A 72,089-nucleotide genomic window follows, 5' to 3' on the forward strand; every position below is an offset into this window, starting at 1 on the left:
ATTAGAAAAAAGGTTTTTTTTCCTGTGATGAGAACTCTTAGGGTATACTCTCTTAACTTTCATATATAATATACAGCAGTTTTAATTATATTTCTCATGTTGACTATTACATCCCTAATATTTATTTATCTTACATAACTGTTTGTACTTTTTGACTGCCTTCATCCAATTCTCTCTCCCCCCACTGCATTCCTAAATATTTTGATATGCATGTTATATAAGAACACTTCCCCATAGAACCACAATAATATCAACACACCAAAGTTTCCCCCACTTGTCCCCAAAATGTTTTTTTGCAGCAATTGTTCAGATTAGAATCCAATCGAGAACCATGATTGCATTTGTTTGTTGGGTCTCTGAAGTATATTTTAGTCTAGAATGGACATTCCTTTTCTTGTTTCTCCTTATTTCTTCACACCCTCAAGCTTTTTATTTTTCATATAACACTGACTTGCAAAGGCCAGGGTAGATTCTAGTTCAGGAATATCCCAATTTCTGGATTTTTCTGATTGTTATTAAACAATAACCTCCATATTTTCTACTATTGAAAGTTGGATCTAAAGGTTTAATTAGATTCAGGCTAAACACTGCTACATAATGATGTAACCAGGAGTCTCAGTAATGAAAATCTGGTTATTCCATTATTGGTGGTTGACCACTAGGTTTATGTGGTGACAGTCATCTTGGAACTAGCTAGGAATCTGTAAGGGGATAACTTTGACGCCAGATGAATATCCAGATCTCTATCAACAATTATGTCCTTAACAGTTGCAGGAATTCTCGTCGTGGCACAGTGGTTAACGAATCCAACTAGGAACCATGAGGTTGCGGGTTCCATCCCTGCCCTTGTTCAGTGGGTTGACGATCCGGCGTTGCCGTGAGCTGTGATGTAGGTTGCAGATGCGGCTCGGATCTGGTGTTGCTGTGGCTCTGGCGTAGGCCAGTGGCTATAGCTCCAATTAGACCCCTAGCCTGGGAATCTCCATATGCCGAGGAAGCGGCCCTAGAAAAGGCAAAAAGAAAAAAAAAACAAAAAACCAAACTGTTGCAAATTGTGGTTTTCCAATTCTGTCAACATTCATAGCTGGGCATTTTTCTGGAAAGAAGATCTCTTCCCCATTAACTAGGACTATTAAGTTACTCTGTGATGCAATTCCTATTGCAAATGAAGAATATCCTATGTGGGAAAAAAGAATGGATATATGCATATGTATAAGTGATTCACTTCACTGTATATTTGAAACTAATATAACATTGTAAGTCAATTATACTGCAATAGATTTTTTTAAAAAATGTAAGGAAATCCAAAGGAAAAAAAAAAGAAAAATATTCCTGTCCCTTTCAGAGTAAGAATTTCATCTAAGAGTCACCTGCAAAGAAGTTTTTATTTACTTGCTTGATTGTTGTATTTGTCTTACTTTCTTTGAGTATCATATGTACTGGTGGGTTTTTAAAAAATATATAATCAGTGTTTTTCGGTCAATTACACTCATTGTTCTTTTGTTGCTAAAATTGTCCCAACTTTGGCTAGTAGTTTCCTCTGTCAAGCCGGTTCCTCTGTTAGTACTCCAAAACAAAAACACACATTCTTTTAAATCAACATAATAGGTTGGGAAGTGGTATTTCTTTGCAGTTTTAACTTGCATATCTCTCTGGTCAGTGGTAAAAGTGTCTTTCTTATTTTACCAGCCACCTGTATTTCTTTCTCTGCAGCTTGCTTATCTATATTTTTGTCCAGTTTTCTTTTGATATAAATGTATTTATATCAACTGTTAAGTCTCATCCCTATCAATGAAATGTTTTCAGTGCTTATTGCTAGTCTCTCCCAGCTACAACTTCCCTATGCTTGAATTTTTTCTTTTGATCATCTCTTGCTCCAGAATGTGTCTTGAAATAGCTTATTCATACAGGGGGCACATTTCTTCTGACATATTTGAAAATGCCCTTCTATTAAATCATAGCATTCCCTTGAAAGCTTGGTAGATGTTGTTTTGTTGTTACCTGATGAGTCTTGGACACTTGAAAGATTCCTATTTTTCAAGCTCAAAAATTCTTCCCAGATAGAATGATTTTTTATGATAGTGTTTTCCTAAAATATTTCTGGAACAAAATAAACATTCAATTTTTTTTTCTGAGTCTTTTTTAAAGATTAGGTAAAATTTCTTTCCACTTTAAAATTTATTATTGCTTCTGTATATCAATCAGCTCTGTTTTGGTTGGGTTTTTTTATTTTGTTTATTTTTGTTTTTTTGCTTTTTAGGATCACACCTGCAGCACATGGAAGTTCCCAGGCTAGAGGTCAAATCAGAGCTGCAGCTCCTGGTCTATGCCACAGCCACAGCAACTTGGGATCTGAACCATGTCTTTGACCTGCTCAAGGCAAGGCCAGATCCTTGACCCACTAAGCAAGGCCAGGGATCAAACCAGAGTCCTCACGGATACTAGTTAGTTTCTGCTGTGCCACAACAGGAACTTCAGCTCTTTTTTTGTTGTTGTTCCCAGTTCATTCAAGTAAACAGAATTTCACCTTGGAAGACTTTCAAAATGTTAGTTTAAGTAACTCGGGGGAAAACCTTTAAAGATTAATATATTAGGCTTTTCAGATCTACTGGGCTCTTTACTTGTCTATAGGACAAGTAGGGACCATATCTGTCTTGCTCACCAGCTCATCCTCAGTACTTAGCACAGGTGGTCAATAAATATTTGTGGAATTAATTTATTTCAAATATTATTCTCTCATTTCTTTCTTTCTCCTTTTTTTTTTTTTTGGTCTTTTTGCCTTTTCTAGGGCCGCTCCAGTGGCATATGGAGGTTCCCAGGCTAGGGATCTAATCGGAGCTGTAGCTGCTGGCCTATGCCAGAGCCACAGCAACGTGGGATCTGAGCCATATCTACAACCTACACCACAGCTCACGGTAATGCCAGATCCTTAACCCACTGAGCAAGGCCAGGGATCGAACCTGCAACCTCATGGTTCCCAGTCGGATCCATTAACCACTGAGCCATGACGGGAACTTTTTTTTTTTTTTTCGGTCTTCTCATATTTTTCTTCATCTCATCATATCTTTATCTTTTTGTCCCAATTGACAGGCTGTCTCCATTTTTAATATTCTGATATGTCTGAATGTAATACAAGTACTTCATCGAAACTTTTCCACCTTTGAACAAACTTCCATTAACTCTAAGCATTTTCTTTAGCCTATGAGATTGTTGTAGCATGGTATTGTTCATGCCAGCCACTAGTGGGTTATGATTACCACTCTTTAAATAATGAATAGAAGAGTATGGTGCCTCAGGTAAGATCATCCAAAAATGACCTTGGAAGTTAGTGCTGGTGTTGCCCACATATCATGCCTGGAGGGACCAGCTTTTACCCCTAGAAAAAGCTGCAACCTCCTAGGAGGCCTTGAGATCCCCAGGTGTTGGGCAGTTGGCACTTCGACTCAGTCATCCTGGCTCTAGTCTCTGTGTCCAGATTCTGACAAGGCTGACTTCTCACAATGTTACTCTAAGAAAGTTTCATCTCAGGGGACATGTGCCTCTCCTGGAATACACATAGCACCTAGCCATAGCATCCTCTTTCTTGGATAATGGGAAGATCTGAGACCATGCCATCTTCTCTTCCTGACCCTTGGCTTGTAAGTTTCCCCATTAAAGAGTGTTCCTTAAGCTAAATGATCATGTGGAATTCATTCCAAGCCCTGTTGCATGATAGGTGGCAACCATGCAGGGACTCCCTCCCCATTCTGAACAGCAAAAATAAAGTAAAATAGGAGTTCCCATTGTGGCTGAGTGGGGTGAGGACCTGATGTTGTGTCTTTGAGGATGCAGGTTCAATTTCTGCACTCAGTGGGTTAAGGATTTGGCATTGCTGCAAGCTATACAGTAGGGTGCATCTGGATAGGTGGCAGATGCAGCTCGGATCTGGCATTGCTGTGCCAGTGGCATAAGCTTGCAGCTGCAGCTCCGATTCAATCCCTAGCCCAGGAACTTCCATATGCCACAGTTGCAGCTATGAAAAAATAAAATAAAATATATGGTTTAATTTGTTCTTAACAGATTCATGTTGTCTTGGTCAGTGAATAAATAGGATTGGGATGCTGTCAGAAATTAATATGGGTTCTGATTGTTTGTGCCCCTCCCTCCCTAATTCACACTGTTAGAACTCTAATCTCCATTGCATGGTATCTGGAGATGGGGCCTTCAGGAAGTAACTAGAACATACTGACCTGGACTCCTCACGATGGGATTAGTACCTTTAGAGGAAGAAACAGGAAAAAGCTTGCTTCTCTCTTTGCTTTCTTTGTTACCTGAGGATGCAATGAGAAGATTGCCATCTGAAAACTATTAAAAGGACTCTCACCAGACACCACATCTTACTGGCACACTAATCTTGGACTTCCTAGATTCCAGGACAGTGAAAAATAAACTTCTGTGGCTTAAGACACCCAGTCTATGGTATCTTGTTTTAGCAGCCTGCATTGGCTAAGACAGGTCCCGAACAAAATTTTCCATAGCAGGACATCAGATCTAGATGAAATAAAGATTAAAAAAAAAAAAAAAGCTGGCAGCAATGACATTTCAGAAATGTAGTAATATTTTGAGATTGAATTGTGGGGAGGACAGGGTGAAATGGGGGAGGTAGTCACAGTGAAACCACGTTTCTATGATTGTGTGTCTCCAGGAAAAAGACCTCACTCTTTAAGGTTTTATGTCTGGATGGCTAGTTTGTGCCTCACTGGGGCCTTGGCCTCTCACCAAGGATATCGAAGAGGAGGGGCACCCAAGTATTTCACTTCCTAACCAGCCTCTCCACCTGCTTCTTTTCAGTTCTCTGTGACAGAGTGGTCTCTACCATTCCACGTTAGGGGTGTCTGAGGGCACCCTCTAGCATCTTCTGCTTACATCCATAATTTGTCTCCTCAAAGACTATCTTCTAGCTTTGATTTTATTTTGTTACCCAGTTCATCCAGCATTGAATTTTAGTGCAAATCTTCAGTATTTCTACTGTGAAATTTCTATGTCTCATGCAGATCTTTTTTGTCCAATTTAATGCCCCCCTCTTTTTTAGTATGAATTTTGGAGTTCCTACCATGGTGCAATGGGTTAAGAATCCGACTGCAGTGGCTTGGGTTGCCGTGGAAGTGCAGGTTTGATTCCAGGCTGGCTGGACAGCTGCAGCTTGGATTCAATCTCTGGCCCTGGGAACTTCCATGTGCCATGGGTGCAGTCATAAAAAAGAAAAAAAAATTAAAAAAATATGAATTTGGTGCAAAAGAGGGGCAAGGCAGGTGCCTATTTAAAAAAAAATCTTTATATAAAGTCCTGGACATGATTTCAGCAATTATGAGCGCATTGATTAGATGAATCCACCTGAGAGCAACTCTAATTCCAAGTATCTGAATTTCATGGTTTTATGTTTGTGGGGTAAGGCCCCCTGTGTCTCCAAGTGTTTTCTTGCATTAAAGTCCTGCTAGCTTCATTGGAAGAGCCTTTGCTCTGCATGCCTAGATGCGTCAAACCAAGCAAGGTAGCAATCAACAGCTTTCTTGGGAGGCACCTTAACTGCCTGAAGTTAGGGATCGCAGCAACCCTTCCCAATTGTTTCTTCTTTCCGTATTCGGAAGGGCAGAAAAAGTCTTTACACCAATTTAAAAACTTTCCCCCGAGCTTGTGGGATTAACATATAAAACTCAGTGGACAAGGCAGGTGGGTCCCCTGCTTCCCTCCAAATTGAAGCCAAGATTAATTACGGTATTCACCTGTTCCTGAAACAGGCTAGGTAATGGATCCTGGCTGTGCACTCCCTGAAGCAGCACTAATCCTGCGGTTCTCCGTGGACTCACTGGCCTTGATCAACTCATTCCCTCTCAGCAGGCCAACACGGTAGCCACAGGACACAAGTGCTTAGTTTACAATCATGTTAATTTTGCTTTTGGTTTGTCTTTAGCAGTTGGAGATTAATGAGTAGAAGGGTGTTTAAATTTTCAACCAGCCTTCCGTCTAATCACTGGGTGGCATTGTGGCTGGCAGTTTTATTACTTTGATTTCCTGAATCAATCAGGTATCCAGTTTCCTTGTCTGATACTGGTTGTGGTACAGGAAAAGACAGTCCTATCACGAATTACTGCTGCCACTCGCTCTGGATTCCATGCAAGGCGAGTGTGAAAACAGCACCCTTGTAATGACTTTTCAAAGGATTTTGTTGCTGAACGCATCCCTGGCATTTTTAGCAAACCCAGGTATTTTACAAAGGATGTTGTTATGCCCATTTTTTTTCATAGCTATGGAATCAAATTAGCCTTTATTGTTAGGAGGGTGAAAATTAATTCAGAATTTAGAGCAAATTCTTTAGAAGAGGAGGTTGTTGCTACTCCAGCCCCTAATTCTGTCTTCTGAACTGAGGGAAACAAACTCTATTGCAAACACAGGTTTTCTTCAATGTGTGCTTCCTGGCATATGTGTAAACAAGCAGGGTCTTGATGCTCTCTCAAAGAGGCTTCATATCAAAGAAATCTCCCTCGGGTCTAATACATTGTAATGGAGGTGGTGTACACATGGCACCACTGAGTAGGCACTGCTCTTGGCAGCAAGGAACAAGGCTAGCTTTGCTTTAACATAGTGATGATTTTTTTTTTCTAAAGTTAACAATTGACCTTGATACTTCTTGGCCTAACATTGTTTAACATCCCCTATGTCCTCTGAATCAGGCTCTGACAAGTTTCCAGACCCATCTTCCTGCGGCAAGTTCCCTCTTCCTACATCATTATGTATCAGCTGGGAAGAAGCCATCACAGAGGAGATGCTTGGCATGGAGGAAAGAATTTCATCTTGGCACACTGAAATGAAGATGCATTCTGGGGTCCGTCCAGTGGTCCTGATCTTGGAGAGGCAGCAGTGTGTGATGGCTTGAAGCAAGATTTTAATTCTCTGCTTAGGAATTGAACCTGGGCAATCTGGATGAAAACCAGGAATCCCAGCCATCAGGCCAGCTAGAGGCTAGAAGCAAAATTGCCCTGATTCTTGCCCTCGTTGAAAGCAAGAATGTTTCAAGGAGGCAAAGACTGTAAAAACAGGTACAAAGTTTCTTGTTAGAAGCATAGTACAGCATGTGGGAAAGCACACAGGGAATTAGTCTATTTATCTAAGGCAGAAGCAAAGCAGTAATTCACACCCAAAGAAGTGCAGGTGTGGGTGTCCCCCTGAATGAGGAGCGAGCCAGAGGGGTGATTTAAACCACTTATTTTGGCAGTTCTTTTGGTCTTTGTCTTCCTTTGGCCAATTATCTTGTTTTATCTTTCACACCTGACCAGACCCGGGCCCTCCCAATCTGCATGCACTTCTTTTCTTCAAGATGGATTCCAAAGCAAGGCATTGTGGGAAGGTTATTTAGACTTATTGTGGTCTGGCACCCCCTCCCTTTCTGACCCCAAGGATGGAAAGTGTGTGACCTCTTTGGTCTTTGCCCAAGAAAGCTTAGCCCCTCTTCTGATCCTGTCATTACAATTATTTAACAGTTCTCAGAGACAAGTACCAGTTATTTGCCTTGTGCCTGTTGTTATTTCTATCGTGAAGTATAGATAGGTGGCTGGTTGTAAATGTTTATCCCAGAGCCCACCTGTCTCCTGCCTCAAGAAGTGTAAACAAGAGGCTAGTTGTAAAGGTCTATCCTGGAGCCCATCTATCTCCTGCCTCAGTCCCAAGGTCATAATGGCACTTCTCAGGATCTCTAGCCTGGGTGATGTGTGATACCCATTTCTCAAGGCCATTGGGCCTCTTCCTCACCCTCCAAAACTCTAGAAGAGATTCTGAGGGATGGGCCTTCAGAGCGAACTTGTGGGACTCTGCCATGCATCTCTGCATGGAGGATGATGAAGTGAAGATAGAAACTATGCTACTGGGGCAGGGATTAGAAAGAAGGTGTGGGACCTAATGGAGACAGACTGAAGCAGGTGTAATGGTGGAAATGGCTATGGGACTTGTGGGATGCTGCTCTGGCAGGTGGCATTTTCTAAATATGGCCTCACCAGTTTATACCAGGTGTTCTCCTTACAATGTGATTTGACACTCCTTCATTGAGAGGTGGGACCTATGTTCTCAACCCTTGAAGCTGAGTGGGCTTTTGTCACCAGTAGTATGGTCAAATGTTGCTAGTGACTTCTAAGGCTGGGTCATAAAAGGCAGCTCTGCTTCTCTGCCTCTCTGGGGACAGATGCTTTTGGAATACAGCTGCTACACAAGAAGTCCTACCATGCTGAGCTGCTCTGCTGAGAAACCACCCAGAGTTAGAGGGGAATGTTTGAGGAGCTCCAAGAATTCCAGGAGCTAGCTGTTGGACCCCCAGTCTAGGCACCAGGGATTTGAGTGAAGAAGCTTTTGAGATAATTCCAATCCCAACCAATCAGACTTAAACCTTGTGAGAGATCTTGAGTTGAACTGAGCCCACAGAGCTGCTCTGGAATTATCGATGTAGACACCACGAGAGAGAAAAATGGTTATTACTGATCTAAGCCATAAAGTTTTGGTGATTTGTTACACAACTGTAGTGTCTGGAAAAGGGAGCCTGAAACATTTACCAAAATTGACCATGACCTGAACATAAATCAAACCAAATTATATTTGGGGATTTTAAAAAGCTATTTGAAGGTAACTGCAATTTAGTCTTAAAAGTTAGAACCTAGAAAAGACTATGACAGCTCTGTATGACTAGGTTGGGTTTATTCCAGAAATATAAGGTTGGTTTAACATTAAAATGTCATTCAATGTAATGAACTCCATTTATGGAATAAAAGAAAAATATTATCAATCTAATAGAGAAAGAAAAGGCATTTGGTAAAATTCTACGTATCTTCACAATTGGAAAAAAAGTCTTGTGCAGACAGGTAGAAAGGAACTTCTCTAATCTGATAAGTGGTTTCTTTCTATAAGAAACATATAGCAAATACCATAAATATCATAATTGTAAAATATCAAAACCTTTCCTCCTGATGTTGGGAATAAGACAAAGATATCCATGATTACCATTTCTATTTAATATAGTCCTAGCCAGTACAAAGACAAAAAACACAATAAAATGTCTGAGACTTAGAACAGAAGGAAAAAAGAAACTTATTTGCAACTGACATATTTGTACATGTAGCAAATTCATACATAGTGTAATGATAAATTATTAAGATGAAAAGAATTTTAGAAGAGTTAAAACATTACAAATTACAGAGAAGTTAGAACCTAGTAAGGTTAATCTACTGTCATCAATGGAGCTTGTATATATCAACAACAATCAGAAAATGACAGTTTAAAAACAGCATTAAAATAGCATCAACCCCCCCCAAAACACATCAAATATGGAAAATATGTCCATAAGCCTGGCAGGTACTATTTAACCAAGCAGACAGAATTAACATTACCAGCAAAGGGCGAAACTGACATTATGTACCTTCTGATGTGGTGCACCAAGAAAGACCCAATGTCACTTTTGTAGTTTTCCCTACCCCAAATGCACAGCCTACATCTAGTCATGAGGAAATATCAGATTAAACCCAAATCAAGGATATTCTACAAAAAACTGGCCTGTATTCTTAAACATTTCAAAACAAAGAAAAACTCAGGAACTGTTCCAGATAAAAGAAGACTAAAGAGACACACTAACTAAATGTAATACGTGATTCTGGATTGGATCTTGGACCAGAAAAAGAGAAAACAAAACAAAACAGAGGACATTAGTGAAGGAATTAATGAAGTTTAAATAATGCGTGCAGATTAGAAAATAGTGTCATATCAATATTTATTCCCTGATTTCGATATGTATATTGTGGCTATATAAGGGAATATCATTGCTTTTACAAAATACAGATTTAAATATTTACAGGTAAAATGAAATCATGTCTGCAATTTACTCTCAAATGTGTAAGTGGAGGGAAACACCATGTTCATGGTCTAGAATATAATTCTCCTTAAATTGATCTAAATATTCATGTGACTCAATAAAAATCTTAGCTAGCTGTGTTCTTGTTTTGGTGGGTTTTGACAAGCTGATTTTAAATTTTATATGGAAATGCAAAGAGACAAAAATAGTTAAGACAATTTTTTAAAAGAAGAGCAAAGTAGGGCTTGCTACTGAGAAGAACATTATAAATCTACAGTTATTAAGACAGCATAGTATCATGCAAGTATAGATAAGTAGACCAATTGGACAGAATAGTGTGACCAGTAGAAGATACACACATATGGACATTTGATTTATGATGAAAATGACACTTCAAAGCAATGGGAAAATATTATTTTTTCAATAACCAGTACTGGTACAACTGGATATCCATATGAGAAAAAAAAAAAAAAAGAAAATTGACCTCTATACCATATCATATAGAAAATTAAATTCCAGGAAATTGCAGATTTAAATATATAAAGCTTCTAAAAGCAATACAGGAAATTATCTTCATAATCATGATGAAAATAATTTCTTAAACAGAATACAAAAGTGCACTAACCATGAAGGGAAGGATTGATAAATTGGACAACTAACATTAATAACACCTGTTCACCAAAAGACACCATTAACAAAGCAAAAAGGCAAGCCATAAGGTTTATATCCAGAATATATAAAGAACTCTTTCAAATCAGCAAGGCAAATACAGACAAGTTATTTAAAAAATCGGCAAAAGATTTGAACAGATTTCGCAAAACACTAATATATGAAAAATATTGAAAATCAGTGAAATTAAAATGAAAACAACAATAAAATGTACTGTACACTCCTACCAGGATGACTAAGATTATAAAGACTCATAGCAATTACTGGTGAGGATGTGGAGCTAGTGGGAACTCTCATACATTGATGGTAGGAAGGTAAATTGTACAACCATGTTGGAAAACTGCTTGGCAGTGTTTCCAATTGAATATACGCACACTCTAAGATCCAGCAATTTCACTTCTAAATATATGCACTGAAGAAATGTGTACACACATACACTAAAAGACGTATAGAAATATTATTTATATTATCCCCAAATTGGATACAATTGAAAAGTAAAATGGATAAGTAAACTGTGGTATACTCATACAATTCCACACTGCTGGCAATGAAAATGAACGATCTGCAACATACTCGACCACATGGATGAATTTCCTAAACATAATGTTGAGCAAGAACACATGCGATATGATTCTATTTACATGCAGTTCAAAAACAGGCAAAATCAATCCTTTAAAAATTTTTACTTTTTATTGAATTACAACTTAGAGAAAATGCACGATCTGAAATGTACAGGATAATTTTTACACATGTAACCATTACCCAGATCAAGATACAGAACATTTTCAATAGCCCAGTAGGCGTGTCCCCCCTCCTAGATGATAGCTCTCAACATTAAACCACTATTCTATTCTGACCTCTTATTTGCCTTGAGTTAGTTTTTTCATAGATTACTATTTCTTGACCTTGATTGTTGGTTATATAGATGTGGTCATTTTTTATTATTTGTTGATTTGTACACTTAGGATTTGTGCATGTTTCTGTATGTATACGTCAATGGTTTTAAAAGTAATGGGGACTGTAAAATTTTATTCAGGCATGTTCTAAGCCTTTGCTTCTTCCATTTCTGCTACTACACATATATTTCATGAATTTATGACTATTATCATTTTATGAGTCTATTTAAACTAAAGACTCACATTAAAATAAGAAGGGGAAATAACATTTAAAAAATTACTGTACTATAAAAATCATTGGTTCTCTGTGAGGAGAGATGATGAATACATGAACTATTTTTTTCTCCCTCAGCTTTCCTGGTCTTCTTCTAAAGAACAACCTGAAAGACACTCTGAAGAGGTGGGGAAGGAGGTTTAACAATGAGTAAACAAAAGCTTCGCGCTGGAGCCCAGGATCTATCTGAACACGCTATCTCCTTGTCAGTCCCAGTGATCCTGTACATTTCAGATCGTGCGTTTTCTTAGATTAAGGTATGGACAAGTCTGATCTTCAATGTCAAAGTCTGACACTAATACTCCAAGGTAGAATGTCTTCTTTGTCTACTGGTTTCTTTGTATCAAATGCATTAGTTTCATCTGGGACTATATATAATTTTGTCTGCTGCTTTCTGAGAAAACTTACAGGAGGAACGGATACTAACAATTCTGGAAACTGTAGAGTTCTATGTAGAAATTGACTTTTTGTGGTTTTTCTCTTTTTCCACCTTCCTCAGGTTGTACCACCTTTCTATTAAGTTAATGTCAAGCTGTTGTTATAGGATATTATTTTGATATGAATTAGTTCCCATTTTAAAATGAGTTGATGGCTTGAAAAAATAATCACTTTTAGGAGACTATTTGGGACATTGTGTTTCTACTCTTGGGTGAACGTCAAGTAGAATTTTATGTTTGAAAAATTAGAAGCAGTTAATTGCATTCAAATTATGACTCTCTCCTGAGGAAAGTGCTTTGCAGACTAGAATTATTAGTCCCACTTTGTAAATGAAACAGCAAGCATTGAAGAAATTAAATGCTCTGTGTAAATTTAGCAGGCATGAGCCTCAGGATTTCTTGTTCTTGTAGCAAATCATCTGCCCACAGCAACTTTTAGAATGTAGCTAAAAATGCAAGCATTTGTCAAAATAACCTTGATAAATTAATATGCAATATCAAAAGGGAATATCTACCTTATATACTCATCACTGTACCTTATATTCTCAGTCTCAGCTAGCTGGTAACTCAGTCACCTCAGCTAGAAACCTGGGAGTCACTCTTTTTTTTTTTTTTCGGTCTTTTTAGGGCTACGCCCACGCATATGGAGGTTCCCAGGCTAGAGGTCAAATCAGAGCTATAGCTGCCAGCTTACACCGCAGCCACAGCAATGCCAGATCCGAGGTGTGTCTGTGACCTATAGGTCACACCACAGCTCATGGCAACACTGGCTCCTTAACCCACTGAATGAGGCCACAGATTGAACCCTCGTCCTTGTGGATACTAGTTGGATTTGTTTTCACTGAGCCACAAGGGAAACTCCTGGGAGTCATTCTTAACTCCTGTCTCTCTCATGCTCATTAAACTTTTCTTTTTTGGGGCTGTTCCCACAGCATATGGAAGTTTCTGGGCCCTGGATCGAATCTCATCAAGAGTTGCAACCTATGCCACAGCTGCAGCAACGCTGGATCCTTAACCCACTGTGCCAGGCTGGGGTTTGAACCAGCACCTCCACAGAGACAAGCTGGATCATTAACCCACTGTGCTACCCCTGGAACTCCATGTCCATTAAACTTAAGCTCTGACAGTTACTCTATTTTCCTTTTTAAATAATTTCAAGTTTGCAAGAATAGTTTTTCCTTGAACTACTTGAGTATAAATTGCTGATAATACCTCACAAAAATCTCCAGAGATGCATCTGAGCTGTGTGTGTGTGAATAGTTCATTCCTTCTTATTTCTGAGCAGGATTCTGTGGTACCAGTTTGTTGGTAACCTGTTGAAAGACATCCAGCTTGTTTCTAAGTTTTGGTTATCACAAATAAAGCTGCTGTAACATTTGCATACAGGTTTTTATGTGAACATTAATTTTCATTTTTCTGGAATAAAAGCCCAGAAGGGCAGTCGCTGGGTCGAATAGTAGTTGTATGCTTTATTTTACAAGAAATTGCTGAATGGTTTTCCAGAGTGGCTATGTCATTTGCTATATCCGCCAGCAATTATGAGTGCTCATTTCTTCACATCTTCACCAGCATTTGGTGCTGTCACTGTATTTTATTTTAGCTATTCCTGATAGGTGTGTAGTGATAGGTAGTTTCAATTTGTACTTATTTAATGGCCAGTGATGGTGAACATCTATTCATGTGCTTCTTTGCCTTTTGAATATTTTCTTCATTGAAATGTCTGTTCTGATCTGTGCAATCTTCTTTTGCATTAAATATATGAAATCACACTTAATGTATACTTGACCGAAGATATGGAACCTTATATTCTCAATCTCAGCTAAACTAGAAACTTGAGTCATTCTTGACTCCTGCTTCTCTCGTCTCATTCCTCTGTCTCAAGTTCTAACTGGATTGTTTATATTTTTACTGTTGAGTTTGTATTGTTCTTTATATAGTCTGTATACTAATCCTTTGTCAGATTAAAGGCTTGCAAATGTTTTCTCCCAGGCTGTAGCTTGTCTTTTTATCCACCTAATGGAGTCTTTCGTAGAACAAAAAAAATTTTTGAAGAAGTCCAATTTATCAAATTTTCCTTCATGATCTCAAGTCTAGCCTGAGATCTCAAAGACCTTCTCGCTCTCTCTCGCTCTTTTTTTTTTTTTTTTTTTTTTTGGCCATGCCCATGGCATAAGGAAGTTCCTGAGTCAGGGATCGAACCCATGCCGCATTCATGACAACACCAGATCCTTAACCCCTAGACCACCAGTGAATTCCTCCCCCATGTTTTTTTCCCTAAGTTTCATAGTTTTCCATTTACATTTAAGGCCAAAATTCATTCTGTGTTAAATTTTGCAGAAGGTGTGAGATTTAGAGTTAGGTTAAATTTTTTTTTGCTTATGAATGTAGAGTTGCTCCAGCATTATTTGTTGAAAAAGCTATCCTTCTTCCACTGAATTATTTTCACAGGTTTGTTTGTTTGTTTTGTTTGTTTGTTTGCTTTTTAGGGCCAAACTTGCGGAATACAGAGGTTCCCAGGCTAGGGGTCGAATCAGAGCTACAGCTGCCAGCCTATGCCACAATCACAGCAACACAGGATCCAAGTCATGTCTGCAACCTACACCACAGCTCATGGCAATGCTGGATCCTTGACCCACTGAGTGAGGCCAGGGATCGAACCCAAAACCTCATGGTTCCTAGTTGGATTTGTTTCTGCTGCGCCACAACAGGAACTGCTATTTTCACAGTTTTATCAAAATCTTTTAGTGACATTTGTGTGAGTCTAATTCTGGGTTGTCTGTCCCTCTACCAATTTCATGGTGTTGGTCACTAGCTAAATAGTAAGCCTTAATACTGGGTAGAATGATTCGTCCTAGGTTATTCTTATTTTTTAAGATTGTTTGAGCTAGTCTGTGACTTGTCATGTAAATTTTGGAATAAGCTTGTGTATGTCAACAAGAAACTTTGCTAGGATCTTTAAAGAAATGTATGAGGAATTCTCTTGTGGTGCAACAGGTTAAGGATCTGGCATTGTCACTGCAGTGGCTCAGGTCACCACTATGGTGTGGGTTTGATCCCTGGCCAGGTAACTTACACATGCCGAAGGCATGGCCAGAATAAAAAAGATAAAAAAAGGAAGGAAGGGAGAGAGAGAGAGAGAGAGGGAGAGAAAGAAATGAAGGAAGGAGGAAAGACAGAAAGAAAGAGATTGTATGAAAACTATGGATAAATCTTGACATATTTGCTATGTTGAGTCTTCCAATGCATGAACATGGTATATTTCTCCATTTATTTAGATCTTTGATTTCCTTCATCAGTATTTTGTATTTTCAGCATACAACTCCTGTATATGTTTTATGTATCTAAGTATTTAATACTCTTTGGAGTGATTGTAAATAGCACTATGTTTTTTAAAAAGTTATTGAAATATAGTTGATTTGATTTTTTAATTTTTTAAATTTTTTAATTAAATTTTTTTTGTCTTTTTGTATTTTCTAGAGCCACACTTGCGGCATATGGAGGTTCCCAGGCTAGGGGTCCAATTGGAGCTGTAGCCGCTGGCCTACGCCAGAGCCACAGCAACACGGGATCCGAGCTGCATTTGCGACCTACACCACAGCTCACAGCAACGCTGGATCCTTAACCCACTGAGCAAGGCCAGGGATCAGACCTGTAACCTCATGGTTCCTAATTGGATTTGTTAACCACTAAGCCACAACGGAAACTCCGAAATATAGTTGATTTTAAATGTGTTAATTTCTGCTGTACAGCAAAGTGATTCAGTTATATATATATTCTTCTTCATAAACTTTTCCATTATGGTTTATTATAGGATATTGCATATAGACCCCTGACTAGCACCATGTTTTAAATTCCAGCTTTCACATGTTCACTGTTAAGAGTATAGATATGTATTTGATCTTTGTGTGTCAATTTAGTATCCTGTGACTTTGCTGAACTTAGTAGTTCTAGCAGTTTTGCTCTTTGACTTTTTGATGGATTCCTTGGAATTCTGTGCTTAGACAATCATGTCATCTGCAAACTGGGACAATTTTATTTTACTTTCCAATCAGTATGTGTTTTGTTCCTCTTTCTTCCTCCCTTCCTCTCTCTCTTCCTTCCTTCCTCTTCCCTCCCTTTCTCTCTCTCTCTCCCACCCCTCCTTACCCACTTCCCCTTTCTCTTTCTTTCTGCCTTGATGCACTGGCTAGAACTTTCAATACTACATTGAATGAAAATAGTAAGAGCACCTCCTGATCTTAGAGGGAAAACATTCAGTAAAAACCATTCAGTATGATGTTACCTGTAGATTTTCTGGTAAATGCTCTTTCTCATTTGGAGGAAGTTCCTTCTATTCCTAGTCGGCTGAGAGTTTTTATTTGAATGAGTGCTAGATGATGTTAAATGTATTTTCTCCATCAGTTGATATGATTATGTGATTTTCCTTCTTTGGCTTGTGCATATGTAGATGACATTGTTTTTAAGACATGTTGTACTGTACTTGTATACTTGGAATAAGTCCCACTTGGCTAAGACGCATAATTCTTCTTATGCATTGCTGGATTAGGTTTGTTAATATTTTGTTGGGGATTTTTTGTGTCTAAATGAGATATTACAAAATATTTGTGGTTTTCTTTTTTGTACTATCTTTGGTTTTGATACCAGGGTAATACTAGACTCAAAAAAATAGGTTGGGACATGCTCCCTTCTCTTTTTTTTCTGGAAGAGATTGTGTAAAATAGGTATTAAATCTTTAAAAGTTTGAAACCAATAAAAAAAAAATGGGCAGGAGACCTATACAGATATTTCTCTGAAGAAGACATACGGATTGCCAACAGGCACATGAAAAAATACACAAAAATGCTAATTATTAGAGAAATGCAAATCAAAACTACAATAAGCTACCACCTCACACTGGTCAAAATAGCCATCATTGAAAAACTACAAATATCAAATACTGGAGAGGATGTGGAGAAAAGGGACCCCTCCTACACTGCTGGTGGGAATATATATGTAAACTGGTACAGCCACTGTAGAGAGCAGTACGGGTTCCCCAAAAAACTAAAAATAGAGTTGCCATATGATCCAGCAATCCCACTCCTAGGCATATATCCAGACAAAACTGTAATTTAAAAGGATACATGTACCTCTATGTTCATAGCAGCATTATTCAAAATAGCCAAGACATGGAAACAATCTAAATGTCTATCAACAGATAAATGGATAAAGAAGATGGTGTGTGTGTGTGTGTGTGTGTAATGGAACATTATGTAGCCAGAAAAATAATGAAAAAATGCCATTTTCAGCAACATGGATGGTCCTAGAGATTATCATACTAAGTGAAGTCAGCCAGAAAGAGAAAGAAAAATACCATATGATATCGCTTGTATGTTGAATCTAAAATATGACACAAATGAACATATCTATGAAACAGAAACAGACTCACAGATATAGAGAACAGACTTGTGGTTGCCAAGGAAGAGGGAATGGAGGAGGGATGGATTGGGAGTTTTGGATTGGCAGATGCAAACTATTATATATAGGATGGATAAACAAGGTCCTACTATATAATACAGAGAACTATATTCAATATATCAACATCCAGTGATAAACCATAATGGAAAAGAATATGAAAAGGAATGTGTGTGTGTGTGTGTGTGTGTGTGTATAATTTTGCTGTACAGGAGAAATTAACACAACATTGTAAATCAATCATATATATTTTATTTTATTTTTTTCAGCCACACTTGTGGCATATGGAAGTTCTCGGGCCAGGGGTCAAATTGGAGCTGCAGCTGGTCAAATTCTTAGATGTACATCACAGCCACTGCAAGGGCAACATCAGATCTGAGCCACATCTGTGACCTCCGCTGCAGCTTGGGGACAATACTAGATCCATAACCCATGGATTGAGGCCAGGGATCAAACCTACATCCTCACAGAGATGTTGGGTCCTTAACCTGCTGAGGCACAAAAGGAACCCCAACACTTGATTCTTTAACCCACTGCGCTGGGCCAGGGATTGAATCGTGCCTCTGCAGTGACCTGAGCTGCTGTGGTTTGATTCTTAACCCACTGCACCATAGTGGGAACTCCTCAATCTCTTTCTTTTAATTGTTGTGATTAGACCATGTACAATTAAGGTAGTTATTGACATGCTTTAGCTTTTTATGGGTTGTTTTCTCCGTTTCTCTTTTATTTGATATTTAAAAGGGTTTCATTGTTGATTTATTCATAGTATTCTTAGGTGTACTGGTTTATATAGTTTTCTTAGTGGTTGCTCTAGGTATTCTAATATACACGCCTAAACTTAGCAAAGTCTACTGGTATTGATGTTATTAATTTCTTTTTTTTTCTTCATTTCTAATATCAGCTGACTACCATGAATCCAAATCTTATCTTTCTACTCCTGGATTAAATATTTGAGTGCCTGAAATGATGCAGTTTTCCTGGAAGCAACCTCATAATCTGAAGTTTTGTGCCAATCTTAAAGAGGATGCTTTCTGAATATTTTCAGAAACAGACTCAAGATCCTTGCCCTACCTTATATATTTTGCTTCTAATATTTTAGTGTTCATTTTTTTCCCACACAATCACTTGGAAAAAACATTTCTTAAACCTTGGATCCAGGAATGGGGGAAGGGAAGAATGTAATTGGCTTTTGTAATAACCAAATAGTATTTGAATTTCCATTTGTGCCTTAGGTGTCATTGCATGTATGCCAATTTCAGCATCTTACCTGGAATGGAATGAGAAGAGAATCCCTCCACGAAGTATCATGCAGGAAAGTCTGTACTTGAACTCACCAGGCACATCAATTTAGTTATTTCTTCATCAGGTTCTAGCAAATGAAGCACTTTCTCTGTAAGCCATTATTGAACTTCTACTAAGCCCTGCTACATTGGCATTGTTTTCTGTGGAGTACATTATTAAGGCTTTTTTCTTTTTTTTCAAGTGCCTTTAAAACATGTAATAGTCATTATTTTGTCTTACTTGAGCATCTTTTATCATAAGTCAAAGATAAGAGAGCTCCTAAATCTCTTTCATGTTCAATAGCTTGCTTTTAGCTGAAGAATGATGCGAGGGGCCCACCATGGTTGAACCCAGTAATCCTGTTACATTACGCTGTACTACAATCACCTTATTGAATACGTAAGGAAAGGATGTGAACAAAACATTGAATGTTTGCGATTCCTAAATCACTCTTAACCTTTACCTTGTTTATTCCATACAGTGACAGCTGCATGACCTAAATGATTTTCCATTCTATCACTGTTTCGTCAATCAGATTCTCTATGTTATTAGTTATAGGGAAATCTAAAAACCTCTCAGTCACCCAGGAAAGCAAAAGGAGAGTTGATTTAATTGTTATTCTACAGAGCTGCCAAATTTACAGATGTCAGATTTTTCTCTACATGCCGAAAGGTCTATGTATACAATATAAAAAAACACCAAAGCAACACATTCAATAAAAGCACTACACTTTTTGTGCACAGCAAATCGAATTCTGGAAAAAATTTTCCTGTACTTTGTGTTCTTGAAGGAACTTTGTACCTAGGATTCATAGCTTGGGAAATCCCACAAAGAGTTTTTTTTTTACTTCGCCTATGGAAAATGGTAGTTTATTTTTTTCCTGTTATTCGATATTTTATTCTTTTTCTAAGCTCTTAAATTTTCTCAACGCATTCATTTAAGCCTTTAAAAACATCTAAAAATATTTATAGATATAAAATTCTTAGAAATGCTTTATCTCCATCCCACACATTTATATGTTTTTTATGTTTAATTTTATGATTTTAATTTTTCCATTATAGTTGATTTACAGTGTTCTGTCAATTTCTACTGTACAGCAAAGTGACCCAGTCATGTATATATTCATATATCATATGTATATTCATATAGTCATATACACATATTCTTTTTCTCACAGTATCCTCCACCATCTTCCATCACAAGTGACTAGATATAATTACCTGTGCCATACAGCAGGATCTCATTGCTTATCCAGTCCAAATGCAATAGTTTGCAGCTATTAACCCCAGATCCCTAGTCCACCCCCCCTCCCTCCCCCTTGGCAAACACAAGTCTGTTCTCTAAGTCCATGAATTTCTATCCTGTGGAAATGTTCATTTGTGCTGTATATTAGGTTCCAGATATAAGCCATATCATATGGCATTTGTCTTTCTCTTTCTGACTTACTTCATTTAGTATGAGAGTCTCTAGTTCCATCCATGTTGCTGCAAATGGCATTATTTTGTTCTTTTTATGGCTGAGTAGTATTCCATTGGGTATATATACACACCACATCTTCTTAATCCAATCATCTGTCCATGAACATTTAGGTTGTTGCCATGTCTTGGCTATTGTGAATAGTGCTGCAATGAACATATGGGTGAATGTATCTTTTTGAAGGAAAGATTTGTCCAGATATGTGTGCCCAAAAGTGGGATTGCTGGGTCATATGGTAGTTCTATATTTAGCTTTCTAAGGTACCTCCATACTGTTTTCCATAGTGGTTGTACCAATTTACATTCCCACCAATAGTGCTGGAGGGTTCCCTTTTCTCCACACCCTCTCCAGCATTTGTTATTTGTTGACATGTTAACGATGAGGAAAATGGTAGAAGTTTAAATCAAAATATGTTTGGGGTACTTCATTTTTCTCTAAAATTTTCCTCCTTTAAAATGCTATTTGTATTCTCTCTCTCTCTTTTGGCTGCACTCATGGCATGTGGAAGCTCCTAAGCCAGGAATCAAACCTGCACCATAGCAATGACCCAAGCCACAGTAGTGAAAATGCTGGGTTAACCCATGAGGCCACCAGGGAACTCCTAAAATGCTGTTTATATTCTTCATGATGCCTGAATTAATTATAAGGTATTAGGGATGTTGTGGTACTTGACACCGGAGTAAAATTTTGAAGTGGCAAAGTTTACATTGTGCTTTCACTTAATGTAAAGGACATGCAATACGTATTATTTTCTTGAAAATTTCACAGCCAAAATGGAATTAAATAATTAATACTTGAATACAGTTCTTATAGGTTATTTTGTATTATGAATGCAGGCTGATATACTAAGTGCTTCCATAAATATTAGAATTATAACATAATAGAATCCCTTTTATTCTGCATTATATTATTCTTTAAAGTTTTATAAACATATTGCATAGCCAAGACATGGAAGCAACCTAAATGTCTATCAGCAACAGAGGAATGGATAAAAAATATGTGGTGCATATATACAATGAACTATTACTTGGCCATAAAAAAGAATGAAGTAATGCCATTTACAGCAACATGAATAGACCTAGAGATTATTATACTAAGTAAGTCAGACAGAGAAAGAGAAAGATCATATGAGATCACTAATATGTGGACTCTAATAAACAATGATACAAAAGAACTTATTCACAGGAGTTCCTGCTGTGGTGCAGTAGGTTAAGAATTTGACTGCAGTGGCTCAGATTGCTACTGAGGTGTGGGTTCAATCCCCAGCCTGGTGCAGTGAGTTAAAGGATCTGATGATGCTGCAGCTGCAGCATAAGTCACAGCTGCTGCTTGGATTCAATCCCTGGCCAGGGGAATCTCCATATGCCATGGGTGTGGCCATTAAAAAAAAAGAACTTATTCATCAAACAGAAATACACTGAAAGAATTTGAAACCAAACTTATGGTTACCAAAGGGGAAACACTAGAGGGAGGTGGGATTAATGTCTGCACACTACTAGATATAAAATAGACAAGTAACAAGGACCTACTGTATAGCACAGGGAAATGTATCCAATAATCTGTAATAACCTATATGGGAAGAGAATGGATATACATATATGTATAACTGATTCACTTTGCTGTACATCAAAAAATAACACAATATTGTAGGTCAACTACACTCCAATAAAATAAAATAAAAACACATTGGCTCAAGAAAAATATAAGGCCCTTCATAAAGTTATTCAGCTACTTCACTCTTTCTAAATCTTCATATTAAGTGTTAACCTATTTATTTAACAACTGTAAAGTTTTTAATTGATTTCCTATGTAAAATTGCTAGCTTCATGGTCTTTACTAATAATGGCAGCATTTTACTCTGGCAATAATGAATATACATTTATATGTATTTCATCCAACAGGTAGAATTTCCACTTATAAGACACATAAGGAAATTTTACTCAAAATTATGCTTAGAAAGTTAAATCATTTTGGAAGACAAATATTATAATACTAACAGTGAAACCAAATCAAATGCCTTGTTCCGTTGCTGCTGTTACACGGATTAGACAGTGTGGTGATCTGTGCTTTTACAGGATCACTGATTACACAGAGGCTCAGGGCCATCAGAAATGACATTTGGGGGGGCTCTTGGTCAAAGCCAAAGTCAGTTCAGATTTCGGTTGAATCCTGAGGTTGAACACAAACTTCAGTGTGTGACTAATATTTATTATTATATCACATGTCCTATGCTGCTAATATATTATGTACATTATAAAACATACACAAAAATTTTTAAAAATTAAAGCATAAGATAAAACCCTAACGTTTTCTACCTGCATTCCAGTGAATGTTCTTGAGTACACTCTGGGGTGTATGCACCCCTGCCTTGGGGACCACTGATCTAAAAGATCAAGTGTAAGCTTTTTAACCTGATGTACAGAGCCCTTCAAGATCTCATCACTGTTTTGTCACCTCTCCTTATCTTGAACCTTACACTCCAAAAGCATTCAATTACTAGTGGTCTCATCTGCATCCTGCCCGATCTGCCTCTGTGCCTTTGCTCAGGCTGTGCCTGCACCCAGGATGCTGTTTTCTTTCTATGCATCCCTTTGTCTCAGCTCAGACCCCCACACTCTCCAGGAAGTTCCCTGGCACTCCTTTGTCCCTCCTTTGATGCTGGTCCCTCCTCTTGCTTCCAAGTTCCTAATGGATAGTTCTATTCTTACACTGATTAATTGTATTTAACTGTCAGGGGAGAGCCTGAACTGATTTAGCTTATGTTTCAACAACCCTGGAGGATTGGGGCTGAAATAGAAATTAAGTTGGGTTATAGAAAAGTAGAAAACATTGTATTTTCTGCACACTTGAGAGTTTTCAGACTGAGGTTTGAACCTACCATCCTTGCTCACCCTGTCCCTTGGTCTAAGGAATCATGCTTTACTGAAGGATTAGGTTCAAAGATGAAGAAGGTGAAGATAGATAAACATGCACTATATACTCAGATACAGTGCTAGGTAATAGAACTGTAAAGGAAGATATTTGAAGAGAATTTAGTAAGAGAATATCTAGGAAAAACTCACTGTGTTTTCTCCTATTCTCACACACATTTCTGACCCTGGGTTGTGGGTCTTGCTGCAACGACCAATTCTGACACCAGCTGGATGTCCTGCTATTCAGTTCCATTCTGAGACTAACTGGTAACCAGGTTAACCACAATGTCTGTCTGACTTGGTGACAGATTGGAGGTTCCCACGACCCTCTCTTTGGATTCAATAACTCAAAACCCAGGAAAAAGTTACTTATCATTGCTGATTTATTACAAAGGATATTTTATTGCTTTTTTTTTTTAGGGTTGCGCCTGTGGCATATCAAAGTTTCCAGGCTAGGGGTTGAATCGGAGCTACAGCTGCCAGCATACCTGCAGCCACAGCAAAACCAGATCTGAGCCGAATCTGCCACCTATACCAGAGCTCACGGAACAGGATCCTTAACTCACTGAGTGTGGCCAGGGATCAAACCTGCATCCTCATGGATACCAGTTAGGTTGGTAACCTACTGAACCACAACAGGAACTCCCACAAAGGATATTTTAATGGGTAAAATGAAGAGGCATATGAGGAGATAGAGAGGGCAAGTTCTTGGCAAGGTCTGGAAGGATTGTGAATGCAAGAGTTTCTGCCCCTTTGGGGTTGGGCTATGTCACTCTCCCAACACATGGAAGTGATCACCAACCCACAAGTCCTCTGAATCCTGTATTTTGGGGATTTTCATGGAGGCTTCATTTCATGGCCAAGATTGATTATTAACTCTACTTCTAGCTCTTCTCCCCTCTCCAGAGAATTGGGGAAGGGGGTGGCTGAAATTTCCAAGCTTCTAATCATGCTTGGGTTTTCTGGTGACCAACCTCTCCATCCAGGAGCCCACTCAGAGTTGCCTCATTAGAACAAAAGACATTCCTATCACCCAGGAAATTATAAAGGTCTTAGAAGTTCTGGGTCAGAACCCTAGGATCGAAGACAATATTAGAACAAAAGATTTTCCTATATTTTTACCACTATATATTTACCCAGGAGTTTCGGGTCAGGAATCAGGGGCAAAGACTAAATATATATATCCCGTAATATTTCACAGGCTCTACTTACCAAGGTGTCGGCTGCTGTGTAGGAGGTACCCAGCACGTGTATCAGTAGTCTCTGTTTCCATGCCAAGAGCTGCCGGGACCCTGGGAGGGAGCAGTTACAGGAACCCAGAGGCAGATTGAGCTGTTTGGGCGTGGTCACCTGACAGGAGCAGAGACCTTTGAAGTGACCCTCCTGAGAAATAAACACCCTACCCTTGCTCTCTTGCCCACTGCACGCCACCCCTCCCCCTCTTTGGCTGAACCCAACTGGAAGCCAGAGGGCAAAGCAGCCTAGTGGTGCAGCCTGGGCACAGAGCATGGTGGAGAAAGTGGAGAGAGGATCAGGGGAGCAAACACATCCAGGTGGAAGACATCCACACAGCAGATAACCCAAAGTGTCTTTGAAGATCCCTGAAGTTCCCCCCTCGGCCCCTCCCCCATGTCATCTTAAACTTTGAGTGACTTAGCATAAAGTGATGGCAAATGCATAAAATCCTTCCTTTATGCCCTTACCTCTGAGAGGACTGCTATCTTTCAGCCGTTCAACCATGGTTGTTTGGCTGAAGTGGTGGAGAATTCTGTAATGTAGAAGATCAGCAAAATATCAGACTTCACACACGCAAATGCCTCGGGGGCCAGGCAGGTGAAGCAAATCAGGCCAAATAAGGCATCAGTGGATGCAGCTGCAGGCAGCCCGAGAGTGATCTTGGCCTCTCTTTCCTAATGATAGCTCCATTCATCAGCTTTTAGTTAATGGTGATGAGCAACCACAGTGCTGACTAGTCACTTCCAGATGTAGGCTCTCCTATTGTAGGGGTGTAGAAAAGGGACTAGGGAGCTTGACAAGAGTGAAGCCATTTTGCTGCCACTGTCCATCTTGGTGAACTTAAGGTGACTCATACGAGGGCTTGGAGAAAAACAAAGTCATTAGGACTTGAGAAACTCCGGGCCCTGATTGTTCTAAAGATATTCAAAAATAGCTAGATTGTACTTATTGTTCTAAAGATATTCAAAAATAGCTAGATTGTACTTGAGGTTAATCATTAAAGTAACAATATAAGAAATTCTGTATGGCTATACATCTTTCTGTGTCCTGCATGTAACTAAAGATTAATGTAGCATGTTAGACATGTAAGCAAGCACTATAAATGTATCTTCCCCTTTCTGGTTAGGGTCCATGATTAGGAAGTGATTCCCCTGTACCTGCTGGCGTAATAAAGCTGTTCTCCATCTTCCTCGAGTGTCCTCTGAGGTGATTGCTGGGAATTCTACACCACTATGCCCTTCGAAAAGACCCATCCCCCAGTAACTATGGGCAGGAGGCTACCTGCACGTCTGGAGTCCTACCAGTGCAGTGTTGTTCTAAGTGCTTCACCTGAATTAGCTTCTTTAATCCCTCCCACGTCCCTACAAAGAAGAATAATTATGAGCACTAAGTTACAGGTGAAGAAACTGAGGCACAGAAATGTTAAAAGTCCAGGTAACCTGCTACATCTCTTCAGCAGCACATTCTGGGAAGGACTGTCTTGCAGGCAATGGCCAAGGGGATTACATATTAACTTTTGAATCTTATTTGAATCTAACTTGGTTTAAAAAAATGATTTGTGGTGTTTTTGAGTTCCCTTGTGGCTCAGCAGGTTAAGGATCCAGTGTTATCACTGCAGCAGCTTGGGTCACTGCTGTGGTGCAGGTTCAGTCCCTGGCCCAGGAAGTTTTCACATGTTGTAGGTGCAGCCAAAATAAATAAATAAATAAATAAATAAGTTGTGGAGTCTAGAATATTTCACTTTTGAAATGTATTCCAAAGTATATTATTAAGGAAATAGTAAATCTGGAAAATAATAAATTGTACCTTTAGAGGAGCTGGATGTTTGCGTGGCCGTTAATCTCTTGGGGTTGGAAGTCATAGCAGCCTCTATTTGTTTGGACATCTCTCCATTCTGCTATTTGTTTTATTGGTTTATATCTTTCAAGAAGTTTTTTTCTTAAATTGCATTTTTTTCCTTTTTTTTAAATTGAAATATAGTTGATGAACAATTTATGTTAGTTTCAGGTGGATTACATAGTGACTTGACATTTCCATACCTTTTGAAATAACTACCACGATAAGTCTAGTAACCATCTGTCCCCATACGAATTTATTACAATATTATTGACCACATTCCCAATGCTGAATACTACATCCTCATGGTTTACTTATAACTGGAGGTTTGTACCTCTTAATCTCCTTCACCTATTTCCTCACCCCCATACCCTCTCCTCTGGCAACCACTCATTTGTTCTCTGTATCTGAGTCTGTTTTCATTTGTTTTGTGCTTTTGCTATTTAGATTCCACATATAATTAATATCATACAGTATTTTTATCTCTGTCTGACTTATTTCACTTAACACCCTCTAGATCTATCCATGTTGTTCCAAATGGTAGGTTTTATTTTTTATGTCTGAGTAATATTCTGTTGTACATATATTATATATTGTTACATATAACATCTTCATCCATTCATCTATTGATAGACATTTAGATTGCTTCTACAGCTTGGCTATTGTTAATAATCCTGCCATGAACATAGGAAAGCATGTTTATTTTCTAATTAGTGATTTTGTTTTCTTTAGGTAAATACCCAGAAATGAAATTGCTGGATCATATGGTAGTTACACTTAATTTTTTGAGGAATCTCCAAACTGTTTTCCACAGTGGCTGACCCAATTTACAATCCCATCAAGAATGCATAAGAGTTCTCTTTTTGGAAGCTTGTATCTTTTCAAAGAATCAACTTTTGGGTTTATTGATCCTTCCTATCATTTATTTCTTCCATTTCTTTAATTTTTTCCCTTATGCTTATCATCATCTTCTTCTTATGTTTTTGGGTCTATTGCTATTTTCAATTTAGCATGAATATTTAGGTGACTAATTTTTAGTCTTTCTTCTTTTCTATAACAAACTTTTTTTTTTTTTTTTAAATTTTTAGGGTCTCGCCCACAGCATATGGAAGTCCCCAGTCTAGGGGTTGAATTGGAGCTGCAGCTAGGGGCCTAAACCACAGCCACAGCAATGCAGGATCCAAGCCATGTTTTCGACCTGGCAATGCCAGATCTTTAATCCAATGAGCCAGGCTGAGGTTAGAACCTGCATCCTCATGGATACTAGTCAGGTTTGTAACCTGCTCTGCCACAACAGGAACTCCCCCTTTTTGGGGGGGTGTGAAGGAGAAAACTATAGCTTTGTTGCTTTGCCAGGCAAAGAGGGACATAGCAGGCTAATGCCTTAAAGACTGTGCCCCTATTACACGCTTTTAAGACTATAAATTTTGGAGTTCCCGTCGTGGCGCAGTGGTTAACGAATCCGACTAGGAACCATGAGGTTGCGGGTTCGGTCCCTGGCCTTGCTCAGTGGGTTAACGATCCGGCGTTGCCATGAGCTGTGGTGTAGGTTGCAGACGCGGCTCGGATCCCGAGTTGCTGAGTTGCTGTGGCTCTGGCGTAGGCCGGCGGCTACAGCTCCGATTCAACCCCTAGCCTGGGAATCTCCATATGCCGAGGGAGCGGCCCAAGAAATAGCAACAACAACAACAACAACAGATAAAAAGACAAAAAAAAAAAGACTATAAATTTTCCAAAGAATCAGTTTTGCTGCATCTCCCAAGTTTTGTCATATATTCTTATCATTTAGTTCTAAACATGTTTTTTTAAAACATTTCTGTTACGTCTTCTCCTTCGGCCAATGGATTGTTTAAATGTTCTAAAATTTCCAAATGTAAGGGAACACTATTTGTTTATTTATTTTTTGTAATTGAGTCTCATTTAATTGCATTGTGGTCAGAGATCTTGTTCTGTATGATTGACAGCTATTCTTTTCAATTTGTTGAGACCTGTTTTATACCTTAGTTCAGCAGTTCTCAAGAGTAGTCTGCAAACCCCTGGGGATTCATTCCCAAGACCCTTTTAGGAGAACTGTGAAGTCAAAACTATTTTCATAACAATACTGGAACATTATTCACATTTTTCACTATGTTGCTATTTGCACATGGTGAGTGAAAAAACTGCTGGTGTCCTAGCACACATCCAACTGTACCAGCAGCCCTTGTATCCCTCACCACCACAAACTTGCAGGTGGAAAAAAAGCCAGTTTCACTTAAGAATGCCCTCGATGGGAGTTCCTATGTGGTTAAGCAGTAAAGAAACTGACTAGTATCCATAAGGATGCGGCTTAGATTTGACATAGCTGTGGCTGTGGCACAGGCTGGTGGCTTTGGCATAGGCCTGCAGCTGCAGCTCCAATTCGACCCCTAGCTTGGGAACTTCTATATGCCCACATGTAGCCCTAAAAGAGCAAAAAAAAGAATGCTCTTGATGAAGCATTAAAATGTAAAAGTTTTAATAAGTCTTGATCCTTGAAGACACATCTTTTTTATTATATTCTGTTTGACAAAATGGAAACTACACATAAAATACTTTTGCTCTATTCCAAAGTATGATGGTTTTTCCCATGGAAAAGCACTTGTATGAGTAAGCTGAAAAGAGAATCAGCTTTTTTTTTTTTCTTCTAAATGAAATACTTTTTTTTTTAAACTGGAGAGAACAGCTGACAAACAAACCTTGGTTTTTCAGGTTTGGGTATTTGGCAATTATTTTCTTGACAATGGTTGTAGTAAGCCTGCCACTTTGAGGAAAAACTAATAATAATAATTATTGTCAGAGATAACATTTGAGGTTCCAAGTGAAAAATTTGAATTTACGAAATATTGTATCCACTGTCAGCTTGACAGCTTCCTAATAAAAGGACTTTTTGGATGAGATTGGTGGTGATACCAAGTCTAATTTTAAAAACTACACATTGTGGAGTTCCTGTCATGGCTCGGTGGAAATGAATCTGACTAGCATCCATGAGGATGCAGGTTCGACCCCTGGCCTCACTCAGTGGGTTAAGGATCTGGCATTACCGTGAGCTGTGGTTTCACAGACACAGCTCCAATCTGGCTTGCTGTGGCTGTGGCGTAGGCTGGAAGCTACAGCTCCAATTCGATCCCTAGCCTGGGAACCTCCATATGCCACAGGTGCAGCCATAAAAGACAAAAAAAAAAAAAGTGCCAATCCAGAAACCATTCAAAGTTTTAAGTTTTGCTTTATTTAGAAGAGAATAAAGAGCTTTATTCTGGATTGGATGAGGTCAGGAAGTGGGGGAAATTCTATGATTGGGTTTCTTAACAAATCTTATCTGTATGTCCACATCCCTACCCCAGAACCAATGAATGTTAGCTTATTTGTAAGAAAAATAAAAAAAAGGTGTTGCAGACAGTTGTAATTAAGTTAAACATCTTCAGATGAGATTATTCTGGATTATCCAGGTGGGTCTTAACTCCATGCCAAGTACCCTTACAGAGAAAGACAGAGGGAGGCTTCAGAGAGACAGACAATGGAGTGAGGTGACCAGGGACCAAGGGACTCTTGGAGCCTCCGGAAGCTGGAAGCAATACGGAAGGAGTCTCTGCTCAGGGATTTAGAGGGGGTGTAGCCCTGCCGACACCTTGCCTTCTCATGTCTGGCTCCAGCACTGGGGGAGAATAAAGTTCTTTGTCTCAAGTCCCTAAGCTTGTGGTAATTTATTTCAGTAGCCACAGAAAACTAACACAGAAGAACCAACGGTCATTCAGGCAGACTAGGGAGATGTTTGGTAACTCCTGTGGCTTAGACAATTTCATGGTCTTGTCTTCGTCCTGGTCCATCCTGGTCCTAGAGTGGCTCTGTCTGATGGGGATGTCCTTAACCACCATGGCCAGCTGGGAGTGCCAGGCCAGCTCCTGGCAACACTAAGTCCTGCTTTTCTCCTACTCATGGGTGAGGCTGGACTTTCTTCATGGACTTCAACAAAAACAACCTTCACAACAAATGGAAAGAAGCTGTGGGGCGAACCCAGCTGTTTTCTATTAAGCCGAGTGTTACAGAAATTTGTCAAAATGTGAAACAATGCCATCTTGCCTGCTGTTTTTAAAAAGTTTTTATAAAAATGTCATTTATGTTAACATACAATGGTATTATTGTTGTTAATTTAAATAAAATCGTTGTATTTATTAACTTAATAAGCACACAAATCATCCGCCCAGGTTTTTGGAGGGTTCGTGTGTGTGTGTGTGTGTGTGTGTGTGTGTGTGTTTAGGGCTGCACCTATGGCATACAGAAGTTACCAGACTAGGGGTTGAATCTGAGCTACAGCTGCTGGCCTATGCCACAACCACAGCAACACCAGATCCGAGCTGTGTCTGTGACTACACCACAGCTCACGGCATTGCCAGATCCTTAACCCACTGATCGAGGCCAGGCCTCGAACCTGAATCCTCACGGATACTAGTTGGGTTCGTTACCACTGAGCCACAGTGGGAACTCCTGTGTTTGTTTTTGTTTGTTTGTTTTTTTTTTTTGGCTGCACCCATGGCATGTGGAAGTTCCCAGGCCAGTGACTGAAACTTTGCCACAGCACTGACCTGAGCTGCTACAGTGATAACACTGAATCTTTAACCTGCTGTGCCACAAGGGAACTCCATCTTTCAGTTTTAATTTCTAATATAGTACATATCAATCAATACAACTTCCATAAACAAAAGTTTTTTGGAGTCTTCAGTAATTTTTAAGAGTATAAAGGGCTCCTGAGACCAAAAGTGTTAAGAATCACTGGCCTAGTTCATTAGCAATTTTTGTAAATATACAATATGTACTGGCTAATTGTTGAGAACAGGTTTTCATATATGTCCACTAAATCAAACTTGCTAAGTGTTCTCCGCATGTATATTTTTACTCAGTTTTGGAATGCCTAACTTATCAATAATTTGGAGAGGTAAATTGAGATTCCCCACTTGGATGATTAATTTATCAATTTCTCTCTGCAGTTATGTCAACTTTTACTTTATATCTTTTAAAGACATCTGATTAAGGCAGGCTGTCTGGCTTACTAGCTGTGTGATCTAGGGAAATTATTTCCTCCAGGCTTTATTTTTCACATTTGTAACACGTGGATAAGAACAGGACTGCCTCATACAGGTGCAGTCAGTAAGTATGTGCTACTGATATCTTCACCAGCAGTGATTAGGAAGAAAAAAGGAGAACGGTTGGATGTATTCAGTTGTGATTTTGGCTGGGGAAGAAATATAGGTGGATAAGGGTAGTAAGGTGGAAGATAATAGTGGGAGTATAGGCTGGATAGGAAGAGAATGACGACTGACTTATAGGGAGAAAATGCAGCGGACACCTTCATGAGAGGAAGGACATGTATGGTGAGAGGGGGTAACTGAGTGAGCTGCAGACAATTGCTAGGGTAAACTGGAGGTCCAGTGGAAGGTCCCAGGTATGGGTGGAATGAAGGGGCCTGGGTGATGGACTGGCTGTCTACGCAGTTGCTGAAGCCACACAAAATGGGTGGTGCTGAATGGAAACGAGACCCCAAAGTCGTCTTTACTGGTTTGACCAGTGGATGAGCAGGTGACAGTGGAGCAGCAGGATAGCACAAATCTGAAAGCAGAAGTGATGCTTTGAGAGTGGCACTCACCACCCTGCTCATCGTCCTGGGGACTTGGGAAAACTAGCACCTGCACTGGGGGCAGGTACAGAGTAACCAGTCCTTCAGGAGAACGAGCTTTCATGGCAAGAAGATGGAGGAGGAGCTTTCTGGGATGGGGGTGGGGAGCTGACAATGCTTCAGAGCGCATTTACCGTGGGGCAGGGTATGGTGTTAGGCTTGAGGGAAGGAACGGTGGGCCCCGGGGTTGAAGGAGAGAAAACACAAGAACTTTCCATCTTGAGCCATGGCCAAGGATGAGAAGTGTGTGAGGCACGCTGGGATTGGCCAGTTGCAAGGTTGCAAATAGCATTCCAGACAATGAGGCCCAGTCTAGGGCCCAAGATTATGTCAGTTTCTTAATGATCTAGACAAGGAGGAGGGCAAGGAGGGGTAGTTATGGACAGATCAATGAGAAAGAGGATTTTCTAAATGAGTTGGTGCCCACCTGCAGTGCAGTCTGGTGCAGTCTGTTCCACTTGGTAGTGAATTCCTCATCATTGCTTTTTTGGGGTTGTTTTAAAAGAAGTTAGATGAGTGGACATCTTCCGTGGATGCAGAGAGGAGGGCTGGGTGGCAGGACTTCCAAAATTTTAAGGGAAAAAAAAAAGCAAAAAACAAAAAACAAAGAAAAAAAAAACCCTTAGAATTTGAGTGTAGTATTGACTATGTCTCCCTCTAGTGGCCATTCTGCAGAATTAACAAAAATGAATTTAAAAATCTCTAACCAAAAGGCTAGTGTTTGTGGCTTTTTCTGTCAATTATGCATGAAATTCAGTCACCTGTGCATTTTTTGTTTGAATCACCATGGTGATTTTTTCTAAATCAAGAATATATCTATGCCAGGCACATAAAGTCTAAGGATGAAGCATAAGACAAATTAGATCCCTGCCTTCATGGGGCTGACATTCTAGTGTCAGGAAGGAGGTAATCAATAACCATTACCTAAGAAAGTTGCAGCTTCTGATTAGTGCTGTGCTAGAAATCAACAGAGTGCATTTACTTTGGGTAGGGTGGTCAGGGAAGATGTCTTTGATAGTTAAGATGAGAAGAGGCAGAGCATATTCTAGGCAGGTTTAAAAAAATGCAAAATCCCAGCGATGGGAAAGAGTTTGGCCTATTCTGATTGCTAACAGAAGATTGGCACAATTAGAACAAAACTGGCAAGTGACGGAAGGCATGGGTTGTGGCTGGGTGAGATGGCTGAGACCACATCATGCTACCCTTGCAGAGCTGGTGCCGGAAACCTCAAAAGCCATGGGAAGCTCACTAAGGACAATTTTCATCCTACTTAACAGGCTGCACTTACTCTAAAAATTAATTTGTTGAAGTTATCTGTACCCATACTTAGCTTCTAAACCAATGAGAACTATTTTTTATTAATTTTTTTTTTTTTTGTCTTTTCAGGGCCACACCCATGGCATATGGAGGCTCCAAGGCTAGGGGTCAAATCGGAGCTGTAGCTGCTGGCCTACACCACAGCCACAGCAATGCCAGATCCAAGCCGAGTCTGCAACCTACACCACAGCTCACCCAACACCAGATCCTTAACCCACTGAATGATGCCAGGGATCGAACCCGCATCCTCATGAGTACTAGTCAGATTCACTTCCACTGAGCCACAATGGGAACTCCCCGATGAGAACTATTTTAAAATGTGAATTTGATTTCATATTAACTCATTTGCTCTGTTGGCTCCTGAGACCATAGATTTCCTGGGTACTAAACATTCTTTCTGCCTGGGCATTTGGTAGTGAACTAAAACTGGCCGTTGAATTGGAAACATCAGGTTCTTTGCTGAAAAACATTGCCACTTGCTTTGGCCATTGTTCTCTTGAAGGATGTGAGACATGAACAGCACATTCAAGACACTTAGCTTTTCCCAAGGAGAAAATGGAGGGAGCTTTCTCTGTTCATGAAATTGACTTCTGTTTTTGAATTACTTCATCCAAACAGAAGACTTACTGGAATTAGCTCATCCCCAATGTATGATTGTTCTTCTGCAATGTGGAAATTTGAAAAACTCAACATCACTTATTCTTTGTGAAGGAATTTCAGGTAAGAGTTAAAAATGTAGAGCTCCATGGAGAGTAGTCAGTCTTTTTTTTTTTTTTCTTCTTTTTTATTTTTTGGCTGCCCCTGTGGCAGGTGGTAGTTCCCAGGCCAGGGACTGAATCTACAGAATAGCAGTGACCTGTGCCACAGCAGTGGCAATGCTGGATCCTTAAGTGTTAGTCCACTAGGGACTATAATCTAAATATTTTATAATCTAAATATTTTATAATCTAAATATTTCTTACTTTAGAAGCGTGTGAGAAATGAAGCACGTGGATGCTAGAAAAGGCAGCACAGTGAAGTTTGTAAGAGGAAAACATTCAGTGCGACCCCACGGTGGGCAGATGGTGGGCTCACAAGCAGTGCATCCACTGTGCTGTGCTATGTGTAGACGCCTGTGTGTTTGTGCTGAGGAGTCTGTCTTAACTACCATGCGTCAGCACCCCCAGCTAGAGAGGTGACAATCTAACAAGATGACAATGGTAAAGCTCACTGCATCAGACCATGTGAGAGATGTGAGTATGTTAGCTTTCCAGTCAAAAGTGTAACATTAGACTCTGGTTCCAAACAGGCAGCTATGAGAATGGTACTTGGGCAGAAGGAGGCAGGGAAGAGGGAGAGAAGAGGCATATGATTGTATCATTAAAGGTGACATGATACAAGCAAGATTACATCAGGGCTGTCTATTTCCACCACCACCCACCCAAAATACCACCTGAAATACAGGGAGTGGGAGCAACAGTTTTACGACTGAGACATTCAGATTCAAACAAAGATTGAATTTTTATTATTGTTGCAAATTAAATCATATTCTAAAAATATTGGTATAAGCATAGTTTGAAATATTTGAATTAGGTATATATCATCTTTGAAAGTGAGTATTGCCACATGATTTTAATGCCCAAGTTTGCAACTTTTATATATAATCAAGACAATGCTAAGTGATATTTAATTGTTTTGTTTATATTTATAGGGCTATTTTATTGTTTTCCATAAAGCACATGATTAACTTAAAATTGCAGTTTATTACTTATTCCAGCTAAAGTCATGTGATCTGCTGCTCAGTAAGCTCTTGGCCACGTTTATTCCTGAGAGCAATATGGCTCTGGAAGTGAAGCTGCTGTATGTCAGAGAATGCACACCTACTCAATGAGGCCAAGTTAGCCACCAGAAGTTCTGTGCATCATATTGTTTATACCCAGAGCTTAGGATCCAGCACCAAAAGCCTCCAGATTTAGTCAACATGCTAAATAATTATCAGTTATACCTATATGATAAGTCAAGTTGAAGATAAGTGTTGGTTAAAGAGCAGACAGAGTTTTGGAAGGAAAAATCAGGTCCCAAAGCTATTTTTCTCTGCCTAGAATGCTCTCCACTAGGCACTTCATGTGGTTTCTAAGTTCTCAACTTAAATGGATACATCAAGGAATAACGTCCATAAAAGAAACAAAAACAAGCATAAATAAAAATAGGTCTTGAAAGAGAGGTCAATACCTGGGACAAACTCTAGATTGGAAAAAAACTAAGAGTTAGTAAATTGAAAAAATATCTTGAGAATAACAAAGGCTGGAATGGGTGTGGAGGAAACAGAACCCTCCTACACTGTTGGTATGAATGTAAATCGGCACAGTCACTGTGGAAAACACTATGGAGGTTCCTCAAAAAAACTAAAAATAGAGTTGCCATATGATCCAGCAATCCCTTTCCTGCATATATATACCTCCATACAAAACTATAATTTGAAAAGATACATGTACTCCCATGTTCATAGCAGCACTATTCACAATAGCAAAGATGTGGAAACAACCTAATTGTTTGTCCATCCACTGACAGATGAATAGACAAAGAAGCTGTGATACATATGCAAATAGAATACTACTAAGCCATATGGATGGACTTAGAGATTATCACTAAGTGAAGTCAAAAAGAGAAAGACAAATACCATATGCCATCACTTATATGTGGAATCTAAAATACAACATAAATGAACATGTCTATGATCAGAAAGAGACTCACAGATATAGAGAACAGACTTGTGGTTTTCAAGTGGGGGTATGGGGGATGGAGGGATTGGGTGTTTGGGATTAGTAGATGCAAACTATTATGTATGGAATGGATAAACAACAAAGTCCTACTGTAGAGCACAGGGAACTGTATTCAATGTCCTGTGACAAGCCGTAATGGAAAATAATATGAAAAAAGAATACATGTATTCTTATATATTCTTATATATATGTAACTGAATAAAAGACTATATATATTCTTATATATTCTTTTATATTATTAAAATAAAATAAAAAATATATATTCTTATATATTCTTTTATATTATATTAAACTAAAATAAAATTCTTTTATTTTATATAATATAAAAGAATATATGGATTCTTATATATATATATAACTGAGGCATTTTGCTGTTCAGCAGAAATTAACAGAACATTGTAAATCAACTATAGTTCAATAAAAATGTTTAAAAAGTATGCTACAGAATTAACCCAACATCCAATATAAAACATATATATACACACACACACACACACACACACACACACACACATATATATATACACACATATATGGAGTTCCCATGTTGTGGCTCAGCAGAAATGGATCTGACTAGTATCCATGAGGACACAGGTTTGATCCCTGGCCTCACTCAGTGGGTTAAGGATCCAGTGTTGTTGTGAGCTGTGGTGTAGGTTGCAGACATGGCTCAGATCTGGAGCTGTTGTGGCTGTGGTGTAGGCTGATGGCTATAGCTCTGATTTGACCCTAGCTTGGGAACTTCCATATGCTGCAGGCATGGCCCTTAAAAGACTATATGTATACATACACACACACAGTTAAAGATGTGAAGAATACATTTTGGAGGCTTCCAACATAACTAATAGGAGTTCTAGAAGAAAAGAAGGGAAGTAATTATGGAGAAGTAACATATGATGAGATAATTCAAAATTTTCTATAATTGAAGAAAGATGTATATTTTCAAATGGAAGTTCATTCCAAATACCAAGAAGTATATATAGAAATAAATTCCACAGAGAGGGCACATTGTAGTGAAACTGCCTCATAAATAGGAAATTTTTAAAGGAGCCAGAGAAAAAAGACCTATTATCCACAAAGGAAAGATAATTAAATGGACATCTATTTTCTAATCAATATGATAGATGTCAGAAGACAAAAGAGCAACATTATGAAAGTGTTGAGGAAAAATAACCATCAACCAAGAATTTTATACCTAGTTAAACTTTCAAAAAGGGAGGGTAAAACTTGTCACAGACTCTCACTGAAGAAGCTATTAAGGATCTTTTCCATTGAGAAGAAAACTGAGCCCAGTCAAAAAGCATGGCATGTAAAAACAACCAAACGACCAAAAAGAGTGAGTATAGGAATAGATAAAATATATCTGGAAATGTGTTTATATGACTGAAAAATCCCTCGTAAAACAAATGTTTCCATGTTTTTACAAAGATGAAAATTCTCAATAATATTATGTGCATGCACTAAATGAGTAGTAATTATGCAAAGTTATTTAAAACAGCTTACCCCTCACCTAGCTTTAGCAACAATCAATATTTTGCCAATTTTGTTTTGTCATATTTTGCTAAAATCCTTAACAGCATATGAATATAGAATTATTTTTATTTTATTTTATTTTATTTTATTTTTTGGCTGTATCTGTGGCATATGGACATTCCTGGGTCAGGGATCAAACCAGTGCCACATTTGTAAACTGAGCTACAGCTGTGGCAGCAATGCCAGATCCTTAACCCACTGCACCACAAGGGAACTTCCAGAATAATTTTAGGATGTATTAAAATTTATGGTTAAGAATATATCATAGACATTTAAGATAACCTAAACAAATAGATAAATATACAATCTATAGATTCTAAAATTGCAGTGAGTCTCTGAAAATTTATTATTCCAAGAAGACAAGAAAAGAAGGGACAAAAGCTAATAAAAAATATTGCAAGTAGTAAATAAAAATAAGATGGTAGAAATAAGTCTAAATACATCACTGATAAAAACAAATATAAACAAATGCACATATTGAAAGGCAAGAAGCTATCAGACTTGATTATACTTCTTATAAGAGATACGCCTACAACAGAATGACAAAGAAAGATTTAAATTAAAGGAGGGCAATACATTCAAGAAAGAATAATCAAAAAGGAAAGGGTAAACAAAAAAATTATATAAAGAACTTGTTCTCATCAAGTGTCAGCATAAAGGGAATAAAAAGAGAAGCCACAGTGAAGGGGATTAAGAGGAACAAACTTCCAGGTATAAAATAAATAAGCCACAAGGATGTAATACACAGAATAAGGAATATGGTCAATAATATTGTAATAACTTTGTATGGGGAGAGTTGGTTATTAGACTTACTGTGGTGATCATTTCATAATGTATGCAAATATCAAGTCACTATGTCAGACACTTGAAACTAACATAATAGTATAGTTCAATTTTATATAGTATATATAGTATAGTTCAACTTTATTTCAATTTTAAGAGAGAGAGAGAAGCCACAAACTGGGAGATGCTACTTGCCACATGTGTCTAGACCATATAAAGAAAACCCAAGAATAAATAGGAGAAACAATCCAATGTAAAGAGGAGCAGGAGGCGTGTATGGACATTTTAGGGAAGAGGAACCCCAAATAGTAAATAGACACATAAAAAGATGTTCAACCTCATTAGTTATCAGGAAATGCAAAATAAAAAGCAGATTCTTTTTCACAATTACCATACTGGCAAAAATTTTAAAGTCTTATCATTTCAAGTGGCACAATAAGAACATGTATTCGGATGATAGAAAAAACATTGGCACAACCTCTATGGTAAATAATTTGGCATAACCTAGAAAAGATTTCTCACCTGAAAAAAATGGGATTAATAATGATACTCATCTCAAAGAGTTGTTTTGAGGATCAAATGATTGAACACCTTTTGAGGAAGGTATTATTCTTCTCATTTTTTCTTATAAGGAAATTGAGCCACTCAAAGGTGTAAGTAATCCTGCCTGTGGACTGAGAAAATCTATCTGCAATGCATTTGAGGGACAAAGCATGAATATTCAGAATGTGTAAATATATCTTGTTGATAAGAAAAAGCATATTCACATAAGAAACTTAAATGGCCAATAAACATATGAAAAGATACTTAACCTTTTAACAGGAAAAGACAAAAAAACAATACAATGTCAATGAAAGATCAAAATGACACTGAGGTATTGTATCAAACCTACTGCTGTGGGACTATAAACTGATTCAACTGCTTTAGAAGCAGTTTGTCAATATCTAGTAAAGTAGAAAATGTGCAGAGCTTGGGACTCAGTAATTCCTCTCAGTGTATGCACCAGAGCAGGGGTCTTCACACTGGGTTATGCATGTCCTTGTGGTTGTTATATGAAGATTTTGCCAGGGTACTGGGATACCTATAGAGAAACTTCCTTGTATACTACCCACCCCTCATACCACCTGGCAACTCCGTGGCAACTTGCCCATCCTTTCTTTTGTAATTGCTTTTCTTCTACTCTTCAAAAGAAAAAAAGGCATACTCCTTCTTCACATCACAATGACCAGGATTAGTGTCATCAACCTAAACTGCTTTGGTTTTCTTTTCTACTAAATAGAGTTGTCTAATAATGCATATGGAATTACTCTGAATTTTATACACAATTTAAAAAATATTTCCAAAAGTCAAGCACTACAGTACATATACATGCACATATTTATTGAAAGAAAATCATGTCTTTTACATTATTCTTGCTTTCAGAACCCATTATTTTAGGTACATCTTGCATTACCTTATTATAAATTAAGCATGAGAAACAGCATATAGATTTACTTATGTTTAAATCATTTACTACAGGAGTTCCTGTTGTGGCTCAGCAGAAACAAACCTGACTAGTATCCATGAGGATGCAGGTTTGATCCCTGGCCTTGCTCAGTGGGTTAAAGATGCAGTGTTGCTGTGAGCTGTGGTATAGGCCAGCAACTGCAGCTCCAATTAGACCTGCAGCCCGAGAACCTCCATATGCCACAGGTGTGGCCCTAAAAAACAAACAAAACTACAAAAGAAAAAAAAATATATTAATATTAGAATACATAATTTTGATCTTGATTTGATGAGTCATTATGTTCAATAATTTTATTTGATGAGATAGTTTATTTTCTGATAGTCCTTGAAATATGTAGTAACATTTACTTTAATTAAAACTCTTAAATTCCTTTTAGCTCCTTTTCTTGCCTGTTTTTGTTGTCATCATATATTTTATTTATTTATTTATTTATTTATTGCTTTTTAGGGCCACACCTGTGGCATATGGATGTTCCCAGGCTAGGGGTCGAATAAGAGCTACAGCTGTAGCTGCCAGCCTGTACCACAGCACAGCAATTTGGGATCCAAGCCACGTCTGCAACCTACACCACAGCTCATGGCAACACCAGATCCCCGACCCACTGAGTGAGGTCAGGAATCAAACCTGTACCCTCTTGTTTCTGCTGTGCCACAATGGGAACTCTCTGTCATCATTTATTTTAACTCTCTACATATTTCAAGCCACATAAAATATTGTTTGATGCAGATAATATTCATATACTTACCCTTTCTAGTGCACTTCATTTTTTCCTGCATCTTTGTGCACCCATTAGGGATTACTTTTCATTTTTAAGTGCAGGTATGCTGGCGAAAAATCTCTCCATTTTTGTTTTCCTGGAAAATGGCAGAACTTTGCTTTCATTTTTGAAGAATATTTTTCCTGGGTATAGATTTCTAGGTTGGCAAGTATTTTCTTTCAGCACTTACAAAGACATCTTTCTCTTGTTTGGTTTTCATCATTTCTGTTGATAAGACAAATCTCAGTACTGTTGCAGGTTTTTTTTTTCTCTCTGCCTGTGGCTTGTGGAAGTTCCCGAATTAGGGATTCAACCTGCATCACAGCAGCAATCTGAGCCACTACAGCGACACCACCACAGAGGAACTCCTGTTGTTGTAGCTTTGAAGGCGATGTTTCTTTTCTCTGTGGTTGCTTTGAGTTAGAAAGGATTCTGTCTTTCTATTTAGTTGTTGGCAATTTTACTCTGATGTGTCTAATTGTATACTCTAATATTCATTTTATTTATATTTATTCTATTTGGATTTTATAATAGTTCTTGAACCTACAAGTTGATGCTTTCATTGGTTTTGGAAAATTCTGGGAGGTGGATGACCCATGTGTTTAGTATGTTATTCTATGTGCTTTATAATTTGTTACAAATATTTCAAAAAATGTTTTAAAAGTAAAATGGCAGGTTTTGCCTCAGGTACTCACCTAGGACCCTACTCCTACTTATGTGCATAGATGTTACTCTTCACTCTTGAATTCCTGCTTGCCTTTTTGATTCCCTAGTGCATTTTTTTTTTTTTTTGCCAAGCCTGTGGCATGTGGAAATTCTCAGACCAGAGATCAAACCACAGCAGCAACCTGAGCCACTGCAGTGACACTGCTGGATCCTTAACCTGATGCATCACAAGGGAACTTCTCTAGTTTACTTCTTTAACAAGATTTCAAGTGGGTTTTTTTTTTGTTTGCTTTCCTTTTTAGGGCTTCACTCATGGTATATGGACATTCCCAGACTAGGGGTCAAGTCAGAGCTGAAGCTGCTGGCCTACACCATGGCTCATGGCAACGCCAGATCCTTAACCCACTGATTGAGGCCAGGGATCGAACCTGCCTCCTCATGGATCCTAGTTGGGTTCATTAACCACTGAGCCACAAAGGGAACTCACAAGGGTTCTGCTCATGAATATGTATGATCAGACCATCCAAGATGGCTATTCTCTTGCTCTTTGTACATCCCTTGCTTGGCCAGTCCCTGCCTCAACTACACTTTACTCGCCTAACTGACCTTCCCTCTTAATCCTAGAGCCTAATCAGTAACTGCCTATGTGCTTGTTTTCCAGCCCGAGCTAGTGATTGTTCTAATCCTTAGGCCAGAAGAGCTCCACCTTCTGGTTTATCAAAAGGAAATATCTGCCTTATGACAGTCTAACCTGAGGGGCAGTGAGGGGTCTGCCCCTCAGCTGGTTTCCATGGTAATGGATGAGCCAACCTGATGTCAGTTCCTCCTATAATTTGTAACCTCATTCCCCCACCCTCACCCCCAAGCTAAGACTGCTGCAGTGTCCTGCCTGCTGTCTGTCATACACAGTGGGTTGTTGCTTTAGGACCTTGCCTTCGACATATTAAGATCTCCTGTCCAATAAACCATTGATATCTCCAGCACTGTCTCCAGGCTTAAGTCTTCAGCCTTAGTCTTAAGGCTGGGCAATTCCAAGGGTTGCAAACCCAACAGATCTGAGAATTACTGCCGAAAATTCAGCAGCTTGAAATAAATCTTGAAAACTAATATGAATGCAGAAGCTGCATGAAGAGGGACACTTGAAAGAAATCAAGCCTTGCCAAAGATGCTAAGATCTGAAGGTAGGGAGAAGGAGAGAAGACACTGCTATAAGGATTAAATCTATAGAAGCAGATATAGGGGCAGAAACATGTCACTATAATCAGACTCAAGGAAAATGCAGAGGTCTGAGAACTTCAGTGCTGACGTTAAGGCCCAATGAGATGCCCAAGAAACAAATAACACATGAGGAGGGGAGGCAGGGAGGAGAGGAGTTCCTATCATGGCTCAGCAGAAACAAATCTGACTAATAAGCATGAGGATGAAGGTTCAATCCCTGACCTTGCTCGGTGGGTTAAGGATCTAGCATTGCCGAGAGCCTGGGTGTAGGTTGCAGATGTGGCTCGGATCTGGTGTTGCTGTGGCTATGGCATAAGCCAGTGGCTACAGCTGTGATTCGACCCCCTAGCGTGGGAACCTCCATATGCCCCAGGTGCGGCCCTAAAAAGATAGGGAAAAAAAAAGAAGAAGAAGAAGAAGGGGGAAGGGGATACAGTGGGGAGGAGGTAGAAAGGGAAGAGGGGAGGGGGGAAGAAGAGAAGAAGAAAAAGTGTTATCCAGGATCATAAGGGCTGAGACTATGCTTCCAGTTATTCACAGTCAGAAGAATTTGCTAATTCTCTGTAAGGAATACATGGCCAAACAAAAATATATTCATTAACGTAGATCATAATCAGCTGGGGTTAAGCAAACCAGAGTGTGACATATGGAGACAAACATTCTTATTTTTTTTAATTTTTTTTTGTCTTTTTAGGGCTGCACTCACAGCATATGGAGGTTCCCTGGCTAGGGGTTGAATCAGAGCTGTAGCTGCTGGCCTACACCACAGCCATAGCAATGCAGGATCCCAGCCACATCTGTGACCTACACCACAGCTTGTGGCAATGCCAGATCCTTAACCCTCTGAGCAAGGCCAGAGATCGAATCCACATCCTCATGGATATTAGTTGGGTCCATTAACGGCTGAGCCATGATGAGGGCTCCCATTCTTATTTTGATTTCCACTTTGTCCTATCTATGTGGTCTTGGCGAATAAGATGTCCTCTGTGTCCTTAGTTTTCTTGAAATAGAGATGATGATGATGATGATGATGATGGTGGTGGTGGTGGAAATAATCACCTTACCTTCCTTCACTGGGCTATGGTGAGAAACAGTACTGTCAACTAGTGAGGAGCATGGGCCCTGGGGTCAGGTGGAGTCAGTTCAAATCTTAATTGTGATACTTATCTGGGTGTAATGGGTAAATCTCAAAGTCTTTAAGCCTTAATGTGCTCATTTGTAAAATGGAATTAATGATGGTACCCTCAGGATCCACCAGAGTACGCTGAGATTTTTGCACAATGCAAGATGTACAGTAATTAATATTCGCTCTTATTATATAATTGAGAAATGAGTAGAAATATATTGAAAATTATAAAGAGTTATGCAGTTATTAACAATTACTACATTCATCATGTCTTATTTTGGTTCTTTAAACTGATTCTTTCTATTGTTTCCAGAGTCCCAAGTCAAAGAACAGTCCAGGAACTGTCACTATATGCAGTGTGGTTGATGTGAGGTGGACTGAACAAACCATTCGGACAGGAGCTTCCTGGGGTAGGGTGTACTTGATGCTGGTTCTGGAAGGGATTATCCATGCTGATTCCACACAGGTCTTAAGAGGATCTAGTTCTCCAAGGGCACTGTAAGTGCTTTGTCGTCCTCTCAGTCTTAGGCACCCCGCAAATGGGGTCCTTTGTGGGAGGATGTTAGAAAGAGCAAGACTCAAAAGGCATATGAGAACTAAAATAGCTCTCTTTTGCGTAGGGATGGTTCTAGAGTGAGAAACCATTTAAGTTCCCCTTTCCCCTAATGTTAAGTCCCCTGTGACATGCAAAATTTTATAAATATAGAAAGCAAAACTGAACCTATTTAAAGAAATAGAAAGGAAGGTAAATATTTCTATATCCCCCAAGTGCAAATATGAGACAGATAATTAAAGAATTTTTAAACATTTCAAATACCTATTTTTTAAATATGTCGTAGATTCACATGGTACACCCCTTAAAAGCACAAATGGTACACATTTCTTCCCCTTTTCTAGGCACTCCTATTCTTCTCTAGATTTAACTACCACACCCAATGTCCTACATCCCCTATATTATATTTGTGTATGTATATATGAGTATGTGTATATGTGCGTATATGTACACACACAGCCTGGTTAAAGGGATTTAATTTATGCAGTCATAGAAGTTGGCTAAAAAATCCTTGCAAGGCTATTGTCACTGTGTTTGATGCTAGAGCTTGAAATCTGCAGGATAGGCAGTTGAGGAGATAAAAGAGGAGAAAGCAAGCTGCGACCCGTGAGCATGGGCTGGAATCCATGAGGATGGACTGGAACCTCTAACAATTCTCACTGCCTCTGACTTGGTGTGGGTGTGCTGCAAAAGAAGCTAGTACCCTTCAAGAGCTAAACACGCACCTGGATCCAAGTTTGGAGAAGCTGAAGGAGAAGCCAGGGGAAGGTGGAGCAGTTGCAGGCCAATGAGGTGAGCCAACAGATAAACAATGATGTGTGTGAACCACATCCGTGCCTGCTTCTACTTCGTAAGCATCAAAATCAAAATGGCTGTGGCTTTACTTCTGCCTTGCAAATCTCATGCAGAAATGCCTCTTCAGGCCCACCATAACTGGATGCAGACAGAGAAAGGAATTCGGGGAGATACAGTTCAGGCTAGCCAACACATTACAAAGGTATATAAGTAGCATTTTAAAATTCTTACACAAATACTACCGTACTATGTAGCTCCTTTGCACCTTGCTTAGAGGACGACCATATCATTATTTATAGATTTGTGTCATTCTTCTTAATGGTGGCACAATGTTTCATTGTGTTTACGTTGTTCCAGTTCTTTGCTATTTCAAATGATACTGCACTGAATAACCTTATGCATACATCATTTTGCATATGTGCAGGTGTATATGTATGATAAATTCACTTTCTGGGGCAAAGGGTTTCTACACTTAAAATTCTGATATATTGCCTAATTGCTCTGTACAGAGGTTGCATCAATTTGTTCTCCTGTTAAAATATGATAGTTTCTGTTTTTACATACTCTTGTAACACAGTGTCTTTTCAAATCTGTTTATCTTTGCAAACACAGGTAAAAAGCATATTTCAGCATGGCAGTGTGATTATAATTTGCACTATTATTACGACGAATGTGTTTGATCCCTTGGGGATATTTCTGAAAAAGGAAAGGAAAAAGTTTAGAAATTTCAATCTGGATTGAATTCAATATCCATTTAAAAAGTTACCTTTAAATACTGGCCACTCAAAAAAAAAAAAAAATACTGGCCCCACTTCTTCCAAAACACCTTAGATGTTAAAGAACCTCTCACTGGTAACAAATGATAATATTGTAAAGCTTCATCATTTTAACAGAAAGCAAGAGAGTAATGTGCAAGCTGGGAGTTGGTAAATCTGCTTTGTTCTTAGCTTACAGTGGAAACATAATATACATAGGTTTAATTGAGGACAATGTCTTATAAATATGATTTAATACAATTATACATCTTTAGAACAATCTTGAATTGTTGTTAGTATGAAAAAAAAAAGCATAGATACTAGAAATAAACTTCTAAACTACCCCTGAGTGGTCATTAATACCAGATTTTAAATATATCTACAACCTGGGTGTTCTGTGCAGATCAAAGTTATCAAACACAAGTTTGAGTCAGTATCATAAACCTGTCACTTTTGGAGATGGTGAGATTCTACCATGTTTCTTTTTCCCTTAGTTTTTTTCATTCTTAGGAAAGGATTGACACTTTACTTGGGAAGTAATTATTTTGAAAAAAAATGTCAGGGTGTTCTTAGGTATGTCTGGCATAGTATTAAGGTCCATTTTATAACTCAGATATCTCTGCATGGTTTTAGGTCTTTTAATATTTCTTAGTTGATGGTTATTCAATTTAGTAGGACTTTTTTTAATAGCTCGGCTTTCATTCTCTGAAGTGTTTTCCCAAAGGAACTCTGATCTCTTCCATGGGGAACAGGACTAGCTCCCTCCTGGGAAAGTTCCTTTCGAAAATAAGTGGGTAAGACATAGAAAGCAAACTTACGGTTACCATAGGGGGAAGCGAGGGAGGGATAAATTTGGAATTTGGGATTAACAGAGAAACACTACTGTCCATAAAACAGATAAACAAGAACCGACTGTATAGCACAGGGAACTAAATTACAATATCTTATAATAACCTATAGTGGAAATGAATCCCTCTTCATTTATCCACTCTTCAACAACAACAACAACGAAGTATGTAGCCAGTTCACGTGGCTGGTGTTTATGGTGGTATTCCTCTTTTTTTGTTTTTTTGGTCTTTTTGTCTTTTCTAGGGCTGCACTCGTGTCATACAGAGGTTCCCAGGCTAATCGGAGCTGTAGCTGCCGGCCTACACCAGACCCACAGCAACGCGGGATCTGAGCCACATCTGTGACCTACACCACAGCTCACGGCAACGCCGGATCCTTAACCCACAACCTCATGATTCCTAGTCAGATTCACTAACCACTGAGCCACGATGGGAACTCTAACTATCCTATACTCTGGTTTCTCTTCAGATCATATAAATCTTTCACCTTTTACGTTTGCTAAAAACACTCCGGGAACACTACCGATGTGTCTGTGTGAAGTTGATATTAATTACGTCTTCTGGTAAGTGTAGAGGATGTTTTATTATGGCAACTCATCAGTGATAAGTACGTTTGAGTGGAAGGAACACATTAATACTTAGCTGTCATATATACCTATTTGTTTTGCCTGTGAAATAAAAATTTCCTTTTGACTGTGGTCAAGGAGAGTCCTCATTCTAACAGTGGGCTAACTCTTATTAGGAGAGCCAAGAATTGTGAAGGGTTTATGATTTTTAACCTGCTTTCAAGCTAACGGGTTAGTCTGTCTGTTTCCTGGATGTTAGAAGAAGACAAACTTCCTGGGTCAAAAACGAAGGACTTCATTACTCATGGCACAGTAAGCTGAAAAATGTTCATGATCTCATTCACTCCCCTCGCCCCCAAGTCCACAGGGGCAGTGCAGAGGCAGGCCCAAGGGAATGATATGTACACAGTGGGTTTGTGTTATAGCTGCAGACTGTGAGCTTAGGAACCACTAATCTTTTAAGGGGGTTGCTTGCTAACCTGACCAAACATTGCCCTGGACAGAAGCATCTTTATTATCTTGCACAGCAAACATATCTTCCCTCTGTCCTGCAGGGAGACACTATCTTTATCTTCTAAGGCTGTTCATTCGAACAGATATTCCAGAATAAAAGCTGCCACAAGATGAACAGAAACACAAAGAACTCATGGAGAACTGTTTGCCAACAAGAAGTAGGAATATTTCCCCAGCCGATTATTAGGTCTGAGTTCCTATTTTTCTTCTGCATTATGTTTTCTGGCCTAAGCATATCCAAGACATCATTCTCTGGATGAAGTATCATGTTCTGCTAGCAGGTATCTTTTATATGTGTACAGGATTGGTTGGGAAAGATTCTGGATTAGGAACATAGGATATGGAGAACTATAACAATTTTCTACCTAAGTCCTGGTCAAATTATCAGCATCAAATGAGGATGAGAGCACTGAATGTCTTACTTGGCTTCCTGGGGAAGCTTCAAATGCCCTTAAGTCTTCTTAGATGTTAAGTTACATCCAAGTAGTGAGGAAAGGACTCCCTGGCACCAAATATGGCCGCGAAGACAGATGTTTTAATGAACTTGAGAAATTGTGGATTTGGATACAAGTGGCACTTTTTGCTACTCTGTGATGAGCTTGAGAGTCTCAAAGACATCCAGGCCGTTGAAAAGACCTTGCAGAAAAAAAGTGATTTTCAGGGACAGAAGTATCTTGCCCATAAGAAAACACATCACATACACCAACTGCCTGAAATGGCTAACCTTTGTCTAAGGATGCAAAACAGACTTTCTTGGAGTTCTCAGTAAATCCCTGAGGTGATAGGGAACACTGAACACAGTGAATATTTAAAGAAAGGGTCTCTTCGGCACTTCTGCCAATAAAATATTCTCTAAGTCAAAGAGTACCTTCACCTCTCAGCTTCTTAATAATGAAAGTGCTGGTCAGGGCAGCAGGCTTCAGGCATCCTCAGTGTTAGTTAAAGACTGACCAGTGCATGTATAGCTTCTAGGAGAGTGTTCTTTTCTCACTCTTTAAAAAATTAATTTCCATCTTTATTAGGTAGAGAATTGTTATAGTTCTCCATATCCTAGGCTCAGAAAAAAAAAAAAAAATTCCTAAACTTGAGAACCTCTCACTTTTCCAAACCAGAGAGAAATGGTAACTGTTTCTCCCTGGAGAATGGAAGGCTTTTATAGTTATATTATGGACAGGGAAGAATTCTTCTTTTTCTTCATTTTTGACAAGTAATTTAAAAATTATTGATAATATGATGTAAAAATATTAGAGGAAATTTTGAAAAGGGGAAATAAGTCCCTTATAATCATATTGCCTGAACATAGCACTTTTCCCATTTTTGAATGTTGCCTGTTGGCCTTTATTTAAATACATGCATATTTTTGGCAATGTTGCAAGAGATGTTTATAGCAAGTACCAATTCAATTTATGGAAATATCATGCTAAGTTCTTAAGGAATGGGCATTTTCTTTAAACATCATCAGCTGTTGTTAGTGTGTTTTAAAAGCCATGCCTTAACTTACAGCTTACCTATTATCTTATTTTACTATAGGGAATAAATACATTTTCTTCGGACTATAGCCACTCAGACCAGTTGCTTTCGGTGATAATTCTCAGTTTTTATAGAGAAACTCCGTTACCATCCCCCTTGTTATCTGGTCTGACATGTAAACATGCATTCAGTTAACCTAAAAGTTGTACCAGACTGTTAAAGAATAAATTGAACAGGAGTTCCTGTTGTGGCTCAGGGGTTAATGAACCTGACTAGTATCCATAAGGATGCAGGTTGGATCCTTGGCCTTGCTCAGTGGGTTAAGGATCTGGCGTTGCCATGGGCTGTGGTGTAAGTTGCAGACATGGCTTGGATCTGGCGTCGCTGTGGCTGTGGTGTAGGCCAGCAGCTACAGCTCCAATTTGACCCCTAGCCTGGGAACCTCCATATGCCACAGGTGCGGCCCTAAAAAGAAAAAAAAGAAAAGAAAGAAAAGAAAAAGAATAAATTGAGCAGAAATTTCAAATTGCTGCTTGAGATTGTGATCTGATCTGTCAGAAGATAATGTTTGCCCAAAATATTATTAAAATACAAGCTTCACAAAAGTTTTTTTTTTTTCTTTTTGCCTTTTCTAGGGCTGCTCCCATGGCATATGGAGGTTCCCAGGCAGGGGTCGAATTGGGGCTGCAGCCGATGGTCTACGCCGGAGCCACAGCAATGCCAGATCCGAGCCACGTCTGCAACCTACACCACAGCTCATGGCAACATAGGATCCTTAACCCACTGAGCAAGGCCAGGGATCGAACCTGTATCTATAAATTTGCCTATTCTAGGCATCTCGTACAAGTGGAATCATAGAGTATTTATCCTTTTGTGTCTGGCTTATTTTGCTTAGCATATTGTTTCTAAAATTCATCCTATTAGAGCATGTATCAGAATTTCCTTCTTTTTATGGTTAAATAATATTCCACTGTGTGTATAGACACCACATTTTGTCAATCTGCACATCTGTTAATAGATACTTGGACTGTTTCTACCTCCTGGCTATTGTGAAGAATGCTGCTATGAACACGAGTGTACAAGTATCTGTCTGAGTCCCTGGTTTCCCTCTGTTGGACATATACCTAAAAGTGGAAATACTGGTAATTTGCACTTTTCTTCTTTGGTCTTTTTAGGGCCATACCCACGGCATGTGGAAGTTCCCAGGCTGGGGTTAAATTAGAGCTGTAGCCACTGGCCCACACCACAGCCCCAGCAATGCCAGATCTGAGCTGTTTGCGACCTACACCACAGCTCACAGCAATGCAGGATCCCTAACCCAGTGAGCAAGGCCAGAGATCGAAGCTGCGTCCTTATGGATACTAGTCAGTTTCGTTTCTGCTGAGCCATGGTGGGAACTCCCACTGGTAATTTGTACTTTTAAATAGGATATTTCTACATGTGTTTCATTAATGGAATTGTGTCACATGATGTGCAGGCAGTGAGATGGGGCTGAGGAGGAGAGATAGGAGAGAAGGAGCCAAGGACCCTTGATGAGAGGGCCACTGCAGGCAGAAGAGATGGGGCAAAGAAGATAAGATTTTAATTTCTTCCCCCAGCCTCCATAGTAGAGGAAAGAAAGAAAATGTGGACTGGAAAAAAAATAGTGAGTGAATCCACTTATAGTATCTGTTACAATATACATCGAAGAAGATGAACTGAGATTGTGTACTCCCACAGCAGGCTCCATGGGTAAGAACTGACTTCCTACCCTACCCTACCCTACCCTAACCCTAACCCTATGGTAACTATAATGTTGGTATTCTGTAAATTCAAACTCAGTCTTGTCATTTTTTCCCGGATCTAATTTTGAATGATTTTATGACTTAAAGGAACTGCCTCATCTAGTTTCAGTGGGACTTTAGATAAATCTGCTTTTGATAGGTAATTGCCCATGGTTTGGTTTATATAAAATAGGCTTTTCAACAGAAGGGGGGCACTCAACTGTAGATAAAAGATAATTAAATGATAATTAAATTTGGGTGGTTTAGCAATAGCAATACAAACAGGGAAGGGCCAAGATGGCATTTTGGAAAGGAAATCATTTCTATTAGAATACTCAATGAGAAAACACAACTAGTTTTGTTTAAAGATTACTATTCAAAGATTACCATTCAATTACTCCAACATTTGCTGTTTGACTTACCTAAGGACATTCATTTGTCACCAGAAGTTTGGGAATAGGATCTAGCCACCGCATTTGTAGACATTAGACATTCAGGAAGAAGGTTTATGCTTATCTTAGATATAAAATTTAAATTTCCACTATTCAGGGGAAAATCATCAAGGTAACAATCTTATCAATGATAGATTCAAGAATGGAATGAAGGATGGAAAGATCAAAGCATGAGTTAAGTGTTTTGTACTAGTCCGACACATATACAGCTAAAGAAAGAGGAGGGTAAGGGTGTTAGGATACATCTCAGATGCATGTAGTAGAGCCCCAAATAACAGTGGGTTGGAGAGAGGTCTGTTTCTCTCTTGGGAAGATGGTCCAGAGCAGGATGGTGGCTCTGATTCATAAAGTCATCAAGGGTCCTTGGCTCCTTCTCTCCTGTTTCTCTGCCATCCCAAGCAGCAGGATGGAAATAGAAGAAAGGGTGAAGGATGACACATCCCTTACCCCCTAGAATGTGACAAGAAGTCAATCTCCACTGTGCCCAGGATTTAGACATATGGCCACACCTTGCTGCAAGGGCATCTGGGAAATAAGGTTTTTATTCTGATGGCCATTTACCCAGCTAAAAATTAGGGGCACTATTATTTTAAAAGGAGAAAATGGATTTTGAGATACAATGAATAGTCTTTGCTACCACAAAAGTGTTGCTTTATAGGAAGTTCCCCTTGTGGCACCGTGGAAATGAATGGGACTAGTATCCTTGAGGATGCAGGTTTGATCCCTGGCCTCACCCAGTGGGCTGGGGATCCGGCGTTGCTGTGATTTATGGTGTAGGTCATAGACCTGGCTTGGATCCCACGTTGCTGTGGCTGTGGCCAGCAGCTGTAGCTCCAATTCGACCCATGGCCTGGGAAACTTCCATATGCTGTGGATGTGGACCAAAAAAGAAAAAAAAAAGGAGTTCCCGTCGTGGCGCAGTGGTTAACGAATCCGACTAGGAACCATGAGGTTGCAGGTTTGGTCCCTGCCCTTGCTCAGTGGGTTAATGATCCAGCGTTGCCGTGAGCTGTGGTGTAGGTTGCAGATGCAGCTCGGATCTGGTGTTGCTGTGGCTCTGGCGTAGGCCGGTGGCTACAGCTCCGATTAGACCCCTAGCCTGGGAACCTCCATATGCCACGGGAGCGGCCCAAGAAATAGCAAAAAGACGAAAAAAAAAAAAAGAAAAAATAATTGTTCTGTAGAAAATAGAACAATTATTTTAAAGCAAACTTGAAAAATTTGGAGCTAGAGGAGATCGTGGGTTTGTACAGTGAATCCCTCCCATCGTCTTGAGAGATTAGTAATCCATTTCTCCTTATGAGCTTTGGGACTTTAAAGTACATGGACAGAGCCAGCTATAGCCCTGCGTTAGTCATTCTCCTGGGCAAGGCAGGCTCCCAAATAATTATACTATCATGAGAAACACAGAATAAGCCCTCCCTCTGACTGTGCGTGCTACTGCAGACTAGATTAGTTCTCTACAATGGCCAGTTGTTTTCTGTGAAGAGGATGGCAGCCACATCCTCCCCCTGTAAATTTTTTGTGTACCTATTCACCTTTCTAATGCGATGCACAGAATAGTGAAAACTAGGACACAACTGTGGTGCAGGAGGAGTCATAGGGAAAGGAACCAGTGGGTCAGCAGGAGAGGAAAAGTTTCTGCTGAGCCTTGGGATGGACCATGGAGAGAGAGGGCCTCTCTCATAAAATTGTCAGTATCACTTCCATCCTCATTCTTAGCTGTTGCCCTGGATCCTGGCTGTAAGGCAGAAAGGTAACCAGGAAGGGGGAAGACAGCTGATTATGAGCAAAAGGAAATGTTTCCCTCTCCCTAGTGAAAGTGAACTAGGTCTGGGGACCCGTGGCTCTCACACATCAGAGGAAACTGAGGCAGGCATGCCTTTGAAGGGGTAGACATGAGGAACTTAACTTCAAGGTGACCTCACAGAAAAGTAGGAGGTGGAGCGATGTGGGGGAATGACAGCAAGAACAGGAGTAATGGATGTGCCACAGCACGGAGGAAATCTAATCGAAAACCCCACACAGTCATCTTTATAAGGTCCAGCCTCCTTCAACCCGGCTGAGACCTTCTGTCCACCAGCCTTGGCTTGCTTCCCCACTTCTGCGAAGCCTGCCCCGTGTCCTTACTCTTCACCTCACTCAGATTGGATTCTGTGGTTCATCTCTCCAAACACACCCTTACATGATATTCAGTCTATCTGCCCTTCTCTCCATATTTCCCTGGCAAAACTTCAACCTGATTAAACCTCATAGTCCTGCCCACCCCCTGCCTGCTTCCAAGTGGCCGGCTGTGGCTGGGGGGAGTCCACAGGGGAGCCCACAGCTGCCTGCCCTGCACATCAGTGAGTCTGTCTTTCCGAACTGACGATCTCATACCGATTCCTCTCTCATCAAATTGTCAGTATCACTTCTGTTCTCACTCAGAGCTGTTGCCCTGCCTCCTTTTTTCATTGAATGAAAAAACAATCGGCAGAGAATGACCTCAGAATCTTCAAACATACCTGCATTGATGACCACACATGCTCTGCTTCCTGATGGTTACAACGAACCAGCTCCCACCGCAGGCACTGATGATGCTCTGGGCTCTCCCTTCTTGCCTCCTCAAGGTCTTGCTCCTACACCAATCCCCTTTCTCTGTTTCATTACTGTCTCCTCTCTACTGGGTCTGACCCACTAGCATACTAGTATGTGGTAATATTTCCCAGTTAAGAAAATGTCTCCTTGAGCCCACGGCCTCCTCCATCACTGGCTCCATTCCTCTGCTGCCCTGGACTGCAATGCTCCAGGAAAGGGGTGTCTTTGAAGTACCATATTGACTGGGACTTTTCCTGTGGTCCTGGAATTGATGATTAGGGCCAAAGATGGGGACAAAGGAGAATGAATTAAGGGGTGGTTTAATGTGTCTCTTTTGTTCCAACTATCACTTCACTTTCCCTAACAATTGTTAGCCTTAAAAAAAAAAAAAAAAAAAGAATCACATGGGTCGAGTTGTCAGCCTAGTGGGGAGGTCTGTAATTTTTTCTCTTCTACCTTTAAAGCAAGTGGGGGTGGGGGGAATTAAAGAGATTCATTTGTGACCTCAAGTTGGGGAGAACAGCATCCCATTCTCCAGCTGGGCATCTGTCTCCCTCTGCCCATCTGAGAGGGGGAGAGGGGACTGGGGAGAGGTCAGGGCAGAGACAAGGCTGCACTGGGACATCCTGTTTTCCCCTGTGGGAAGTGTCAGAATTTTGTGGGTCAAGGTAACCCAGGGGAAGGTTTTGAGCCTCCTCCCCCACCGCCAGGACGGTAGGGATTGGAAGCGATCTGAGCAGAAGTAGTACCTCCCACTTCAGGAAACAAGCAATTGGGAGGTCTCTTTGGGATCCCCCGAGGAACTCATGCATGTGTCCCAGAGAGAGCTACCACCACACAGATGACATCTGTGGCCAGGAGGAGGCAGCTAGAGAGGCAGAGACAACCAACAGGGGAGGAAGCTACAGTCTCTTCTTTCCTGTCTGTCTCTTACTTCTGACCCTGGGAACAGGGAGGAGGAGGCCAGAAAAAGCACCCTGGACTCCACCATCCCACCTCCAATCCTAGGTGAGAAAGGTTGGGGAAAGAACAGACCCCTCCCAGTCCATACTCCAACCCCCTGAGCCTGGCAGCCATGTGGGGGTCGGCAGGAATGAGATTTAAATCATTGATGAGCTTGGTGTTTTAAATTGGATAGAGTTAGTAACTGAAAGTAACCAGAAAGTTATGAGATCTGCTCAGTATTTCATTAAGTAATGGGAAAATGAAATTCAACTGGAAAATGATTGAAAGCAATGATTAAAGAAAATTAAAACTGCTGTTTGTATCTAACTGAGTCTAGATTTCTCAATAAACCAGTTTTGTCTATACTTGTTTCTTCTTTCTCATATCTTGTTCTTTCTTTTCATTTTTTAAAAAAAATTAAATGTATTTTTATCAAACTAATATGTATAAGTATAGTTTTAAAGAGCCATATAACTAGTTCTAAACATTCAAAAAATTTTGAACAATCAATACTTTTACAAGGCTTATAATAAGGAAATTACCCATCCAATTTCTTTATATCAAAGGGACTATTTTATTTACATATATATATAAAATGACAGTAAAGAAAGCCTAGAAAGCAAGCAAGCAAGCCAGCAAGCAAGCAAGCCACTGCCTCTGATGGGAGGAAATTGGATAATTTATTTGTTTGAAGCCTTGTGACCTATTTAATTTTTAAAGACACACACATATTTCTTGATTTTTCCATTTTATATATTATCTATTGAGTTCTCCCTGTAAAAATAAAGAATTAGGGAGTTCCCATTGTGGCTCAGCAGTAACAAATCCGACTGGTATCCATGAGGATGCAGGTTTAATCCCTGGGCTCACTCAGTGGGTTAAGTATCTGGCATTGCTGTGAGCTGTGGTGTAGATTGCAGACTCAGCTCAGACCCCATGTTGCTGTGGCTCTGGCGTAGGCCAACGGCTATAGCTCTGATTTGCCCCTAGCCTGAGAACTTCCATGTGCCATGGGTGTCTTTTTAGAAGGCCCTAAAAAGACAAAAAAAAAATTAGCTTTTTAACCCTATTTCTTTTCCTACCATCCTCTCAATATATATCTATTACAATTTTGGTTAAATCAGTATTCATTATTGGGGATCAAGATGGCAGAGGAGTAGGACATGGACCTTCCCCCACAAACACATCCAAAAAAAAAAAATCTATATGTAGAATGATTCTCATAGAACATCTACTGAACACTGGTAGAAGTCCTCAGATTTCTTAAAACAGCAAGAAAACCTCCACATAACTGGGTAGAATAAAAGAGAGAGAGAAGAGAAAAAGAGGAATCAGAATGGGACTAGCACTCCTGAGAGGGATCTGTGAAAGAGGAAAGGAATCTGCACCCTGGGGAGATGAGCCAGGACAGAGGTGGAGCCTCAAAGCCTCGGAGAAAAGAGCAGCAGCCAGTTTGAGGAGGGAAAAGCAGAGAGAGAGCATATAGAAGCTCCCAGGCTAGGGGCTGAATTGGAGCTGCAGCTGCTGGCCTATGCCACAGCCACAGCCACAGCAATGCAGGATCCAAGCTGTTTCTGCAACTTACAGCACAGCTCATGGCAATGCTGGATCCCTAACCCACCTAGTGAGGCCAGGAATCAAACCTGCATCCTCATGGATCCTAGTCAAGCTTGTACTGAAGAGCCATGACAGGAACTCCAAGAAGGACACTATTTAATGATAATAGGATCAATTCAAGAAGAGGCTATTACACTTATAAACATATATGCCCCTAATATAGAAGCATCCAAATACACAGAACAAATACTAACAGACTTAAAAGGAGAAATTGATAGGAATATAATAATAGTAGGAGACTTTAACACTCCACTCACATCAATGGACAGATCTTCTAGACAGAAAATCATAGGGCAACAGATATCCTAAATGACACAATAGAACAGTTATACTTAATTGATATTTTCAGGACATTACATTAAAAAAACAACAACCCAGAATATACCTTTTTTTTTCAAGTGCACATGGAACATTCTATAGGATTGACCACATATTGGGGCACAAAACTAACCTCAGCAAATTTAAGAGGATAGAAATTATTTTAAGCATCTTCTCTGACCACAATGGCATGAAACTAGAAGTCAACCACAAGAAAAGAACTACCATATGATACAGTAATCCCACTCCTAGGCATATATCCAGACAAAACTATAATTCAAAAAGATACACACACCCCTTTGTTCACAGAAGCACTATTCACAATAGCCAAGACATGGAAACAACCTAAATGTCCATTGACAGACATTCAGATTAAGAAAATGTGGTACATATTATATACAATGAAATACTACTCAGCCATCAAAAAGAATGAAATAATGCCATTTGTAGCAACATGGATATGACTAGAGATTATCATACTAAGTAAGGAAGAGAAAGACAAACACCATATGCTATCAATTATATATGGTATCTAAAATATGGCACAAGTGGACCTATCTACAAAACAAAAACAGACTCAGAGACATAGACAATGAACTTGTGGTTGCTGGGAGATGGGGGTGGGAATGTAATGGACTGGGAATTTGGGGTTAGTAGATGCAAACTATTACGTTTAGAATGGATAGACGACAAGGTCCTACTGTATAGCACAAGGAACTATATCCAATCTCCTGGAAAATAATATTTTAAAAATACATATATATGCTTGAATGAGTCACTTTGCTCTACAGCAGAAATTGGTACAACTTTGTAAATAAACTATACTTTAATGAAAAATTAAAAAAATTCATTGTTATCGTGACTAGTAAACAGTCATAATTATAATTGAGACTTTCAATGTACTATGATTGTGTTCTCTTTATTATAAAATCTGTTTCTTTGGGGTCATTTCCTCCTTTTCTCCTTTGCTTGATTTTCTCTGCATTATTAACAATTTATCCCCAAGCTCTTGGCTAGAAGTGTAAGGAAGCTAATAGATGTTCCTTTTCATTTCTTTTTCTCAGAAACATCCTTCCTGGAGTTCTCTGCCCTCATACTCTAATCTGAGCTTATTGCTTTCTAGGCCAGCTGCATGGATGTTATCCTGAAAGTCCCTTGCTGTTCTCCTGGGAATTCTCTCTAGGCTTCCTCTGTTAGGTTCCTTGACTCTTGGGTCCCTTTTTCTTGGTTTACCTTCTTGTTTTGATGGGATACATCCTCTAGTACCTTTCTAAGAAGGTATGCATAGGTAGTAAATCAAAACTGTACAATGGAAATCTTTATTTGGCTCTCATGTGGTTGATGTGGTTCTCCCAGTCCAGAGTTCCTATGGCTCATCTTCTCTAGGTTAATAGTCTTTTGATTGGATGGTGGATGGTCACTCACCCAGATGTTTGGGGGCAGAGGAGGGTATCTAGGAAACTTTTTATTCTTATATTCTTGCTTTTAGCTCCTTCTAGCACCTCCACCTTCATAAGTAACTGGTATCTTCAATTCCTGAGCCTTTCTGAACCCTCCTCATTTGGTGTGAATGAGATCATCTCTTGTTCTCCCAGACTATTGGTACTTTGCTTTCAATTTTCTCTGGGTTGCTAGATTAGTTATCACCCATCCATCTGCTTTCCAGATTCTAAAATTTTATTGACATCTCTTATATGCTCTCATCACCTCTCCTATTCTCTCCATTCCATAGTTTTATGTAATTAAAACCCTTTATTGTCATTTAAGTGGGAATTTAAGAGGAAACAGAAGTAAATGCAGCCATTCAGTTCTCCATTCAGCCTAGAATTCTCCATCCTCTTAGCCCGCTCCAACCTTTCATCCCCATCATTTTGCTGAAACTGTTCTTATCAAGGTCAAAATCTTGCCTAATCCAATAGTCGATTTTCAATCTTGATCTTACTTGAATTCTCAGTAGGATTTGGTACAATTAATCACCTCTACTTTTTGCATCACCCTCCTGTCTTTCTTGCTCTCAGTCTCCTTTCCTGATTCCCCCCTCTTACCTTTAAATTCTGCAGTGCCATAGGCTCTGTCCTCTACCTCCTCTGCTTCTTCTCTCTTTATCTTTTCCTGGATGACATGCAGTCCTATGGGATTAAACACCACCTACACGCCAGTATCTTCCAAAATATATCTTCAGTTTCAATCTCTGCAACACCCTGGGGCTCCATACTTAACCTTATTCCATCTTTCTAGCCAACATTTCCAATTGAGAGTTCAAAGTCATCTTTGGTTGGACTTCTTCAATATAGAACTTGAGTTTATCCTTCAAACCTACCTCCTACCTCCATCTTCTCCACTTTAGTGTATTACCCAGATTTTGCTCAGGCTGAACACCCAGGAATCATTGCTGCTTAATCTATTTCCTTTATACCTACATCAGTCTAGCCACAATTTATGGCAATTCCACCTTCAAAATATATCCCGGTCAGACAACCTCTCATCACTTCCCCTTGCTGATCCAAGTCACTCCCATCTCTCATTTGGACAGCTAAAACAGCCTCCTGTCTCCTGGCCTTTCTCCTATACCTGCAGTCTATTTTCTGCACAGCAGCAAGACTGCTCTATATAAAGAGCAAGTCAGCAGTGTCACCCCTACTCATAACCATCACACTTTGAATGAAGCCATCTCCTCACCAAGGTTGACACGAGGTTGGCATGAACTGGCTTCCACCTCCCTCTTCATGTCACTCTCACTCTGTTGCAGCCAAACCAGCCTTCTCTGGATGTTCCATATAAGATAAACCCTCTCCCCCTCTCATCAGTCTCCATCCCCTTAGAAAGCCTGCTTCCCAAGATCCCCATGCCCCTGGAGATGGTTCTCAGTGGTGACTACTGGTGAGCTTGCTGTGGGGAGGGAGTGGTCATAATATCTGGCCCTGAATATACCATAAACAGGAGGAAGAGTGGCTAGAAAATGTAATATGGTCAATATCGATAGTTAGAAGCCACATAAAAGCTTTTTTGGGTCCTCAGTAATTTTTAAGAGTGTAAAGGAGTCCTGAGACCAAATTGTTTGTGATTCTCTGTATTAGAGCCTGGGGTGGTGAGGAATTTATATACTATGGGATCCATGCAAAAATAATCAGTGCCATGGGTGCAAGCTGGCTCTCTGGGAAGCGTCAAGACATAACTCCAGGGAGGCACAAGCCCGAGCCTGAGAAGACCCTCAGGGACTTTGGGAATCTGGCCTCTGGGCATCCTCCTTGAAACAGGGCCATGAGGTGATGCCAAGGCTCTTGGGGGGCAGTGTTGGCCAGTGCCAATCATTGGTAGCAGGCTTCTTTTTATTCTTTGAACCCCAGGGAGACCCTTTTGGAGGTTCTACTGCGTACTCCCACTCTTACAAACATAATATCCTGTTAGGAGCCTGGGAAATTAGAATTGGGACTATGTGTGATAGCAGCTACGAGAAGCAGAAAAATTCAAAGCCTCAGTGTCCATCCCTGGTCTCCTCATGCCCTGTGTCTAGGGCACTGAGATGTTACAACTTGGCTTACTCTAGCAGAATCATGGCAGACGTGGGGCAAGGAGCCGAGGAAGCTGGATTTCTCCCCAGGTGAGTTGCCTAGGCTCCGTGTGACATGATGACGTCTGCCAGGCCACTCAGCAAATTGTTCCCCAGGTGTAGCTGCCTCAGCTCGACAGTCTGTCAGCCGCATTTATTGGGAACCCGCTAGCAATGTGAATCAGTAGGCGATGCAGGCATTGAAGTAGCAGTTCCCAGGAGGTGAGGGCTAAGTTATCTATCAAATCCTGTCTCTCTGCTGACATCTGGAAAAACTAGGTGACACCCACACACCTGAGGCCTTGGCAGCAGCCCAATTAAAGGTTGCAGTTTTTCTTTAGTTACTTTCTGACCTTGGAGTTTCAGAGTGTGCGTATTAGGCTTTCCTTCTGATCAAGCTGCAGGAATGTTCCAAGGTCTAAGCATCTGGAAGCGAACGTGGGTGAAGGTGCATCCACGTGTGCATTACACATTTTGTTGGGTCACTTTCAGTACCACCTAAGACTGATCTCTGGACAACAACCAAACACTGAGTGCTCACTTAATTCCACTGGCAGAAGCAACCTGTCCAGAAAAAACCCCGAACACGTCACTGGATAAAAGTTTAAATGGGCTTTCTGCCAGTGAATTGCATTTGATAGTTGCGTGGGTGCAGCCCATGGCAGGAATCCACACAGCTCACAGGAGATCTGTGGGGCCCTGGGGTGTTGCAGTGTCACTCTGTCTGGGTAAGTGACAGCCAGGATGTGGGATTTGGTGATTATTTTTGGTTTGGTTTGTTTCTAGCTCAGAAAAAAGACTATATATAACATTGAGAGCAGCATAACTTCTAGACTGTCAAGGTTGGTGCTAATAGTGAATGATATACTAATATATGTTACATGGAACCACAAGCTTGCAAGAGCAATACTCACGTACTAGATGAAAGGATAAATCTTCTGTTGTGTAATGGGAAAAGAAAGCTGGCAATGTAAATGCAGTCTTAATATTTTTTCTTCCAGCATTGCATGTGTAATTAGGCATTCAGTGACTTCCTCATCTAAGGAAATTTGACTTTAATGGGAGCTATGTGGCTAACTATGGATGGAGTCTTTTGAAAATGCAGGGGTGAGGACGGGAAGGTATTAACTGTTGAGATAGATTATTTCCTTGGCCTTGAAACAAGCAAAACAAATCACTCACCCCCCTCCCCCCAATATCACTTACACAAACACCCCCCCACACACACACCCAATGTGCCAGTATATAAGCTACATCAGTAGAAGCTAGACCCATTTTCCAAGCCTTGGAAATTAGGCCAGGAATAGAATGGTCAGATGGCTGCCCCAAGTCATATGGAGATCAAAGCTGGCAGCTGTGGCAATGCTGAATTCCTAACCCTTAACCACTGTGCTGGGAATCAAATCAAATCAACACTCCTGAAACACTGTCGATCCTGTTGTGCCACACTGAAAACTCCAGTCAGCTATTTGTGTGTGTGTGGTTTTCTTTTTAGGCCCACACCCACAGCATATGGAAGCTCCTAGGCTAGGGGTCAAATCAGAGCTGCAGTTATTGGCCTACACCACGGCCACAGTAACGGCCAGATCCGAGCCCCGTCTCTAATACACCACAGCTCATGACAACTGGGGATCCTTAACCCATTGAATGGGGCCTGCATCCTCATGGAGACTAGTCTGGTTTGTAACCTGCTGCACCGCAATGAGAATTCCTGGTCAGCTAATTTTTATCTTCTAATGTGTTGATCATATAAGTCCCCCTCCAAAAGGGCTTCTGCTTAAGAAATGCAGTTTCACTGGTTTCTGGAGACTGCACAGTTTATGATACAGTCTCAGGATATCTTGGGAGATGAAGGCATAACCTTGGGTAAATCCAAAGTTCGTCATTAGGAAGAGAAAGTTTCCAGCACATAGTTTAACAGAAGCACTCCCTATCCACTTCTCCTCCCCTGAAATTCCAGGAGTCACTGGGGATAGTGAGCATCCGTTTCAGCCTGACCAGGGTGGGTGCCAGATGTGACAGCACTGAAAATGTTTGCAGGGGGCCATGGTGGAAAGGGTTAAGAATAAAGGCAGAAACCGAGTTTAAAGCGTACGGAACATAGACAGTCCTCTAGGGCAACCACTCACCTCCCATGTCACATTGCCTCTGTGTGGCTCATCTTGAGGCGGCGACTTTTTGAAGGGTAGAGCCTTCAAGAGCTGCACTGAGTCACCCCCATCATATCTTCAGCTTAAATGGCCAGGATCCCTACATGGATTCAAAACATAGGGCTTAACAGTCTTTCAGGGAAAGGAATTCTTTCCAACAATAGTAATTATTAAAAAAAAGTTTTGGACTAAAATATACTGTTTTTCTCCTGGCATTTTATAGAAAATATGTTGAACTGTCAAAAGGGGGCATCCTTGCTTTTTCAGATGAAAGAACAGTTCGAGCTTGTGTTTAGAGAAGCCTGGATAGGAGCGAGTGGTACACGGCAGCAGAGTGCATATTGATTCTTAATATAACAGGTGTGCTACCAAAGACACACCTGGGGGGTTGGACTCTGGTATCTACAAGCCAAGCGGGCTCCTCCAAGCATGGCCATGGGCCAGCAGCATCAGCATCACCAGGGAGCCTGTTGCAAATGTGGGATCTCACTGCAGTCCAGACCTACTGGGTCAAAATCTGCATGTGACAGGTCCTGGGTGGTCAGTGAGCGTCTTCTAGTTTGAGAAGCTCTGCTCTGCAGCCATATTTCTTAAACCTGCCCAGGAACAAGAATCACCTGGCAGAGTGGGGGCAGGAGGGAGGCTTGTTACAGAGTCCTGGGCTTCCAACTTTCAACTCCTAATCCAGAATTTCCAGCACAGAGGTCTGGTAATCTGCATGTTTAATAAGCATCTCAGGAGATACTGGTCCTGAGTGATGTGTGAGGAACAACACAAGATACTTTTTTATTTTGAAGGAAATACACAGCGATCTCAAAAAGAAACTGCTTTCTCCAGAACACATCGTTCTTTTGAAAAAGTGCAGTCCCCCTTTTCCTTCCAACTTCTGCTCTTGAAAACTGTAAGGTGCTAAGGATGGGGAAGTGGGAAGCCGAGGGGTGATGTCAGAACGGGGTGTGTGCAGCAGGAGAGGCCGGCCCGAGAGGCAGGCTCCGGGCACCCCGTGACGCTGCGGGCACCGAGATTGCCAGCAGAGGGCAGCAAAGCACGCGGGGACCAGCGGCGTGTGCGGTGTGGACCTGAGCCAGAAAGACTTGCTTCTGGGACTTTCTGAAGCTGTTGGTGGACCTCAGGTCTGGCTGGACTGACACTAGGTTGGTCAAGTCAAGGGGTCTCAGTAGATGAGTCTGAATAGGAGCCAGGTAAGGTCTGAGGCAGCGCTGTCCAGTATGTATAACATGTGATGCACACTGATGATTCTAACTTTTCTAGAATTAAAAATAAAACAAAACCCAGTGACATTAATTTTAATAACATTTTATTTAACCCAGTATATCTAAAATATCATCATTCAACACATAATCAATATTAAATGGTTGATGAGACAGTTTACATTTTTTTCTGTACTCTTTGAAATCCAGTGTATATTTTATACCCGTAGGATATTTGCGGGGACCAGCCATATTTCAAGTGCTCCATGGTCACATGTGGCTAGTGGCTATGGCATTGGACAGCGCATGTCTGAGCTGTTGAAGAGCTGAGGGAAAATGATAAGGCTGGGGGCTAGGGTAGTGAGGGGGAGATTAGGACCAGAAAGGGGGAAGGATAAAAATCTGGCCTGGGGACAGATTCTTATGTTTTCATGCATGACTAAATATTCACCAAGGGGCTACATTTCAGTTCATTATTGAGGACCAGGAGTTGGGCTAGAGGCTGGAGATGCCTAAGCCCTTGATCACCATCTCTGATGCTGAGGACCAGGATCCAGACTAGTGGGGAGGTGGCTTGTTTCCAGAATCCTTCAGATCCGCATGGAAACGCTGCAGCAAGGTTCTGAGCAGGCACAGGGTGGACCCTGAGGCAAATCATTTGACCATCCCAGGGAGAGGCTCTGAATGACAAATGAGTCATAATTGATTTTGATTTGTTTTTTTCCTTCTCATAATCATTTCCCAGTTTCCTCAGAAATTGAAACATACATTTGTTTGGTCTGGAGAAAGAACTGGCTGAGGTGAAAATCCCTGAGCTGGCTCTAGGCTCCCTCAAAGGAAAAGCCAGTCAGTGCATCATCAGCTAATGCCACACAGGAATCCCTCCCAGGGCATCCCCTGACCTTTCACCAGAGGTGGCACCCACCACATTCAAGGTTTCTAATTCCCCCAGCAGCACTGTTCTAGGTTAATGCTATTTTGGGAATGCAGTTCTTCATTTCAGTGTGAATTTCCTCATCTTTCTGCACAAATTGAGTGAAATCCTTAGTGCATTTTTTTTTTCTTAGATGGATGGAAGCTAAAAGAGAATGGAAGGCCTCCAGCTGTTTGAGGCTCTGTCCTCAATGACAATCAAAATTCTCCATCTTTTCTTGTTCTTGGCACTTTCTGATTGAAATAAGATTCCAGCATTTATCTGCACCTGCAATTTTGACAAGAAAGGAAAATTTAAAAGACAAGTGAAAGAATTCTCTGAGGGAAGTCAATGAGTCGACAGTAGTCAGACGCCTGCAAATCTCTTTTTGCATTCCTCCGTCAATTAAGCTACAGTCACATATTGGAGAGCAGAACTTAAGTCTGTGAGTGGAAATGCAAAAATGTGCGTTGATCAGTAGCAGGAACCTTCCTTTGGAGCAAATATTACTTGGAGAGCAGCTGATGATCCATTTGGCATTGAAATGGAGAGGATTTTGAGTCAAAGAGGCCACTTTAAATTATAGATTTGAGTTTGGTTGAAGGTCAAACTTACCTTGCATGAATAAAATCTTCAGAGATTTTGGAACATACTCAGAAAATGCAAGCTATCTTGAGCACATAAGCATTTCCTTCAGGGGATAAAAGCGGTTTAATATTATTGCCCTCTGCATAATTATTGACCATATTAGCATAGGAGATACTGAAAAGGAAGGCTGAATAACAATCTGATGACTGCTTTAATTCTCAGCAGCTGCAAACACAAACTAGCAGAAAGTTGTCTGGAGACCCGAGAAGATTGGTAAGAGAATTTGGTTGGGGTCAGTAATTTCACTGTGACCCAAGAGATGGCAAAAATGACCCACTGAGAGGTGAAAGGTTGTTTGCCCAATCCCATGAGACAAAGAATCACCCACCTCCAGGAATTCGGGGACCATCTGCAGCATTATGTTGACGATTTTGTTATCTGGATTGCTCTGAAACCTGACTCAAAGCTTCCTGGCAGCCAAGATGAAGAGGGAAATGTAGTGAATTACAGATTCATCATTTGGGAGGAAGAAATGTACTTAGCTCTCAAAGGAAACTCAAAAGGGGCATTCATAAAGAAATACTCTGAACATTAAAACTATTTGATTCATGGTGGTAATATTCTTTCCAAAAGCTACTGGCTCACCTTGCAGATTTATGATTAGGATTTAGGAAAATGTAAATGTACTTCAAAGGTTTGCAAACCTGTTAATATGAATTAACTTCTTTTCTCCACTCCTCCCCCAACGCTAATCTAAAGCCTACGTGTTTTTTTCCCTCATGGCTCGCTGTGTTAATTGGATTACAGAGATAATCCCCCTCCCATAAAAAGTAATCTCTGCAGGTTTTGGAATCTACATTCTGCTGCATTTTGTAGGATTATCTCTCAAAGGCAACAGATTAGAAGCACTGGGTGCAAATAAACTGAAGTTTGGACTTCCCTGTGTGGCTCACAACAAATAAACTAAAGTTTGTGCTGTAATCCCTTCCAGTGAAGATGGGGCCTGGGGAGGTGCCAAGGTTACAAAGGAATGAAAGAATGCTAGATTAGCAGTCAGAACACCTGAGTCCTAATCTCTACACGGCCACCAAATAGTAGCGTAAGTTATGGCCAGTCACTTTACTTCTCTGAGACTCAGTTTTCTGTGCAAAATGAGAAGGTACTGGATCAACATTTCTCAAAATCCAGTCCAAGGAAAACTGATGCTTCAAGATGTTAATAGCTATCCCATGAATGAGAATGGGAGGTCAAGTAAATTTGGAGAAATCTGAATGCCATCACCCCCCTCTAGGGCACTGTGATTTCACTAGTGTATAACATGATTCTTAAGTCGTGCAGTAAAGAAACGCTCTTATATAGTTAGGTATGTGTATGAGTGTGTGTGAACATACATATATATATAATGTATTTTACATATATCATATACACATGTGTTTTTTAATGCAAGAGTTTTCAACCTATTTTGGCCATAGACAACCCCCCCCCCTTTTAAAGAAAACTTATTAACTTCTAGAATATGGGTGGTAAATACTGAACTAGATCAGAGGCTTAAATTTTTTGTTCTCAGGACTCTTAAAAACCTCTGAAGACTCCAAGGAGCTTCTATTTATGTGAGTCATTCTATCGTTACTGTATTATACATTAAAAAGATACATGAAAATATTTACTTAAGTCGGTAAATATAAAAATAATAAACACATTGGATGTTATTATTATTGCATTTTTGAAAAAGTAACTATATTTGCAAAGCCAAAAAATATTGAGAAGTGTAGCATTATTATACGTTTGCAAATATCTTTAACGTCTAGCTTAATAGGAAGATTGAATTCTTATATGTGCTTCTGCGTTCAATTTGTCATGATGTTGTTTTGCTGAATTATGTGAAGAAAATCCAGCTTTATAGGATTGCAAAAGGAAGAATGCTAATAAATGTGGAATATAAAATGATGTCAATGGAACTTAGACCTTATCCACCAAAATCCATCGGTCTATCTTATACTTTGAATCAGTTGTTAACTATCACATGTGATTTTATACCATTGCGTGTTCATCATTTGAAAGACATTGGTTCACTGATTTAGGCAGATCTTCCAGTTGATGAGACATCCCCTTACACAACATCAAATCCACAACATCACAAAAATCACATTTGCTAATATCACCCCAAAGCTATCGGAAAGGTCTTTAAGTATGGGCAGCTGTCAAGCTTACTGGGGCAGGTACATTTTTCCAAACTTCAAAATTTTAGTTGAAAGCACAAATTTTATCATTGGCAACAAATACTGTCAATTGTTTTCCTTGAAGTAACAGGCTCAGTTATTTTTGAGATGTCTGCCTCACACCCATGTCTGAAAAGCCAGTTTGCAGCTGTAAACAATGACGTTGTACGATGACGTCAAATTGGCTGGTTCGGCTTACAAGTCAGCAATCGCTCAAGTGCTTTTGCTCAGAATCATTGTGCTAGGAATGCACCTGGTATGCTTTAGTCCCCTAGCATGTTAACTCAAGGGTCAAGATTTAATAAAATTAATACTTTTCACTGCTTCATTAAGGCCATTCTTAAGGGACACTGGCTCTTCTCTTTTTAACTGCTACTGTGCAGTGGTAAAGAATACAGTGGCCACTAGGGCAGCTGGGTGCCACTACTTTGATTCTTGCTAAGGTGCCAGCAGTTTTATCCACTGAGGCTTGTGTACCATTAATTTGCAAATTCATTACAGTGGATAAGACAAATAGGGTCTTTGTACTATCATGAAAGAAGCTTTGACCTCTTAGATGCCCCTGAAAAGGTCCTGGGACACCCCAGGGTCTATGGGCTTCACTTTGAGAGCCACTGGCCTCGATCCTCTCGAAGGTCCTGCTTAGCTTTAAGAATCTAAGATGAGGACAAGCTCACATTCATTCCATTTCCCACCTAGTTCTTCTTTGTGTGCATTTTTACACAGTTGTCTAAAACTTGGGGTTCAGTTTGTGAGCCTGGAATAAATTAAAACAAAGCCCAGAGGTTAAGAGTGTAGACTCTGGAGCCAAACTATTTGAGTTGGAATCCTGGCTCCATCACTTCCTAGCTAGGTGACCTTGGGCAGAGTTGCTTAACTTCTCAATGATCTGGTATTCTCATCTCTAAAGTGGGCATAAGAATAGCCTCTACTTCATAGATTGTTGTGAGGATTCAAGGAGCTAATTACCCATAAAGGGATTAGAACAGTGCCTGACACTAGCCAGACCTCAATAAACATGGCCAATATATTATTATGATTACTGCTCATGGGAGGCCTTACATCCTTGGTTTCATAAGAGCACAAGACAGAGACTGGTCACCCCTACTCTGAGCACCACTGAGGCCTCATGAGAGCTGGCGGCTGGTTGTTTCAGTAGAATCCCTGTATGGTTACTGCCATCCCACTGTTTTGTATCCAAGCCAGGTTGGGAGATTCTTACCTTACCAAGATGAGAGCCCATCTTGGTGTTATACAAATGGCCCTTTACTGTGGCTTGGCAGATCTGCCAGGTGAGTTTACAAGAAAGCCCCTTCTTCTAGCGCAGAAGAGGTTGCGGAAACAAAGCCTAGAGCCTCTAACTTCTTGTTAACACCTGGGGTTTGATTTCTGGTCAATTAGGACTACAGAAGCCCCTGATCTTTCTGGTGAACACTTGGTAGTTGGGTACCTATTTAGTGGCTTCCTTGTGCCTGCCAAAGAAAAGCATTTAAATTTTTTTCTATGTTAAGAACTATTTATGAAAATATTCCCCACACCACACTTCTCACATTCCCTCATCAATGATTGCCTCTTCTAGTTTGTTTTTTTTTGTCTGTGCCAAGGCACATGGGATCAAACCCACACCACAGCAGTGACAATGCCGAATCCTTAACCTCCAGGCCAACAGGGAACTCCTGCCTCTTCTAGTTTTTCATTCTTTCCACCGGTACTTCCCACTTCCGTCTACAAAATAACTACCTAGGGATGATCTTAAGCTGCCTTTTAATGGATCATCATCGACTATAAGATTCACCATTGCTTTAATGCTAGCTTTTGGCTGTGGAGAGGAAAGAATGACATATATACAGTGTTACAAAATTATTTCAATGACAGAAATATTAAAGAAGAAAAAAATCTTGAGTTTTTGAACTATGGAAATGCTACAAAGAGACTGACTGCTTTAATATTTTAATACCATTCCCACATGTAAAAAAAAGAATGTACAGTGGATAAATGGATTTGTGTCTAGGATATATAAGGAACTCTCACAACTCAATAATAAAAAGACAACCCAATTAAAAATGATGTGAATAGACAACTCCATTCAAAGAAGATATACAAATGGCTAGTAAGTACATGAAAAGATGTTCAAAATTAGGGAAATGCAAATCAAAATCATGGGCTATCACCTTACACTCAGTAGGATGGTTATAATAACAAAATCTGACAATAGCAAGTGTTGGCAAGGATAAGAAGAAATTGGAACTCTCATGCACTGCTGGGGGAATGGGTGCAACTACTTTGGAAAACAGATCGGCAGTTCCTTGAGAAGTGAAACATAAAGTAACCATTTTACCCAGCTCTGCTTCTATTTTACCAAGTAACCTCCAGATTATTAGTCCAGCATGATATAGGGAAAGGGTGGAAATTGGCTTGGGGGACTGGAAATTTCTGGCTTCTAGAAAGAGATAAACCATGGAAAAAGAAGAATACTGGTATTCTGATTTATAGTTCAGTCTCTTGTGAGTTTAGTTAGCTACAGTTTACCACTGAAAGTCTGATCATCTCTGGATTTGTTAAGTTCATTTTCAAATACTTAAGAGGCTGAGAGTCTTGGGCTGGTATTTATAAAGACCATCTAAGCCATGAGGTCTCTTGAAGGCTCAGGGGCTGACCTTCCCTGGATGACACTCATGACCTTTCTGTTTACACATCTTTCTAACTATAACCAATGAGGCATCATGATACATGTGCTAAAGTTGATCTTCAGCAGCCTGAGCAAGAATCCTGCCAGTTCTGTGGACCAACTAGCCAGCGTTTAAGTGAGACCTTTAACAGCTATTGACTGATCTGACATCAGAGTGTGGACCTTGGTCATTTGTTTGGTTGCTTTGACTTGAGAGGGTGAAAAATGTGCTCAGAAATGGAATAGTGTTTGACCCTGCTGAGAGACTCAATGGCCTAGAACTTGTTATTAAGGCAATTTTGTGTCTTTTCTGCTCTCTGCCCTGCTTTTCTGACTGGTGAGAACATGGAGCTGTAGGCAAAGGAAGGCACATTCTCCAACCTAGTGGTGGAGAGGGAGAGGGGTGGACCACGCAGGAAGTGGGATGACTGGTAAAGTGAGTAAGAACCATGAAAGACACATTTTGAGGCTGTACTCTACCATCGGGGGTCCTCATTTATATAACACATACTTAGTTCCAGCACTAGACAGAAAAAGAAGAGAAACTAGTCACTTCCCCCAAGGAGTTTATATTCTGAAATGTAAGGTGACCGTATAAACTAATCTGTTAATAGGGACACTTACTTGGTTGTATTGTTGGACACGTGGTCATTGATTCTAAGTATTTAAGCCAGGGTGCTGCCAGAGGTTCAGAAGGTATGGGCTAGGGGAGGGTGGAAAGGACCCAGATAATGATAAAATTCATGAGCTTCAACACTGAGGATGAAAGTTCAGGCAGCAGAATCTGGGGGTGAGATTTGTATATTGACCTACGTATGCCATCAAAGTACATACACACTGGATTATACCTTTCTGCTTCCTCAGCACCCATCTCAAGTTTCCCCCAAGGGCCACATATCTTGGGAACACTGTGTTAATCACTTGACTTGCCAGAGTGCATAGTGGGTGCCACACTGAAAAGAAGACAAAGCTTGATTTTGGAGGAAAGACAGGACCTGGGGATGGCAACTTAGGACTTGTCAGAGGAAAGAGTCAGAGGGAAAGTAAATTAACAGAAAATTTGGGGATAGATGGTAAGAAGGAAAGGAGGAGCCCCAAAAGAAGAGAAGCTTGTCAGAGGTTGGGCACCAAAGGGCAGAAGGGGCCGGGCGGGGGCTTTGCCAGCAGAGGGCCCTGCTACATGGCGGATGGGGTCTATACAGCCTTCTCCTACTTCCATTTCACCAGACTCTGTTGTTGTTTACACTTTAAAATATTATGAGGTACAGCAGAGAGAGAGGAATGGTATGAAATGCAGCAGAAGTTTGACAGTAACAAATATAACTAGGTGGCAAATGAAAACAAGAAGATAAGAATAGATTAGGATATGAAGAAAAACAAGGTATTTCTTTAAAAAAAAAAGAGGAAGAGAAACTAAAATCAAAAGAGGAATTTAAAGAAGATGACTTTTACTAAAGGGCTGGGAATGGGAGGTGGCACAAAAAAACAATTGCCATTCACAGGGGGAAGATCTAGGTTTTGGGGGTCAGAAGCTTAAATAGTTTGGGGAGGGGGCTTCCTCAGAAAACGATTACAAAATGATGCATACAAAATTAAAAACGGGCCTTGGAAGAGGCCTCTGCCAAGGGTGGGCCCTGAAGCTTAAATCAACAGCTTCACAGTAGATGGTCTTGCCAGTTCGTGGTGGAGGCTCACTGACCGCCCCCAGAACGGCTTTGCCCCTCCCATTCCCTTTCCAGAAGGCCTCCAGCACCATGTGTGGGCGGCCCCTGCTCACCATCCTCCCCTTGCCCTTTGGTGCACATCACCAACTCCACATTACTCCAGCACCAAATACTCATCCTATTGCCTCTGCTTGGAATGCCCTCTCATTCGCACTCTCCACCTCCTCTTTCTACTCATGCCCCCAACTCCCCACACCTGGCTGGGT

The 72,089-nt window shown here is 40.1% G+C and overlaps 1 long non-coding RNA gene across 1 annotated transcript; it reads right to left on the minus strand.

Moving 5' to 3' along the window:
• Positions 1-24,406: 24,406 nt before the first annotated feature.
• Positions 24,407-45,171, minus strand: LOC125126835 (uncharacterized). The gene is made up of 5 exons (XR_007134800.1): positions 44,967-45,171; positions 40,667-40,775; positions 32,447-32,580; positions 24,965-25,029; positions 24,407-24,611 (listed from the first exon to the last, which is right to left on the minus strand). It is a non-coding gene; the product is annotated as an uncharacterized LOC125126835 (long non-coding RNA).
• Between the last annotated feature and the right edge of the window lie 26,918 nt (positions 45,172-72,089).

Source organism: Phacochoerus africanus, chromosome 5 (genome assembly GCF_016906955.1).
Source record: "Phacochoerus africanus isolate WHEZ1 chromosome 5, ROS_Pafr_v1, whole genome shotgun sequence".
NCBI lineage: Eukaryota > Metazoa > Chordata > Mammalia > Artiodactyla > Suidae > Phacochoerus > Phacochoerus africanus.